Below are 60,948 nucleotides of genomic sequence, written 5' to 3'. Positions count from 1 at the left end.
CGCTACTTGTATCATTTTATCAGTACCATTTCAAATGTCTTTATCAAAACAGTTTTGTTTCAAAGTACAGTATAGACATTTGTAATACAGTATAGAAAACATCAATTGAACATGGGAAATCCTAAACATTAAGTAATAACATGAACAATGGGAATCAAGCATTCTCTTAAGACTCAACATTCAAGAAAGTTGTGAATAACTAAAGAAAAAAATGGCAGAATTGTGCTCCCTCGACTGTTCTATGCAAGAAGCAGACATCCCGACAAAGTCTATAGTCTACCTAGTGTTCCTTGTTCCATAGAAAAGGCACCTGTGTTCTGCCCCCCGCCCCCCCCCCCCTAGCCCCGCCCCTTCTCATCAGGAACTAACTGATGCATAAGGCGTTCATCTCTGGAATCTGCAGTGCTGGAAAGTTCCGGACTGTTGGCAAAGGAGCAGCATTTTGTGACAGGCGACAGTCACTGCTGCGCTCAGGCCTGTGTTATGGCCAGACGTCAGGCCTAGAGTCAGACTTCACCGGAAGGTTCCCGTCTCTGGTGTCCTGTCAGATGACGAGGCAGACCCCCGGCAGGGAGACGGGTCCTCGAGCCGGGGCCACGAGGTGTTCCGTCGGTGCCGGTACCAGGTCAGCTCCAGAGGCAGATGTTGCTGACAGCCTGGCAGGTGGAGCTGCTCTCGGCAGGGGAGAGGTAGAGCTTGCCGCTGGGACAGACGCACACCTCATACACCTGCTGTGTCCGGGGGGAGGAGGAGGGGCCTGAGGAGGCAGCGTAGGTGCCGAGGGGCAGGGTCTCCAGTCGGATAGCGTCCGCATCTAGAAAGATCTGATCGGGGGAAAATGAAATCAGTGGTGTTTGTGGCTCTCTGAAGGTGGAGGTGCGTTGCTTGAAGCCGTGACACTCCTTCCAACAAATAAATTGGAAAGCTAATTCAATCTGTGTGAGTGGGGCACTGGGCCTGCATTGGGAATACACTAACACAATTACAAAAAATGAGACCGTGACAAGTCAGGCCAAGGCTAGAGGGTGAAACACTTGAGCAATAATAGACCTAATTATGATAATGCATTTTATGTTAATGGCGGGTCCCCCGGACGGGGAGGTTCCGCATGCTCCTCACCTCTCCCTCGGTGGACTGGAGGTGCACGTCTTTCCGACACAAGGCCTTCAGCCCCCCCGTCCGGGCGCTGACCTCCACTCCCCTGGGGGCCTCCATGGTCAGGGTGCGCGTCGGGGACTCCAGCCTGACAACGTCAGCAACACACGCATCGAGCAGTGACCTATCGAGCATGAGGCGCGCGTCTACAGTTGTCCAACTTTGTGGGTTTTTTTCTTCCCCCTAACTAGTGGAAGTGATCACAATGATGCGGACAACGAAAGTTGATTCAGAGTCCTGTACTTAAGACTTGGAACTTTGGTTTGATTTAACACTTTACATTTCAAAACTCCCCAAAGACTTTGGAACGTTTTTTTCTTTGTCTCCATGTAATCTACTAAAAGGCTTATCTACCTCATCTATATTAATTTGTGTCACAGCTAATGAGAATTCATCGCCATGCAGGCTTTGACGGAATATCAAATCAGCTTAGCGTGAGGCATTGCGCAATATGTTAATATTTGTATTATTCGCTTAGTTCCTGTGTTGACTTCCAACACGTCGATAAGAGTCGACTAGAACAGCGTTAGGGTTCACGGTTGCGTACGTCCTCTTCATTATTCTAGCCTGGCGCTGCTCGTGAGCACACGTGATGTTGTGGCATCTGATTCTGACCTTCAGCAATACAGAGGCTAATGCAATTATACATTTTCCTGCCGTGGAATATTTGTTTACACGCAGAGATAAGAGCGAGAGCCAATCAATGAGAAATGTGTTTTCATAACTCTTAACCGTTTCAAATTGGTTCTATTCCACCCAAATATGTTTTCAATGAATTTTAAATGGAGCGACTATAAACGCGTGGTTTGGAAATCTTTAAATCTCCAGAACCTTTGAATGTGACACATTTGGATTATGAAAAAAGGCAAATGAATATAATCTGCATTCCAAAAGCCTGTTCAGCTTTAAAAATCGGCTTCTACGCTTTCACAGAACTTACTGAGTTATGTACAGTCAAGTATTCTGTTTACCCTGTGCCACTTTGACGGCAGGCTACAAATTAGGCCAAGATGCTAACACACAGAAATATCCAGCCCAACACACTTTTCTATGACAGACCAAGACCACAGAGGAATGGAAAGGGACACACGTTTTCTCAGCTGAAATAACAATACAGCAGAGCTATTCTCTTCGCAATTTTTGGTCTGCAACGTATCCTTCCTTATTGGGGAAAAGTCCAAGTACAGGTCCTTAAAAAAGGCCCTATGGAGAGCAGGGTTAATGAAACCGACAAGGTGACATAAGGTGTAGAAGGAACGAGTCAAAGTGTATGGTACACTGGGTGACGTTATGAAGTAAATCCCGGCAGATGTCCCTTGGAAAGGCTAAACAGCAGGTGTGTTGTTTTTCACTGTGACAAGGACAGGTAGAGCTTCCCCCCCCCCTCTCTCCCTCTCTCTCTCTCCCTCCCTCAGTCTCACATCTGAGATTTTTGGCACAAGAATCACCCACTGCTGTCCAAATCTTACCTGCCTGCCCTTGTGTGCAAACCTGCGGGGTGCAAAAATGCTTCCAAAAGTAGAAAAACATTTGCAGCAGATTATTATTTTTTTCTTTCTTTTCAATATAGAATAGAAAATGATATCGTTGAATAGAAGTGCTACCTTGGATTTGTCGATCAGCTAATTATGGTTCCTGATCAATGCAACATTTCGAACATCAACTTCTGTTGAGTCGATGTGAAACGTCATTATGTCAGCAATTCAGAATGCCCCTCTTTTACATTCACTCTTCCTGATATTGACTGCACTGCAGATGGTCACCCCTAAAGCTTGTGGGAGCTGTGTAAGTGTGTGTGTGTGTGTGTACGCAAATGTGTTCGCTCTGGGGCAACTTCATTAGCATTCAACTCACCACAGAGTGATTAGCTGCCAGAATGGTGTTTGTCTGCCAACTGTGATTCGAGCCCTCCACACAAGACCACAGAGGTGGAACCGCAACCACACTCGTTATGGCTGGTTGATGGATGCCCCACAACCACTGCCTGGGGTCATGTGTGCAGCTGGAGAGCAGGAACTGGAGTATGCATACCCTACAGGGTCCTCTCCAGCACTAATTTACCCACAAAGCCAAACCGAAGGCGCTTCCTCATTGCCATGTGGAACAGCTGATATGGTAAATGAGTTTACGCTTGCGCAAGTCATTATTACTGAGTGTTAAGTGAGGAAAAAGGCAGAGTAAATTGAACTTGAGAGGGGTTTTATGAAAGGGGGGAGATACTTGGGTGGATTTGTGAGTGGGCATGTTGCAGAGAATGACGGCGATAATAGCGTTTTGTACGGTTCAATTTCCAAAGCTGGGTCCAAATGTTACTGAGCATAGCTTACTTCAGGTCTTGTGAGGCGACCGCCTGGATGAGCGGCGTTTCTACTGAGTGACCAAACACAGCTCCCTCTGCACCTAGCCACAAAAAACAACATCACATTACAACAACAACACACCTACATCCTTCCTGACCGTTAAGCATTTTTGGCTGAGATTTCGTTCCATATTAATTATCAGCGAAATAGAGAACAAAACAAAAAGTGTCTATATTTACCGGTAACAGTGAGTTTGTCCGTTCCTATGCTGACCTGCTCCTCAGTTGCTGAGAACAGAAGTCTCTCTGGATTTGAGCTCCGTACCTCCAGCCTCTGGCACTGGACCTCCACAGCCTCAGAATCTTGAAGGGGGTCAGGCAGTTCAATTGGGAGTGGAGTCACAAGAGAAAATGGTATCAAGGCTGTGAAGTTGCAGGATTGGAACTGAAATTGATTCTATTCCATTTGGGAAATGGGCAACTTTCAAGCACAATCCAATCAAATACAAAATGTTGACAGTTATTAACAGCAGATGAATACAGCAGGTGTTAGGACCTACCCACTACTATATACTGGTTTCTCTTTAGTTTCAGATGTGTAATAATCTCCTAATCAGTCAATAGTCTGTGCATTTGCATCTGTGAGTTGGGAGAAGCTGGCACACTGGATGTCAATTATTCTCGCCAAGTTTCACCTCATTTAATCGATGATTTTCCAAATGCTGTTTCTACCTAATGAGACACCAATTTCCCGGAGAAGGTCGAGCGCAACTGGTGATGTCATATCAAAAGCCTTGTTGAATTACCATCAATCTTAAACTTATACTGGGTAGAATCAATAGCTGTTCGAGATAATAAGTAGGTCATTTGCTTTCCAATGGTCATTAATCATGTAAATTGCTTAGGTAATTTGGTCTGACTGATGGTTAAACTTGACGATAATAAGAAGAATCCATTGCCCTTTCCATAAGTGACTCAAAGGTTAATGTCTGCAAAACTTCCCAGTGTTTCCTCAAGCGGAAGGAGACAATTGGCAATGAGAAAAAAGATAAATTGTTGCTCTAAACTTGATTAGAGTCATTAAAGAGAGAAGATCGATCAAGCAATTTACAGTTTCAGCCACTTTGTCTTAAAACAACAAATGGTCAGAATTGGTAGTAAATAGTAAAGTATCAAGATACATATAAAATATTTTAGTTGAATTAAGCCAATCAAATTAGTAGGGTGCTCATTCATCATTTAATTAGTATGAGGCCAAAAACAAAACAGTCTAGCCAATAGATGGTATCTCACCCACTGTTAGCTGCCCGGTGAGTTGGCCTCGGCTGTTCCGGGCGTTAAGTGTTACATTGCTCTCGGCCCGCAAGACCAATGGGCTGTCCTGGGGAAAACATGAGAGGAACGAGGATGCCAGAGGAGAAGAACAGACCGGAAGAAGAGAACAAGAGTCAACGCTTCATTTTTTCATAATGAATCAAGACTTTCAGCTGTAACGGCTTGCCATTATTACTCTCTAATTAACTCGGAACAATGTTTAAGAACAAATTAAAGTTTGCTTCAGTAATTGCCTGTTCAATAACCCATTCAGTGTATTGCATTTTAATCGCGTTTCTTCAACCTCAGACCAATCTTCTCCAGTAAAATGAAAAGGAACCCTTAAGAGTGGAAGACTGCAATTGAGTGGGTAAACTTCTGAGATGGTTTTCATCGAGAGCCCGCCAGATATGACATGCTCATCGTGAGCGCAGGTTCTGAAGGACCTACAGACGGGGGGGAAGGGTGCTCATCATGGTGGGATTTCCCAAATCCTAACTGAAGTATCACTTAAAAGAAAAGGGTGTACAGGCATTAACAGGTATCCTCTGGGGGTGGACCTCAATGCGGCTCTCTTGAACGCTCCTTTGGAAGGGGATGAAAGCGATATTAGTCATCGCGGGGAAGGTCGGCCCCGAGAGGAGAGAGCAAACGCGCATAAATGGAGCCTGTTGATGTTGTAGCTACAGTGAGGCTGTCCGACTGACAAATTACCATGGCGGAGCCAAAACAGCGGGCGCCGCCCTGCATACTATGAGCAGCATCAGGGCCAGAGGCAAGAGGCACAGAGGACTACTTCTGAAAAAGGCAGTCCAAGCGTGGCGAAGTTGTGTGACGTTTCAGGGTCTTGGGACTCGGCTGGTGCGTGATGAGATGGAGGTGGAAGCCTCACTTCGTGCTAGCCCCCCTGAGCTTCAAGTCGATAAACGATGAGATCGACCTGAGGGGATTCAGGTTTCCTTCACACTCTGCTCACCCCAGCCTCTTTCTGTTTGGTCCATTTCTAAGTGTTTCAGCGATATTCCCTCACCATGATCTACCCCTGTTTTTGCGTGTGTTCATTTACTATGGCACTAATTGCTGTAATACAGTTGGAACTGTACAGTTCTGGTCCTTGATTATCTGCCACATTTGCTATATGCAGATTTGTGACCATTTGGAACACATATCTACTTAATGAACGCATGTAGCTGTAAAAATGTAACGGTAATTAATGGTGTGAAATTCATTCTAATTTAATTCCTAATTGTCTCTGTTCATGCCTGTTAGTATCCACCTCAGAGAGGGATAGGCTTCACTCCAATGAATCACACCTGCTCTGACCTATTTATAGAATGACGGGATCCCGTGGAGACAACAGCCAGCAGTTTTGAATGGCAGAGATTTGATTAACTTCCCCCCGCAGCTTAATATCAGTGTCATTAATATTACACTATTCAATTCACACCCAAGATCGTGTTTAGGGCTTTCATCATGAGCCCACACAGTCGCCATGTGCATTTCCACAAAGACGTTTGAGATCCGCAGATTAGACAGATTGAATATCTTTGGATCATTCAATATACAGTACAATAGTTCTTCTAACAGCTTATTTCCAGGGCTAACTCATTTCCTATCACATCAGTGCTCTACTACAACATGAGCGAAGTTAAACAAGACATCTACATACAGTTCTCCACACCAAAGGCTGTGCCTCCACCATAGCTCTCTGTAATAGCTTATTGATCAGTGGTGCAAGTCAGACTGAAAAAGCGCTACATCCACAGTAGTATGACTAAACTCCCTGCAACTCAGAGGATAACCATAATCCTTCTCTCCCCCCCTGCTCAGTGCTTGACACATTTCCTCAGGTGAGAAATATTGAACAACCCTTTCAGAGATTCCCTCCCGCGAAAATCTCTGGCGAGAGGAGATAAGGGTGTCCTTGCATTGCTCGTCCGTAAACAACACTGTAAAAATGTCTCGGGGCGGTGCAGCGCCGGTGTGGGGCCCCCTCCCCAGTCAAAAAGCGAGCCAAACTCTTCAGCATCTCCAGTGCAACGTGCTTGTGTTCAATGAGATTCCGGAACGTTCAATATGCACTGACAAGTAAATCAATGGCAACACTGAACAGGCAGTACGAAGGCGGCCATCAAAGAGCCTACTGCACATCAAAGTCAATCGTCTACCTATTTTATCCAGTTTCTCAATCAATCCAGTGTACCAAATCAATCCCGAAGTCTTGTCCTCACCCGTATCGACGGCACTCCAAAAGCATATCTCCCAGGTCCTGAAATTACTTTCCTCGACCATAACAAATCCCCGCAAAGGGAACCATCAACAGAACGCCTATGAAGTTAGGCGGGAGAAAAAAAGAAAAAAAGAGAGCATTTGTGCTGGAGCTTCTCTTTAAGTTAATCTACAGAACATCAAAGGGTTGCGGGGTTGAAGGCAGGCGGGAGGGAGGGGGGGGGGGGGGGATGGGGCAGAGGGGGGGGCTTTATCGCGTGGGCTTGATTGGAAATCCAGCGGGTTTTCTCTGTAATCGCCCGTGATCTCCAGTAGGGCTGGATGTGGCCCGGGAGAGGCAGAGGAGGATGTTATTACCTATTACCCATCTCCTGCTGATGGGGGAGCCCGATACAGGCACAGGAGGACAGGAAATGAGGGGGGAGAGAAGACCGTCACGGCTGGAGACAGACAACGGGACGCTCCTCGTCTGTGTTCCCGCGTCTGATGGGTGTTGAAACATCCACGGACGGGCTCTCCGCCTTCAGATCAGGCCACATATCATGGACTCTTTTCCCTAAAGTATTCGGAGTCCGTCAGAATACTTCGATCTGTGGGTCTTAGGCTGGTTTTGACTGGGGGGGGGGGGGGAAGGAATTGGCCAATCCAGTTGTGCCTCGCTGTCCTCCAGGACAGTTGCTCTATCTTACCTTTCTCGACTGGATCTCGTTGACGTAGAGGGGCAGGAGGAACTCTGATATTCCCTCCAGACGGATGCCATCCCTGCTCACCTGGAGGTCTCCCATTCCGTTCTATGACACAGACAAAACCGAGGAAAGTGCCGGTCAAAAAAGCCTCAGGTAAACCAGGTGCTTGACTGGGTACATAATGTTGAGCCTAATATGAACCCAAAACCTAACCATAAAAATACACACCAAGGCGGTGTACTGATTCAATCCCATTTCAGTTGCCAAAAGACATCCCTGTGGTTTTATTCATTGTCGCTTGGAGCCTGCTAATGGTCGGCCATGGCCTGGGTTAGCCCCCCTACCTTGAGTCTGTGCATGCCAGGCACCAAGGACACTGAGTGACAGGACAGAGGTAGGCTGTCACACGGCGGTGACAGAGACACACGCTGTGAACACAGGCAGGGTGATGGCGTGTTGCTAAGCCTTTCAAGCCGCACTAACGTGGCAACCCTCCGTATTTATGACCGAGCGGCAATGAAGGTTACACAGACATCTTTCTTTGATTCTGTCCATCCTGTTCAAGGATATGTAGGGGTTTGATGTTTGTTGCAGTGTGTGATATATATATATATATATATATAAATAAATAAATACAAATCTTTGTGTTTAAAGTTTTTTAATTTTAAGTCCATCTAACAAGTACTTATAAATTTATTTTCTGTCGATAATACATTAAGTTGCTGTGTTCCAAATCAATAAAACATCTGTTCAGTCAACAATGGACCAATTTATCATTTAAAAGATGAGAACCGTTGTAGTCCGAACAGACACGACCTGCATTCCAAATCTAGGTTTTTTTTCCTCCCTATCAACTGAGGTGAACAAATGTTGGAAACAAACAGGAGGGAAAAAGCCTAGGTTGGCATAGAGTTTTCTATTGAGCCAGCGAAGTCTTGAGAGATGGGAAGCGGAGGAGTACATTTTCTGGAGCGACACCAACACCGCTGATAAGGTCTTTACCGGCGACAGAGATTGATGGGAGGCTGGGGAGGGGGGAGGCGATAAAGATAGCCTGGGGATGCATCCCTCTCCCTGGATGCAGTCGTCAGGAGTTTGTTGACAAAATGGTTGATGGGGTGCATTGTCCCTGAGAATGTCACGCGAACCAAATCTCCTCGTTGGGTTTACGTTCACGATCAACACCCCGCAACTTTAAGCCCCACGTCTTTTTTGGGTCGTTTTATTTTATTCATGAAATGGAAAAGTGTGCCACAATGGTTGAGCTAATCTCATGTTAAACTCTCAACGGTTTTGTCTAAGACTCGAGCGTTTCATACAGTATTTCAAAATCTACAGCTGACCTACATTGCACACTCCTTCAAAAATAGCATTTGTGGATGATCAATTTCTCATTCGCATAAAAGTCATGAAAATTAGTCACTTTTTGCATCCCTCCAACCTACTTCAGTCTTAAATGGTTTGGCAAATGTTCGTTACGTTAGACATTTTATGCATTTAACAGACGCTTTTATCCAAATTCCCAAATAAATACTGCATACAGAAAGTAAGAAGTGGATAGAAGTAGATTGTTCAACAGTATTTCAGAGGTTGAAGGACATCCCCAAACCCATCTAACCATCATTACAAGGTAGATTCATCGATTAATTCAACACGATCCTTCAATAATAGACCAGTGTAGCTCAATAATTCCCCTAGCCAGACCTCAATGCATGCTACCTAATCGATAGAGGCTTATTGGTTACATCATGCTAGTCTGTTGTTGGTGGAGAATAGGCTATCCCCCCAAAAATTATACTCCACTTTAATCAGACTTAGTTGTAGGTCATGGTTGGATAAGATGAGTGAAAGGTGAAAAAGAGATTATCTTGCTGCCCACAGACCTTTAATATATGTGTGTGTGTGTGTGTGTGTATATATATATATATATTTTTTTTTTTTTTGACCATGTTTAGTGGAGCCGTCTATCCAGACCCTCATGTGGAAACCTGCCAGAAATAGAAGAGTCTTTGGGACCTGGACTATTCCTGAGGTAACGCCACGCATCCTGGTCCGGTACGAAAGGCACCCTGTACTCACCACTGTGAAATTCATGACCTTTATGATCCACACGGTGAGAGCCAGGTTGACTATCATGATGACCAGCAGCAGCAGCAGGAAGAAGTAGAGGCATCTCTTCCTCCAGCCGTAGAGGCCCACGGGGTAGACGGCGACGCAGCCCGGCCGCTGGAGGTGGAGGGACTGGGACGCCAGGATGTACTGCTCCTGGGTCATCTGGAACGGAACCGCACACGGACGCGCTGCTTACACACGCCGCCAAATGTATGAGGTGACGGTTTATCACTGGCATGGCATTATATCAAAACCCTGAAACACCGCATGCAGGTCACAAAAAGAATCCTATTTTAACATACTGCCAGCCATGTGTTTTGGTAACCCTACTTTTTCGATCAATATGCAGTCATTTACTTCAAAGAAGGCCGGTATCATTCTGAACTCGTCCTTCCATCTTCTGTCCAGTCAGGTGAAAATCTTCCCGTTATTGCACTTCTTATTATAGGTTCATTGTTTATCTTATAAATTATGAATGTGTTGCCGTGTTTGAAAGATATATTTTGTAAACAGTACTGGGACAGCATTAGACTAAAGGCAATAAAGACCTCAGACGTTCACAGCCCACATGAAAGCAACAAACTTGCTTTTTAAAAAGTTTTCTGCCACTCTGTCACTTAAAAACAAAACAAAATATAAAAGAGCCTGACACCATCCCCAGACTGAAGGCACGGTGTTATCCTAGCCTGAAAAGACCATGCATAGTAATTGACAGGAGGTAGCAGGGGTGACAACGCCACACTTCTGAGTCGGCTACAGTAGCCGTATTCGGCTCTCAAATTGAACTGCCGCTACAGTAATCCATCAAGCTCCAGGCCTCGCCGACAAGGTTATCTGGGTGACTTGATTTTATTAACAGCGAGCAGCACATCTGAGCCTCTATCTCGAAAGGTGTCTTACCCTGCCAATGCATTGAAATGATGATCATCTACCGCAATTCACCGTTGACATGTTAGTGATCTGTCATGGTAAAGATGGATGGTCTACAAGGGTACGAGACCCTGGAATGGCACTATAGACGCAGAGGCTAAACACTTGAATCTTATACAACATGCTTCAATACGCTTTCTTCATCAGTGAATGAAAATCAAATAGGGTAATCATCTTTCAACAAAGACACAGTAACCTGCGGCACAGAACAAGCCTGTCCGTGTACCTGCTCTTGACATTTCTGAATGTCATACTCATGAACAAACAACCTTTTACATGTCTAAAGGTCGTTTGGATGGGATTTAATAACCAGGTGTCCCAGCTTTGTTGTATTCTAATCAAATGTTGACATTTTCAAACCGGATTCTTGTGTCCACAAAGAATGTGAATGACAACTTCCTGTGTGCTACTGGCTCTTTTTTTTTTGTCTCCACCCACCCACCCACCTCACCCCCCCAACACACACACACACTAAAAGTCATTAGTATTCTACTGTGTGAGATTGTCAATCTTTAAAACAGGAAATCTCAATTGAAATCAAACATTTGACACCATTTTGGGTTCAATTCTATAGTTCTTCAACAGGGCGAAATAAATAAAAGGTGTAGACTATCATTTCATTAGCTGTCCAAAAACAATAATTTGCCTATATGAACTCATTTTAAGGCATCAAATAACATGCATTAGTCAGATATCCATTGCTTACAATAACTGCCTGAAGTCTTTGATCCAGTCATTAGCACTCGGCATCTTCCATGGCAATGCTCTTCCTGGCCTCTGCATAGCCCCTATACCAGCTTGTTTCTGGGGCTTTCTACCTTCCGTTCCCTCCACAGTATGTTCAAGTCACACTCAATTAGATTCCGAGTTATCGGGTGACTGACTTTAGGCCAATTAGAATTGACCAATTTCTGACTGTGAGGAACTCGTTGGCTTCTCTGGCAATATGTTTGGGCTCATTGTCTTGCTGCTGTGAAATGGGTTTAGAGGCGTTCTGTTCTACGTGAGGAGATACAATATTTCCGCACGCTTCACAATTCATCCTGCTGCTGCCAGCAGTCAAATCATCAATGAAGATAAGTGTGTCTGTATCTGCAGCCATGCATGTCTGGCCCATAACATTTCCTCCATGTCTGACTGAGCTTAGTACATCCTGCAGCTTCTTTCATCTTCCATTACTCGCTTTTTCTTCATTACAATTGATCATCCACTAGTGGCTTTCTCTGTCCTCCATTCCTATATTTTGACCAATGAACTTGGACCTGTCCAGTGCTTTTAAAATATCCCTGATTAAATTCAGTTCATCTTTAAGCCACCTCAATTAGTACTGATGTGAGACATACAGAGACTGTATTACACCACAACCGCAGCATCCATAGGAAAATGCCAGAACACAGCTAGAATCACGGCCAGACCTCTCTAATGAATGCAACAGCACAAGCCCAATAGACCTGCCTAATAAACATAGCTGTGGAGCCAATTTAACAAATACTTGTAGTACAATTAAATGGGGGCAGGTGGCATACAAAATGTTCTGTAATTTCTAAATGGTTAACCTGAAAATGCCCTTACATGAAAGCAAACTGTCTTTATGAAACCTCTTTTGACCAAAATGTGTCAAGGTCCAAGTGCTTTCAGTGCTCACTGGAGTTCTATGTAAGCTCCTTCACAAGGGAAGACATTAATTCTGCGAAGCATGTTGCCAAAGTCAGGATTTCATCAGACTGTCCTCCAATCTTCACTGAAGGACTTTCACAAGCATGTTCTTGACACATGAAATTCAAGGAACTAACTAACCAATCAAAAATACCTGTTTTCTGCAATGTCGTCAATCCTGATGGCAATCCCATTGAAAACACCTGCTTTCTGGCAAAGCCTAGGAGAGGTGCATTTCTGTGCCCATATGGCTTTGGAGGGGGGGGGGGGGGGGCGCATTACCCATTGTATTTGGAACGTCTGAGCATTTATCAAAAGATCAGAAGGGGCAGGTGACCATCAAGTTTGGTTGTTGGGGGCGTGCGTCGGCAGCCGCTGATCTGAGGTGGCTTCCTGACGGGGTGCGACCACTGGCTCCAAGGCCAAGAGCACAACACATCACCGAGGAGGAACTGAACACTGGGTCGTCGTTCCCTCCACCACCCCCTTCCCCTCCCAGTTCAGGTATGGCTGATAAATGAGCCTCGAGTCAGGTGGAATTCCTCCTACAATGAGTGAATAGAATGATTTATAACGTGCAGTGCGCAGTGGGACTCTGCTTGGGATCTCCCGTCGCACTACGTGTTCCACTGTGGCTGACGACGGGCTCAGCGAACAGGGCAGCCAGTTGCGTCTCTCCCGCTTTCCTCAATTCATTTTTGGAGGAACCATGTGGGGCTCGCGCATGGAGAGCGAGTGTAGGCTGCAGCCTTCTCGGCAGAGACCGCCTGTGCCAGATGTGGCGACCCAGTCGACGGGCCCCGCAACACTTCTTTGGCCACTGTGGCATTCCAGGATCCCTGGGCTCCAAGAGCACCATCTCGAAATGGGCCCCGACGAGCCAGCCGTGGGGGGACACCTTCAGACTCAACTTAGCATTTCCAACTCTTGCATAATTTGGGTCTCAAAAAGCTTGGTAGCGTTACAGTATCAACATCCCAACTTTCTTACAAACAATTATCTGCGGGTCGGTGCTGTGTGGGTGCAAAAAAACTACTTTGATATCTTGCCAGTACTGAGATTTCTATACATATCAAATTCAATCTCAGCCCAATTGTCACAAGCATTTTCAAATCGAGACTTATGGAACTAATTGTTGACACAGTTGTCTTAATGGATTTAAGACAATGGACTCATTCCGACTGATTTGCACTGCTTTAATTGGGTAATTTGTAACCATGACATTACTCCAGTGTCCCTAAACTGACACAGAATAACTAAAGTAGCAAGACATACAATGTGCAACGATAGCCTGTAATTGAGTTAAATGAATCCATTATACACTCTCACATTGTGTGAGAGAGTTCAATGTGTGTTCTTAGAGCGCTAATCTACCCAGTCAGACCAAGAACTAGAGCCCAAAATAGACAAGAGTAGTTCTCTAAGAATTCCCTGAGATCTGCCCTGAAAGGTGCTGAATAAAACTCCTTGTGTAGCACTTTTATGATCACTTCTGAGACCTGCAGAACTCTAGCATAAACCTGGCTTTGAAATCCCATTCTGCAGTCTTGCAGTAGAAATACTGGGAAACCAAGAGGCTGTGATGTGAGATCAATGCATGTTTCTCTGCACATGACAAACACACGTTACACTTACAAGGTCAACAAGCATAGTGCACTTAGAGGTTGTGTCTGATAGGCAATCACAGGCCCATTGCACAATTCCTCCTATGCTCACTACAGTTTCATCCACTTGACAATTCTTGATTCCTGCTCAGAATGACAGTTTGGTCACATCTCACAGTAATGACAGATGTCTCACAAATGGGATATGTGACTTTGCAGTGAATACAAATGACCCCTTATCGCTGACCCAGAAATGTCACAGCGTCCAATTAGACCACTGATACAGTTCATGGAGAGGAGCGATATGAGAGATGGGTGCAAAGAAGCTCTCACGGTCATTTCAATCTCATCCAAGAGATTCAACCATCAGATTTTTTTTGCCACTGAGAGCACCAGTGCTACAAGGTCCTTACATGTACTGTAGATGATAGTCCACAAAACACAAAAACTTAGAGGCTATAGATGCCGCGTTGAAACTCAGGATGGGCAACGTAGAAAAGGGTGGATCTACTTGGATCAAAGCACAGCTCCCAATAAAGAGTCTGGCTCTGAATACTAACTGATATGTTCACTAAGCTAAGTCACGGCTCCAAGCAGGATAAAACACTTCGCGAAAACGGAATTACTAATGAGACACTCAAGGGTATGCAAACACTCTGTATACAGACAGTACCCCCTTCTCATTCTTCTCTAGAAAGTTCTCTCTTTAGCCTACAGTCGTGCCAGAGCAGGCCAACTCAAGTCTATTTTCAACCCTCTGTTGCCAGGGGAAACTATAGCACTTCAGCCCTTCTAATTTCTATGGCAACCTACTGTTCCCACACCACTGGTGGATCCTGTGATTTCTTTGCAGAGTTTTTAATGCATACATTACCCTCGCTGAGTCACGTCTCCTAAAGCTCGGCCGTTTGCACGGCAAATGAAACAGGAGCGCAGCGGCGTGCCGTGGCGGTGCTTTGTCAATCTGTCATTACCGCGAGCAGGAGCCGGTGCGCGCACTTTCAAAACCAGACCCAAGTATTAAAGAAGACGGCTAAATAAGTCAACAGTTGTGTGCCGCATCTCGAATGGCCGTTGTGAAGTCAGTGCTATTTCGGTAGCACGGCTTGAGTCACAAGCTCACTTTCAAGCAGACAATGTTTGACGTGTAACCCTATGCCGAGAGTGGATCATTGTGCGGGCGTTGCTCTCCAATGTTAGCAGAGAGCCCAGATCGAAGGGGTTTATGTGAATCATCTTTCCAGTTCTATCAAGCAGAAGAACTGTGATCAGAGTGCTCAGAGTGCATTTGCATGCAGAACAATTATCCTTAGAGTCTGAAAGCCTCTCACATTCCAGATGGGGCTTTTTGAGGTTGAAATACGAGGTTTGCTTATGCAGGCAAAAATGATTCTGATCCAAATAGCACAACTCGTCTAGGCATAATTGATTCAATTGTAAAAAAAAAACTAAAAAAAACAGCCCAATTCACCCAACAGAGCCTTCAATACCCTCAGTTGGGCTATGAAGATTTACCACCTGCCAGTCAAGTCTTGATTACTTTAAAACGCGAGACCTCTTCAACCAAGCGTAGTCCAGGCCTACTTCTGCTCTGCCAACATTTGTGTGTTGTGTGATAGCATACGTGTGGATAGGACGGGACCAAAAATGTCTCATTCGTCTATTGATAAAGTCAATGTTTGCAGAGATGAGACCATGCAAGTCTGATACCAGGGGGTTGTCCCCCGAGCATGGAGCCCCGTGTACGTTCCAGGCGGAGGCGATAGCAATTACCCAGCGGCCCTTCCCTCCGCCAGTGCAGCTCGTCTTCGCCAATTAGCGCCGAGTGATGGTCTACATGCTGTTTTGATCAAACGACAAGGCTCTGCAGAGGCAGCAAAACGCCGCCGAGAAGCCGTCTAACGAAGGAAAATGAGGCGTTATTAATGCCTGATGATGTTAATCAGCAGCATCGTGTTGCGTTCCCTCACTCCGCTGTGCCACGGGTGTCCCACAAGGCTCGCCTCAGCCGGAGGTAAGAAAACATTTGAGAAGCACTAATGACTACACGCTCTCAGCTCCAATTCGGTCTTCCCTCTCTGAGTGCGCTTGCTTCACGGATCCCGTTCACTGCAGTAGCCATGGGGTGGGGAACCGAACTGAAGACACAAAAAAGACTGCTCTTGACTTTTCGGGGACAGGGACTGAGTGCACATCCTTATCTTCCAATTACCTTTATAAACAGGCAAAGCTGTCATCGCTAAGGACACCGTGCGCTCCGAACATTCATGTCAAGAAAGTGATGGGTGGGTTCTGGCAAATTTCACGGAATTCACGGCACTTTGTAAACGCTCACCTAAACAGGAAGAGGAGTAGACCCTCATTTTGATGGAAGTCTGCACAATTTGTGACGGGCATGTGCAATAAGCGCAAGGTTCTTAAATAATGCAGTGGACTACAAAGATACAGTCGTTTATGCTATTCCCAGATACTGACGAGTCACTCAAAAAGCTGACTTACATTTTGCCCTTAATGCAACGACCAAGTAGTATCTAATCTGAAGACAATTTAGGGCTTTCTGGAGAGACAAAAAAGGTGTCTATTGGTGCTTTGTATTTCAGTTCTTTTGCTCTCTGTGCCCTTTCCTCAGAACTTCTGCTTGTCTTTTACAGGACAGAGAATAGATAACCTGAATGGGCCTGGGGGCGATAAAGGCTCTGATAAGGTTGCAGCTAGATAAGGTCACCGTCTGAGCATGCAAGCCCCAAAAAATAAAAGAATATGTGAAAAAGTTTTGGAGATCCCCTAAAAGAATGACTTAAGTTAGCTCTCTCTTGGAAGTGGCTTTGGATAAAAGCGCCTGCTAAATGCATAAATGTAAAGTTAGTCAACGTTTTCTTTACCAGTCTCATTAAAAGGACCCAACAGTACACATGCAACTAAGTCAGCTGCACTCCATTAGGATAAGCTTAAATCAGTACAATTAGTTACTTTGGTTAATGAACCTCACAGCAGGCTATTCGTCAACACATTTGGTTGCTTGCTGTTGATTATGAGGTTGGATCTCCATTTGTTTACCCCTCACGCTTTTACATTTGACTCGACAAATTGCTCATTGACGTAAACAGGCACTCTCCGAGAGAGAGTCCTGTATAATGCAGGAGTGCACTGGCTTTCCTCGCTAATCCCCTACTAATTCTTCCTGAGCTCACAAATCCATTTTGGACAACACTCCTGGGGTAAATTTGCATTCATCACATGGATACACAGGGGAAGTGTCAAAGTGACCATTCAGAGATGTTACTGTCAACATGCAGGATGAGACTCATGATCCTTACTGTAGCCTACACGCAAAATAATACCACCATTCTAAAACAAACTACTGTATGGCCTTACAGTCCATCTAAACATTTACTGGAACAAACTAACAAACATAAAACACAATATTTGGGGGAAAAAACGATTTGGAGGGACTCAATGCCAAACATGTCGGGTTGCATCGCTAAAGACACTAGGATGGTTGAGGGTTACAGTGCACAAATAGTGGGCCTGTTCAAGTGTATCCTCACCAGTTCTATCTGTTTTCACTGCTCCACATAGCTACCATTGAAAGAAGATGCTGACAGTAGCTTAAGGTCTTTGCCTCCCTCTTTCAAGACCAGAATATTAATGAGCATGCAGACAGAATATGCACATAGTGGATACATGCTTTAGTCTTAAAACGAAAACTCATTAGAGATCCTTATTATTGTGATAATGTAAGTGGTATTGGTAGCATTTAATAACACAAAAATAAACACCTTTGATTCCTGAGTTGTTCTCTGAACCATATTGTTAGTGAAAGTAAAATACATTTTAAAATAATAATATTGTCAATGAAACGGACAGTCATAATTTCCTGTCTTCTCAAGTTAAGTTGAACCACCTTTAGTGTGGAATAGGTTACCTGTTGGCCATTTATTTCTTCCATTGGTGTGGTCCCTGATGGGGGTTAACTCAGTCATACTGTACACGTATAGGAATGAACGGACAACGGATGCATAGCCCCCCTTTACCGTCCCTAGATAAATGAAACAAGTTCCACTCAAGGATCATTATTCATTGATAAAACCTTAACATGCTTTGAAATGCAGCGAAGAGTAAAATGGGTTACTAATAGCTCATCTCTCTTCAACACTTAACTATGTAGCTTACATGATTGGTCACAGATGTTCATACAATTGAATGGTCATACGAGCTCATACAATTGAATGGTCACATGCACCGTTCAGACCCTTCACCCTGTATGAAATACATTTTCTCAAGTCCTAAGCCGTCCAACGAAAACTAGATTAGGCTATACAACACTTTCTGTAGGCTACAATTTAGCTAATTGATATTAAAAAAAAACTAAATCGCTCTCACCTTAAGCGCCTCGATGTCCAATGTTGTTGATTGATCCATGATGGGTTTCCTTGTTTTTTACAATATTATGACAATTTCAGAGTTCTGAAAAACTTGGACAAGACTGCATAGGCGGACCGCCGCACCAAAATCGAGACAGTTACATACCCATCTCATTATTGCGGGAAGAATTATACGCTTTCAACTTCCTGTTATATTCATTTCCACTGTTTTATCAATAAAATACTCCGACGACGGCACATCACAGCGACTGGTCTTGTGCAAGATTCTGGGGTCATTGAGCAAAATGTTGCACAGGTGTATCCAGCGTGTCCAATGATTACGCTCCTTTTTGAGGAATAGAATCATGAAAGTCCCACAAAATACATGAAAAAAAGATCGATTTTGAAAAACACAACTTTGCATTGCACTGCAGCGTAGAATTGTGAGAAAGCAATCCTCGTGTGTCTAGAGCTCTGTCATCGTTTGGAGATTGTACTTGAGTGTAAGATTGTAGGAGACGGAGCCTAGTGACGGCACACACAAAAAATCCATCCCTGTCGCTCACACTAAGCATTGACGTGTGATATAGTTTCTCATAAAGTTTATGATTAAATTTTCAAAGGGTTCATCGAACAGACAACCTCGACTTATCAAACTCCTGAAGTCGTCGACTAGTGACGCTACTATGGGTAGCCTCTATAGCTATTGGTGGTAAACGCATCGGCGTGCGCAGCGAAATGTCTTTCAAACCAGAAAGACGCCAGCAAATTGCAGACCTGAAATTGCCAGGTTTAGAATTTTGTAAAAATTCGTAGGTTCGTAGCTTTGTAAAACAACTTAAAACATATTTTACAGTAGGCCTATTTGTTATTCTAAAATATTGTGATGGCCTAATAATAAACACAGCAAGAACGCAAAAACTTTTTTATAAGCTTGGGCTACGTTACTGCTGCTTTCTGTGAGAAGTCCACAACATGGACCTATACCTTTGTTTATGTATTTTTGAGGATAACCTAGAGACCATTGGTCTTTTTTATATCAGATCATTGGTTGCAGGAAGTGACTTAAACATTTAACGTTCACTTCAAAGGTTATGATATTAAGAAGCTTATTTTTGAAAAAAATATCGACACTAGGCAGTAGGCCTACTTTAATTTATTTGACTAATTTGTTAGATGCTTTTGCACACTTGATGGCCGACGGTGCCGTCTATCGGAAGAAATAGGACACTGCATTTGGACGAACATGGGACATGCTACTCTAAAAGGTGTAGTCTACGATATAGGCCAGCCAGCAGCTGCCTGCCTGGACACACGTCATGAATGCAGTTTTAGGCTGTCTCGGCTATTCCAGATTATGCCAAGAGACCATAACCACCCTGAAGAGGCAGGCAGGTACGGAACCACAGACAATTTATTGAATCCAGATCCGTGCATCACCAAAAAGCAACGACAGAGGGCAGAGAAGTTTCACGATTCAATTTCCAGACATGAGCAATCAACTTTAGATGCATAAACCTTGGCTATCTTGACTTAAAATCAACTGCCGAGTGTGTGTGATCATTGCCAGAAGGATGGCCGACGTCAACACAAAACAGACAGCACAGAAAAGGTAGGCTAACGTTACTAATTTACTCGATAGTTCACTACCAAGATTGTGTTGTTGTTTGTTAGGATACATTGTACAAACAACGATTTCCTGCATATTGATGTCTGTTCTAACAAAATACAACCCATAGCCCATAACAGCTAGCCAACAATCATCCGACTACACCCATAATTTCCCCAAAAGTCGGTAACATCATATGACAACAGATCTGTTTGTTAAGGATTTTATATCCGCTTTAGCTATAGTAATAACTTGTCCGTCATTTCTTGCAGTGCCAAGATTGCAGCTGGAGCTGTTGTGTGTGTGGAAAGTGAAATAAGAGGGGATGTGACTATCGGTAAGATTTGGACTAGCCTACAACGTTTGATACAATAGCTTTATGGCAGTTAGGCCTTCTTTAAAAAACGATTTTCTTTTCCCTATGACAGGTGCAAGGACAGTAGTCCATCCCAAAGCCCGCATCATTGCAGAGGCTGGTCCCATAGTCATAGGAGAGGGCAATCTGATCGAGGAACAAGCTCTTATCATCAACAGGTATATCGGTTATCACCAACATAGACTGCTGTGTGGTCTTAATGAATGTCAACTTACAATATGCCGTTGTGTCCTCTAGTCATCCAGAGAACATCATGCCAGACACAGAGGGAGTTGAACCCAAGACCATGACCATTGGGACCAATAATGTGTTCGAAGTTGGCTGTGGTATCCTTCAGTACCATGCATTGACAACCATGGGCTTTTGACATTTCAAGCAAAGGTCATAGTCTATTCCAGATCTAAGGGTTGTTAGATGTGGTTAGTAATAATATCTGCTACAAGTAGTTGTAGTACATCAGTATCTGATGTCTACTTTAGACTAATCCCTGAGAATGTTCTATCCTTGACCACCTCCAAGTTTCACAAGCTTTGAAAATTGGAGACAACAATGTCATCGAATCCAAAGGTATAACAATGCATTTTTTCCACAGAATCCTTGCCCATGCCATAGTGAATATATTTTTATATTTTTGATGACTTCAAAATGATTTGTGAAATGGCGCTAAATTCTCACCCTGTTCTCAGCGGACCTTGGAAGGAACGTCATCCTGACAAGCGGCTGTATCGTTGGTGCATGTTGCCAGGTCAACACGTGTGAGGTCATCCCAGAGAACACAGTCATCTACGGCTCCAACTGCATGAGACGCATACAGACTGAAAGGCCACAGGTGTGTTTCTACATTCAACCAATTTCATCTGGTTTATAGAATCATGCAATACTGTGTACACGAGCTAGGTAAGAAAGAGAGTTATGCAACAAGTTTCGATTTATTAAAACATATTTTAACCCACAAACCCCAAAAAAGGCATGGAACTGTGGACTGTAAAAAACATTTCTGAAGATTTGTTGACGCTGAGAACATTCCTCTTTTCAGCCCCAGACCCTTCAGTTAGATTTCCTCATGAAGATCTTGCCCAACTACCACCACATGAAGAAGACAGTCAAAGGAAGCTCCACCCCTGTCAGAAACTGATGATCAATTACCCACCACTATTCCAGGACCAACTCACTGAGAACAGCTAGTTTTGGATTGGCATCTTGGTACATATTTAGCCTATGCTGCAAAAAATAAAGCACTGTTATCCCCTCACCACCTCTCATGGCTTGCATGCACCGTAAACATAGAAGCCCTAGCTCACCTAAGCAGTTCTCCTAAGTACTTGCCTTTCTAAGAACACTAGAAGGATGGAGAAACAAAGCCAACATCCCCTCTGGACAGATATTTCTTTTTTGTTTAGTCTTTTTTTGTTTATATCTTCTGTTATATTTGTATTATTTTGTGTCTTGCACTTCATTTTTTATTTAAACATTCTTTGCAGATTTTTGAAGCTGATGTGCAAAAAAAACTATTTAATGTGCTATAATAAAAACAGTTCAACAGGCTTTGTCTCGTTTTTGTCACCAGAGATGTGTTTTTTGCTGATTCCTCAGGAAGGCGCTATAGAACTATAGACTATATTTTTTGACACACATACAATACTTTGACATGGTCAGTGAATTGATGAATTATGAACTGTTGCTCCTTGTCAGACTAATTTTATATTCAAGTATTTTACCTGCATGTGCAGAGTGATTTTTCATTATCACTGGAAATACATTTAAACATTTTCTTTTGCTAATTAAAATGTTAACATTTTTAAATGGTGATTTGAATTCAATAACGTTTTGGTTTTTACCTTTGCTGATCAGCCCATTATATCTACAATCATTAAAATCTGATTGTAGCTACAGCATTCTACTCTTACAAGACACATTATCCTGGAAGGCAGGGGGTTTCCAGGTTAGCTTGGTTCATCTCATTAGGGGTTGCCAGGTTTGGTCCATTTACATCATACAGGCACGGGGAAGTTGTGGGCAAGGGTGTGGCCATTGTCTCTTACAGACAGCGCTGAACAATGCATGCCCCCAGGGAGGTCCCTCTGAGACCCCAGTGTGGTGCCCCATCTGCACCACAGACACCCACATTCTCTTTTTGTGAGTGTGTGTGTGTCTCTCAAGAGAGCTTCTAAAGTGTTTTGATCCATATTTAGGAAGACAAAAGATGAGGTCAGTCCCCAAATTTTACCTTAGCTCACTTCCCCTCGATTGCTACCCACAAATACACTTGTAGCCTTTGTCAAATATCTTGAGAAGGCAAACTCTATCATTAGCACTACTATCATTAGCACTACAGACCTATACGTGCCATCAGGTTTACAGTATACTAATATGACATCTGCATTAACTTTAAGAAAACAATAAAATATTGAATTATTTACCTGTAATTACTTTCAACCTTTACTGAGACAGCCATCCTACTAACACCCCCCTTTTGGCATTTTTGTGTTTCCAATCAAGGGCGTGGTTGTGGACTGAAATGGCACAATACAAACGTATAATTTGTATTCACGTCCTTTGTTGCTGTGTTTGTTTACAGTTCTGTAAGTACCTTTGCTCACCTCCAGTATTGGGAGAACGCACAGTTTGAATATGCAGAACAACATTAATGCATATTCATAACTTCGAAGGAAATGAAATTGTAGCCTAATAAAGAAGAGTAGACATTTTCCGAATATTGTAAAAAGACACCCATCTGATTGTGTGTCAAATCCACAAGCATACAAAAAATCAGGTGTGTCAGAACTGCAATTCACTGACTTTGTAAAAGCCACTAGCAGCCAATGTAGCCTATTTGTGGCAAGTCTCAACTGAGGAAAAGTAACAAAGAGATTGTCAACCACATCACATCCTAAGCCCCCGCTTCATGATTATATAATAGCCAACAATTCGGTGTTCATATGTGTAACTTTTCGGCCAACCCTACCATAGCAAACAGTAATGAGATAAAGGATGATGCATTGCGTGGACGGGGCCCGTACAGTAGTAGAATAGGCTACAATGGTTCACGGTTGGAGGCACAGCTGTCGTTTCAAACTGCCAATACTCATTTGAATGTGTCAGGGTGGAATCCCACGAGGAGCCCAGATCAACAGGGGCTAATTATTTCACCGGTGGAATACATCTGGGGCTCGGACTTTCCATTCGCAATTTACTGTAGGCTACTCCCCCTGCCGCTATCCTCGGTCGTTTTTTAAATTTAGGGGCACCAAAGCGACAGTTCTCTCCACGTCAATAATGGACAGGACAGATGCCCGACGCAGTTGCGCGGATCTGTGGAGTGACGGACCTCGTGGAAGCGTCTGTGGCTTTTTAATCTGAGTAGGGGAGTTTTGAGAAACAAGGGGCCCTATGTCGATAGGGGAGTTGTTGTAGGAATTTCACAGGAAGTTCAAATGCAGTTCTATATTTGGAACTAGTTATTTATATTCTTTCCCCCTGCACACAATGTTTTAGTGGAGAATTATCCTGCTGTCACGTTTGGAAGATAAGTTGTTTTGTTTTGGACTATACACAGCTGAATTTTTTTTTTTTAAGAACTTGAAATGCTTTATAGACATGTTCCATCCAGAACATGTCCCATAATAAATGCATACAGAATTCAATATTTGCTTTATGGATATTACAATGTTATAGAAACATTGTTGTTTAAACATAACATTCATATTTCCCCACTCAAAACCAACAACACCAAGGCCTGCAAAGTATGTATGACTTTCTTGTGTTTATAAAGTATCTGAACACATGACTGTACAAATGTACAGTGGCCACACTTGACTCCGCCGTGTAAATACAAATGTTGCAATCTCTGTTAGGAAGCCATTCTTCAGGCGGTCTTTCCCACAGCCTACTGTGTGTCAGGCAGAATAAGGAGGTCATTTTCAGGCTGACCGTCTATGGTCAGTTGTCATGGTCAGTACATTAATACCCATTCCAGTTATAATGGTAACATCTTTGTGCTGGGACCAGTCCAACATTGATGCTAGCATGGAAAACAGATACCGATACTGGATTTTGAGTGTTGTGGTTTCAAAAGGCCATGAGTTTGTCCAGGGGAGATAGAAGCTTTGTGACAGCTGACCTTTGCATCCAGGTCTGTCTCCCTTTTGAAATGTGAAATGTGACCTATAGGGCACAGTGGCATCCATAGCAATTCAACAGGAATAATTAACTTCATCGCAGCAGGGACTAAGAAACACTAGTTTTCCAGTTCATGTGTCGCTGTCTCTGTTTCAACAAACAAGGGCCACACTAAAATCTATGTCTACATGGGAAGTAGGGCTTTGTATCGTAGCAATTCTACTTGACATTCATTTCCATAATAGATGGCTGTAGTGGGAGTACTTAACATCACATTACTTAAGTATGCTTGCCTGCTATATCATCCCAAAATGGGAGTGCAACTGTTATTATATTTAAAATATAAACTTAACAAGAGGTAACTTTCGTCTGATACAAAAATATTTGTAATTGTTTTTGCAACCCATCTCCATAAATGTCCATTTGTGTTTTACACACGCAAGAAGAATGATTGAGAGGACAGGGTCTTGCCTTGTAAGGATATGAAGGCAAGAACTTCACAACATCATGTTTACATTGTGTTACAAAAACAGAGCAAATGCTGTCCTTTGGTTGTTATATTCATATTCTGCTTGAGTTTTGGCAAAATGTGTTCCCATTAAACGGGCCAAAGGTTGGTCCTCAGTTCAGCTCAAAAGTTTATTGGGATTTTATGTCCGATGTCATAGGACCTACTGTGACATCACTTCTGGAAATTATACAGGCACATTTGAACTGCTTTAGAACAGTAAGATACGAACATGTAAAAAGGGATGTTGAGTGAAAAGGGAAACAATTGAGAACAATAAAGTGACATCTTGTCGTTAGACCAACGACTGCTGAGTGCCTGATGTAATTCAGGGTTGTGTGGAAGAACAGGGAGGTAATGATTAGGGAAGAGTTCATGTTTAACCCTACTCCACAAGCAAACAAAGGAGAAAGGATAACTTTACCGGGAAATGTTTTCCTCCCCAGTGTTTAATAGCCCTTTGTCCTCTGTCTTTGAATTATGTGCCCTCTTACCTGGTTAAAAACTTTTAGGACCTCTCAAAAGCATTCCAGTGAGGCATTCTAATCCATTATACAGGCACGTGTCAACAGTATGGAACTGCCAGCTAAAAGACGCACTTAAGTCGGTCTCCGTTTTCCACCTAACCCTTCATCTAGCCCACTGATCCATGAGAGCTTACATAAGTCCATCTCAAACACAGACAATAGGGCCCATGGCTCTGTTTAGACTGGAAGGGATGGCTTCTTCACATTTACAGGTACACCTTGATGGGGTTGAGGAGGGGTGAGGGGGGTGAAGGTCCAATCACGTTATTTTTTTGCCAGGCCCACCACGTTTCATTCTCATATCTCATTCTCGTAGCTTGTCAGATTTAACACACGCCGGGGCTCAGTGACCCTTAGCCTGACCTTGAGGATAAACTAACGTTCTACCTCACTACTCAGAAATGCAACCTACTTCAGCACAAGAGCTCAGTGGCTGGGCCGGCACCCTGTCAGATAGGAGAAACGTGTTGGTTGACAGGGTGAGAGAGAAGCGCGGCAGGAGAGATGTTGTTCACGCTTCAACCTCTAATTCTGCGGTTTCCTTTTTTTTATCGCTCAGTTATTTGTCAGTGTCAATAACGTCAGTGTCCGATGAAGGATTTGACCACAAAGATCCAGACCTATAATGAAGCTCACTGCTGTCGTTGTTCCACATTATAAGGAAATATACATTACAAATGCACAAGGAGACAAAGACTAAAACTATCCCAAGAGAGCGTGACCCATACCAGGGCCTCATAAGGCCAATTAGAACGGGTCAGCCCGTCCACAAATTTCTCATTAGTAAAGTCAGAGGCAGATCAAAGGGTGCAAGACTCAGCCAACCTGAAGGGGAGGCAACCAGGAATGCCAAGTGTCACTCAGTCAAAGGAACGGAATGATCCGGCTCTCAGCCCATGGAGACCGACTAGCTTAACCCTCCATCATCGTGTGTGCTGCCAAGCCAACTGTGGCCATTAGCTTTAAAGTGTTGTTTATGGGATATTCAGAATTTACTGTCACACGACACTGCAATAATATCTGACGGAAAGAGAATATCTGACAAATATCCAACCTAAAACTATCTTTATCATACTGCAACAATAATAATTTGCACTTTTGAGGAGTTGGCAACATAGAAATACTTAATTACTGTTTGTGTTATTCTATATACTTTTTATTTGGTCAACATTGTTAGCTAAGATCACAGACGTTTAAGATGTTAAACCAGATAAAATAGATAGACGGATAGTTAAAATCCAGAGCAAGAAAGAGGGTTGTTATTTGGTGTGAGTAGATTCCTAATTCCTCGTCATGGCTGCTCTCATGGGAAAGTGCTCTTGATCAATAAATTGACAATATGTCATGACAGATTCATGTTACATGGCTTATTGTAGTGTTGGTTTAGCCATGACTTAGTGGTCAAGACAGAAGCTCAATCAAATTAGTTTAAATCCTCCTTTTTCTGTGTGGAATGAATTTGTTTATTTTTCACCCACAAATGACCCCTTTTCTCTTTTCACTCAAACTCCAAAAATCAAATGTGTTTATGATGTAGGCCTAGTTACCATACACATTTGCCTATTTCATAATCAGCCCTTTTCCAAAATAAACAGCATATCTATTTCTGAGTGCAGCCCAGCGTTATCAAGCTGGCTGACGTGTTCCCCTGGATACCCTGGCCAGAACGTTTTTTCGGCTGTCAGAATGGCAGACCACACAGCTCTGAGACCTGTCAGCAACAGCTGGGACATCTCCCTCCTCCCCTCCCTCTATCCTTCCCCACCACCACCCCAACTCCTTCCTCCCCCCAACCCCCCCCACCATTCCCCCTGTTTACCAGCTTCCCCCAGAGCCCCCCTGCATGTGAGAGAGCTCTGATAAAAGTTTTGGGAACACGTCGAAAAGCAGAGGAACATTTCCATTTTTATCTGCTAGCAGAGGACCCTCCCTGAGCTAATGTTTCTCATCAACATAAAAGACGGTTACTTCTTTGTTGGTTGGGTCTTTGTTTCCTTGCTTTTACCATAGACAGCTGAGCTTCAATTAGAAATAATATGATTGGGTTAACTATCAAATCTCCAATTCCATGTTCCATCACTTCCATCCCTTCTCAAGTTCCTCGGAGTTAAGTTGTGCCTGTAGAGTTTCAGTTGTGGATCCAGTGGTATATCTACAACCTCCAGAACACCAGGATAATTAATACCCTCAACCTGTCTGATCTCTGGTCTCTCTGGTATGATTCATAGTCTTCCCTTGTCTACGGTTTTATATTGGTAAGCGCCACAAGAACATCATGATGTCTTGCAACAATAATCTGATTCACCTTCTTGTACATCTATTGCCTCCAAAGTAGGGTACTCAATAAAAGCCCCAATAAATTCCCAACACTATGGCTTGATTTGTGGACATAAATTGTGTTTGTTCCAAAACAGGACACCCAAGGTGACAGGTTGTCTAAACGAAAGATACAAAAACGTCTCTATTACTTATTGAAAGAGCAAAAATGACAACAGGTCTCGGCTTAAAAGGGGGGTTACAAAACAGACAGCAGACAGATCCATTTACCAAGACCTACGAAGGGATCTAACCTTTGGAAAGGATAGTCATATTCATAAACATTCAGTTTGAAGCCATTCACATTTGCCATTCTGTCATTGTGTATGACACATTACATACAGTATACCGTAACATTTACATTTATACATTTACATCACGTAGAAGGATTAAGTCGAGAAGTTGTTGGAAATTCGGTGCGCAAATGTAAAAGAATAGAACTGGAGTGCTCATGAGCATTTAGCCTACTCCTCAGAGTGCATAAATTTGCAAGCTTCACAGCTTGTTAAATAGTTATAGGAATCGCGAGTTCTCACATTTATAATTTACAGAAATAATTTGCGTTGGTTAATGGTTAATCCGATACCAATAAACTTACAATAGATGATACAAGTAGTCCAAAAGTTGAAATGTCATAATTACGTTCAAACATTGGTTATTTACCAAAACATAGTTTGTCACAGGCGTGCACAATTTAGGTAGTACCGTCCACAAAATGAAATGCACCATAGTCTATAATATAATAGCCTGTCCAAGTCATTACATCGTTGTCTTAGCTTATATGGTTTTCCAGTTATTCTTTACCCAAAAATATAAGAGTTTTCTGTTGTTGAATACAAAATATTTTCCACGCGTGACGCGCATAAGACGCCTTTGCGCGGGGATTAAAAACAATTTTGCTTTGTTATGGTCATGCTATGACGACACCTTATAAAACATTCATAAACCCAGGAGAGAGGGACGGTGCATCACACCCTATCCCACGCCCCGTCCCTCCCTCCAACCCCCCCTTCTACAGGAGATGGGAGAACTTTCCTCGTCAAGATCTACCCTGCCGTAGTGCAGTCAAATGAAAGACGATTTCATTTCACTACTCGGGACGCAAAGTGGCGCAGGCAAGATTCTCTGGGAATATCAAATTCCAATGAGGAATATCTTACTATATTCACGGTTTTTTTTAGGGATACATCAGTTTACGTGTCAGTTGACTTTTACATTTAGTTAATACATTTATGTCGCCAAACTAGGAAAAAGATTGCGGTAGGATACAGGACAGCGGACGGACGACTTGTTCCATTGGTTTCTACGGAAAGGGATAGAACTAAACTAAACACGGTCCTAGTTAAAGTGATAATAACGGTTTCAGAATGAATAACAGCAAAAATGAAAAGGAGAACGAACAAAATGAATACACCAATCACGAAGAGGAGGTAAGACGTGGTTCCTGATATCTGCATCATTGTTTCACTTGCGTATATAAGTGCATTTTAAGGCAGTGAATCAGGTAGGCTATTGCCCCACTTGGAGAGAGATGCAATAAGAAACCCCATAAATTGGAAACTCTACACGGACGAACTAATAGAGGCTAGAGTTTGCAGTCTTAAGTTTGTTGTTATTCGTAAAGCACAAGTGTCACTATCACATGCCACTTTACTTGTCGGCAACTTGTCCTTCAGAATAATAGGTGTGACACATTTTAGAACAAAGCTGGCTATACCTGACACGACGAACACATTGCTGGAGGCTATATGCAGGAGAATACAAGTGAGGAGTGGGAGGATGCTTCCAAGACACATGGTTTGGATGCAAAGTTAGAATCTTAAGTGTCAAGCATATTCTGTTGCAACACAAAATAAGTCTAATGTAAGAGGACTCTCATCCTAGATATAGTTCAGTTACAGTTGTTAATATATTGTACAGTGTTATTGTTTTCCCAGAATATAATCAAATTAGCCAAGGCTGGAAATGAATTTTCTTATTACACGCTGGACAATATCCCAGTTCTTTCCACCCCTCTAAAAATATGAGCTTGGTTACGCAATCCTGTATCCAGTTTCCCAATATCTTGCACTAGGTAAATAAGTTGTAGTGGTGTCATTTGCAAAGGAATCATTTACTTTGGCACCCAAACATCTACATTTGAGATGACAGCCGTGTTATTTCAGGACTCTCAGTTCAGCCAACTCAAGTGATGTAAGAAAGGTATATCAGATTATATCAGTTATTTCTCTTGGAGTGACAAAGTTAAAGTATTAGTCATGAACAAAAGCACAGCCAAACATTCCAACTTGATGCAATTCCATATTTGGGCCACTATTTAGAAAACTATGGAAGAAATTCAGTTTCCATCGCACAGTGCATTTCCACCATTAAATGTAGAGGTAGGAACATCTCTAAATTGCAGGCGTGCATGTTTTATGTCTCCTTATCTCTCTGCCAGTTTTTATGATTTATATCTTTATTGTGCAGAAGTTGTGTACCTTTCTGAAACATTCTGTTCAAAAACTGCAATATATCACCTGACACTTCTCCTGAACAAAAGTTACCATTACAATCCGAGTCAATCAAAACACCATAGCTTTATATTATCTGCCCTTTCAGGATATTATGACATTTGTTATAATCAAATGTACCAATTACACTTTGACTAACCACTATGTCTAAATGACATTTGTGTGTCGTAAACTAGATTCATCCCGAGACTTAACTTGTCTAATCTTGCGGACAATCAAAGCTGAGAGATACCAGTGTTGATACAGTAAAGTGAGAGAGAGAGGGAGAGGAAGGGAGAAGGGGGAGGGAAGGAGAGAGACAAAGGAATAGAGGATTGCTTTACTGGATGCCATGTCTCCTACAGTATCATTTAAAGCTTTCAGCAATGAATCACAGTCTGCATTAGTGAAGACAGAGGCATCTAATGAACGTACAGATGTTTGGAAACTTCCCAAACCAACTAGAACCTAACATTGACCTCAGCTAGGTTTCATTGACATTCATTTGCACAGTGACACTTACAAAATGATGTGTATGCCCTATCGTTGACATACAGTACGTGGCCTTCAGATGCAGGGATACACACACACACACACACACACACAAACACACACACACACAATTACTTCTCAGAAGCTTTAAAGATCCTGAAAGAGGTATTCCCTTAGGTGCACAAGACTTGCATTTTTTGTTAGTTGCTCACTAACAATTCCAAGTGGAAAATTCTCAGCGGTAATGACTCATTTCAGTCATGACTGAAACGTGAATCTAATTGTATTAACCCTTGATGTTATTAGTGGTTGGTTCAACCATGTGTTGCTCTGCACATATTGATCCAGTCTCTGTGCATGGAAGGGAACAATAGAATGCAAACCAGGCGATTTAAAGTGATAAATTGTTTTATGTCTAACTGCAAACTGTGGTATTAGTAAACCTTTAACACTAAAAGAGGCACAGTTTAACGACCACTCTGGCATGACCCTTGTGACAAACAACAGCTATACTCCAGTAAAATCCAGTGTAGTATGGAACTGAATAGATCAGTTATTTAAGTCAAAAACTACTGGCGAGCTTAACTCTTTTTTTCATCACACTAGTGATGAAAAAATTCATGGCAAACCAATGGACCATGACCAAGACATTGATTCAATTGACCAAGGTTGATTGACTACAGACCATGCGTCACCAACTCTGGTCTCTGGGTTGCAACAAGGTGTGTTGGCTCGTTCTCCATCCCAGGAGTGGAACATCCTTAGCAGATTTATTTTCCAGGAGTCTCTGAAAGGAGGCATAAACATAATCCTCACGGCAACAATAGGCCCACCTGCAAGACTAAAATAAGCAGCCACTTGAACTCAATTTTTCACGAGTCTGTCACTTGAACACAAATCTTCCCCAATGCAATGAAAATGAATTCAATATTAAAAAGCAAAAACCCTTTCAAAGGTATTCAAAATAATGTTTCACTGTGTAAATAAATAACAAATGTAAGTCCGCGTAAACAGTCACATTATTTATTTTTCCATTTTACAGGCCCAGTGTAAAATATATAGTCTATCTTTGAAATGTCAACAAGAATTGACCAAAATCCAAAGCGAATGACTGTAAAGGTTTACATGAATGAGGTCGGGTTAAACCCTGACCCACAGCAGTAGCATACTTATCAAGCCTTCTGTCTTTCCCTTTCTGACCTTCATGCCAGTCAACAAGACCTCCACCCGCTCTACTATTTAAATATCTACATTTACATCCTCACATCTGAGAGCTCATTATGAAGCTCTGCATCGACCTTGAGGTCCAACGATGGTCTCGTTTTCGAACAGCAATGTCTTCATGTCATGTCCAGGCTTTATTTACTTCTCTCCATTGCTATAGAACCGTTCCATGTTCTAGAATAAGGATTCCTAGGCCGTAGGTTTAGCAGTACCGCGCTGCCACTCAGACAGAACACATGGTTCACGCCAGTTAACAGTTTCAGGGTTACAACTCATTTGGCCACGCACGCGCACAACACAAAACACACACATCTGTCAATTTCAATCTAACGGCTGCTTCAAACGAGGAGGGCTTTATGAATGCATAACAGAGGAAGAGAATCAAGGTTCAACAGAGGCTCTGTGCATCTCTGGCGTCTAATTGAATTGTGCTGGCCTGTTCCAGGTAGCCCCTTTGTACACTCTCGTCAAATGGCAGGTCATGTGGCCAGGGTAACCTTTTCACTGGAGGCATCCTAGCAGGGAGTTATGCAGCAGGGAAATGAGGATGAAGTCGAGTAGTGTGTGTGTGCGTGCGTGCGTGCGAGTTTGTTTTCTCTCTATGAAAAGGGCACAGAGATACGTTAACTGTCCATGACATGGAACATATCAGAGGGGGGGCACAACAATGTAGCCTGGACCATAATCTAGTTATGATAGGGCATCACACGGTCACACACACGCACACACAAACACTCTCACACACTCACACACACCACAGTCAATGAGTTGGAGTTTATTTATAAAAGCGCTCGGGGAATTGTCATCTTATCTTGGCCATTCGTCAGCTGTGCGACAAGAGGTATTTGAAAAGACAACAAGGCTTAGCGTCAAGAACGGCTGGTGGGACCCGTAATGTGAGGCTGGGAAAAGGAAAAACTGTAGAGAATTGGATCTCAATTCCTTCAAAAACCATTTGCGAGACCAACCACGGCTGTTGAACAGCCAAGAGAAGAAGCTGTTGTTTGGAAAAAATCTGTTTTCAAAGAGCTTTGTTGTTGACTTGCGATTCACGTCTTGTGATACCGTGTGTGATCAATGACAGCTCGTTGCGGGGAAGAAGTGCGAGACTTGTTTAAAAGAAGTTGGGCATTTTGGTTTGCTTTGTCACGCTGTGTGTATGTACTTATTCTGTCACCTCAATTTATTTTCTCTCACTTAGGCTATAATTAACCACCCATTACTGTAAGATCCCTCTTAACATACCACCTCTCTGTCTGTCTGTCTCTCTCAGTCAGGAACAAAAATGGATCCCTATATAGCTTGAACCCTGCTCACTCTCTACTCTTATCTCCTTTCCTATCTGTCTTCAACCCCCCTTCTTCTCTCTCTCTCTTGCTATGTTCCTCTCCTCACTTCCTCCCCCTCTCTCCCTCCTTGCTTCAAAGCAGCAGAATCTCCTTATCGGCCCATGACTAGGGAGAGTGTGACCCTAGCGTTGAACAGAAGGCCCGTTTATGGTCATGACGAGAGACGAACGTCAAAGACAGGAGTGAGCCAGGCAGAACACGAGAGGCCCGACTGCCCGCAGGACAGTCTCCTGGCCCCAGACGGTCAAGCAGGCCGAGCCCAGCACTGGCTCTCCCACTCCCCCCTCCTAGCAAGGAGTGGCCGAGCTCACTGATAATTCCGTCATCTGAGGGGTTTAAAGAGGTTTGTTTCGAGAGTAGCTCCACCCAAAGTGGCCAGACTTCTAAGAGTGGTCACAACAGAGGCTTTTGGCGTAGGTACTGTTTGGTCAAGAACCTGATGTGTGCTCATGCTTTGTTCTCGACCGCTGTTAACCCCTGACCATCCAACCCCGAAACCAAACAGAGTAGGATGCCCGCTTGTGCAAGCACAAACAAAGAGAATTCTCAGAAGAGGGGACAGGGGCTAGCTCAATTAGCCAGTGTTAATGACTACCTTGGAATGTTACGTTTGCTCTTAAATCTGTCAGCGTAGAGAAGTTTAACAGGAGCAGAGGACTCAATGGAACACTAACATTAGAAAAATTCAACGCCCCCATCCGAAGCCAGATAAACTGGACAATAGCTGACCATCTACTCGGCAATATGTGAATGAGTCCCACCACTACACGCCTTAGCGCACTAACACGGTCACAGTCCTGTCGTCTGGCTTCAAGACGGATGGCTGTTGAGTGTCGGAAAATGAAGGCGACATGTCAGTGTGAAGACTAACATCTGGCCTGGAGACCCTTTCAGTTTTAGGATAGATTAGGAGAAGACAATGATGGAGGGAAAAGAAAGAAAGACAGGAAGGGGAGGGAGGGAAAGATGAGAAGAGGATGTGGAACATAGAGGAAGCAGCTTCTTCCTTGCTCTGTTTTCGGTCCCTGCTCCTTGTCCGGTTCCTTGGCTCCTTTAGGCTTTTGTAACATCTGCAAAAGCTAGCCTGACAACACAAATACGTTTCACTTTTCAAATGTCCGAGGTATGCGCATCCTCGCAGCTTAACTGTCGACCCAAAGACTAGCCTGACTGTGACACCTGACCCTGAAAGTGGAACGTGACCTTTTGACCCTGTGATTCAGGAAGAATGAACTGCCACTTAGAAAATGCCATCCATTTAAGGTTGTTTGACACCCTAGCAAGCCTGCAGTCGCTCTCTCTTCACATTCTTCACGATGATAAAAAAAGATGGGGTGAGGATGACAGCAAGTGACACTAACACAGAACAGTGACAACTGAGATAGCAGGAGATAGGAGCTCTAGACAGGAGTTGGCTTTGTTTTGCTGTGAGTAGGAGACCATGGCACTTTTATTTAATATGGGTGTCATGGAGAGGGCTGTGTCGTTATGGAGAGAATTGGTGTGGGTGTGAGGATTTGATGTTTTTTTTTTTTTTTTTTTTGCTGCTCGTGTTTCGGTGGAGGTAAATAAGACAGAGAGACACACACATAAGGGCTAACGCATCCACACACAAACACACAGATGCGTACACAAAGTCATGCGTGTGATGTGTTCATCCTTCACACTCGTGCACATATGCATGCGCACAAACCGCACACACACCGCACACACACACTCCAAGGTCATGGTTGTGTGCCATCCCACTTGGTTTAGAGGACCTCTCCTGTACTTGGCTCAGAAAACCAGACAATATTTATCTCTGAATATACTGAACCACCAAGGTCACCTCCCTCATTTGAGCCACAATAAAAGCTATATAAGCACTCATGTTAAAGTAAAAAGCCAATTGGAAACTCTTTAGGAGCATCTTGGAGATTCACTTGGACTCCATGCACTTAGGTGATTACATGACACAAGTGATTTATTACAATACCTGCTGGCTCAGTGAATAGTTTCACAGCAATGAGATAAGCTTTAAATTCAAGACATATAATTGAATGGTGTTCCAAAGTCAGGAAAACTTCTGGCCTCGTGGTGAAAGTGTAATGTGGGCGTGGGCTCAAGCAATCGTTACAATCGTGTATATATACATTTTTTGATATGCATATCAGCAGCTAGTCGCAGCATCGAAGTTAGCGAACCATACCGTCTGGTCATTGATGATTTCATCCACAGGCTATGGAGTCGCGTCGTGCTGATTAGTGGTGCGTTGAGTTCGGACCCCAGGGGCCGAGCTGTGACGGTGGCCCTAATAAGATCTGATGTTTTTGGCCCGGGGTGTTGAGCTCTACAAAGCTTTGCAACACCGTTGCCAGGTAACCGAGCTGCACGCCGTTTGTAAAGCTCTCAGCTGGCTGGCGGTACGTAAGGAGGGAGGAAGGGAGGGAGGGAAGAGTGGAGGGAGGTCTGCCTGTTTTTGATCACACGGTGGGTTTGCGTATGAACTTGTGTGAACACACCATAAATGGTCAATGACTCAAAGCCCAGGCTAAGTCCACACTCAGCACTTTGGGAAGGCAGGTATGCGGAAAGTTCACGAAGACTCACAAAATAACTACTAAACCATGCTACTAAAAGCCAATAAAACAGAGATATTTAAAGTGAGGTTTTACTGTCTGTGACAACCTCTTCAACCTGTTACAGAATCCTTTAATCTCACTGAGATATGCCTGTTTTTCTTTTAGGTGGATTATTTACCTAAATGTGTTTTTATTGCATTGCTCTGATTTGGACCCCCTGGATACCACGACTATTTTAAAGGGGAACTTCTCGAGCATTCCTGATGAAACTATTCCAGTTTGATATCTCACTTCACTCAAAGCAAAAGACCAACTGTTTACAGCTGTCTGTAATCACAGCCGTCTAAAAACAGCCCTAATTGACCACAGATGTGTGTACAGCGTCACCTGACATCCCACACACACAAACAATTTCTTTTACGCAAGATCATTTTTTTTTACATTTCATTTTCTCATGAGATAACCTTTTAAAGACCTTTGTAATTTTGGGGGATTCAATACTACTTCCATGACCAAGTCAAGCTAGCAAACGGGGTGAACTGGAAACGGGACACTTGTGTGTCTGATGTTTCGAGAGGGCTACAGCTCAGGAAGTTTATTTTTTCTTCAAAAGTGGGGGAGGACGGATCGGGGTCCCTGTGATACTTGGGGGGGGGGGGGATGTATCACTCCCGTCCCCCTGCTATCTGTGCCCCTGGTCCCAATACCTTGATGACAGCTCAGGAATGGGGCAGTGGCCTCCTACAGAGTTTGGTTATTCCTATGGTTCTGTGAGGATAATTGACTTGTTGTGTGCCTTCGTCTTGACTTGTCCCAAATCTGACTTCCTGGCTGGTCCCCAACCAAGTCTTGAATTTCTAAAAACGTATTTACACTCAGTATTAGCAGTTAACCTACAACACCTCACCAGAATATTCTGAGCAGACAGTCTGAGCTGACGCATTATTAACACCCTATTTAAGCTATTGTCTTTCATCATTGCCTGTTTCTCTCTCTCACACACACAGTATCTATCTCTTGGTTTTTAAAGCTCAGGCTCAGTGGGTGTCAGCATTCACTCGTCCTCTGAGAACCTTTGTCGGTCGTAGCTGTATAGAGCATATTTGAAGGAGACACACTGGGATTTATTTAAACCTGCCTGCCAGTGACAGACACCAGTGACGGTTCTCCAGAGTTTGGCTTGACTCAGATAAGATAAGGTCTTAAGGTGAGAGAGTCACCGGGGTGAATCTGGCCAGATGGTTCTTTGCTGTGCCAGCTAGAGTTGCTAGGCTTCTCTGTTTGTGTCAGCCGGTTTCTGACTCCAGCAAGGGGGGGGTTTGTGTCAGCGAACATTTGAATGATAGCGAGGACTTCCATTGCTGTGATGCCGTGTGGTGACATGTGAAGTTCACATCCTTTCCCTGGTCTTTTCTTAGTATAACAACCTTTACATTACTGTTTTACAAAGCTGTCTTCCAACCAACACCCTGTGTTTTCACAGTAGAGTATTTAAGAAAGTATTCACATTTTATTATTAGCAAAGATCTCTGTGAATCCCACTTAACCTTTAGGTTTTTTCATATAAAAAAACTTCACCTTCACCCAATCAACCAATCACACTCCTGGTAACGTACCTAAATCCAGTCACTCGACCAATAAGATCACTTAATTCTTCATGTACAAATGACGCCCCCAAAGAGAGTACTGTATTGTTCCTATGATACTGCCCAAGTACTGGAACTCAGAATTCCATTCTCGTGTCCAACACAGGTGAACTTAATTCACCTTCTCACTGAGCTCTTCAGATCCCACCCAAGTTGAAAAGTTGAAACATCAAGAGTCAAGCTAGAGCTGTGAGGGTGGGAGCCCTATACGTCTCCCTGGGCTGGAGATTACATTGAAAACATATAATACACTTATGAAGGAGTTGTGTGCGTGTGGAACTAAGTGATGTTCATCATTGTATGGTATTGCATTTCAAAGGCTTGCCTATGGCCTTACATCAGTCTACTCCATTCCAAAGGCCAGTTAGTCACTGAGCATTATCTGGCCATTTCAATGGCCAAGGCCTCTTTCTTGTCTTCTTGCTCCTCCATTAACCTCAGGTAGCAGAGCTATTTATAATTAATGGAGGTTAATGATGAGTATGTGAACACTGCTCTTTTTTTCCTCTCCTCAAGGTCCGAACACTATTCGTCAGTGGACTACCTCTGGATATTAAACCGAGAGAACTCTATCTCCTGTTCAGGCCATTTAAGGTATGTTTGTGTGTATTAAACGGCGGGTTTCCCGCTATTTTTAGCGCCTTTCTCTCCCACTGCCCCCCACCCCCACCCCACGGTCGATGGCTCTCTCCATTAATGGTGATGAAATCAACAGCAATGGAAAATCTCAAGGCTTCAAGCGCCCTGTGTTCCTCAGGCCCAGGTTCAATCCCAGCTGATCCATGGCATGGGAAGGCCTTGTTATGGAAAATGAGCCCACGGTTTTGGCAGCGTATTTGGTTTTGCTAACTAAACATGGTCATTGTTGTCTTCGAGCAGAATCATGCATTAGGAGAAGTGCAATTTTCCATTAAGTCACTTTCACTTGTTAGTACAAGTTTCTGTTAAACTACTGCTCAGCTAATATGCATGGTATACATTTAAAGAGAGGCTAATTATGATATGAGTATTAAAAGCAGCAATTCACCAGGTGAGGCTCCTGTGTCCCCACTGCATGTGGTTATCAAAAGTCACATCTGACCCATCAAAAAAGCTGATACTCGCATGCTGCTCTTTGATGTATCAATTGATTCCACATGTAGGACAATGAAATGTCACTTTGAGATTTACAGTAGATTTCTGTTATTCGTGGTGGTCCGTAAAACTTGAGCATTCTTTCTGTTTTCATTGAACATTTTTTACAACTTGTGTTCTCTCTGTTTCAGGGCTATGAAGGCTCCTTGATAAAACTAACCTCAAAACAGGTATGTGTAAAAAAAAATGTCATGCTAACATTCAAAGAAACAAATGGATGAACAAATCTGACAAGTTTATGCAACAGGACGGCTTTCCGTCAACACAAGTTTTTCCCTCAGGATACAATATCATATCTTTTGACAATGTCTCCCTAATACTCCCCAACCTTTTGTTCCAACAAAAACTGGAAAAAAAAAACAAATGCTGCTTTTTCAAGTGGGCGGGTGGTTGTGTGTGTGTGTGTGTGTGTGTGTGTGTGGGGGGGGGGGTGTGGCATGGGCTTGCCGCTGGCTCTCTGATGCAGCATGCTTGCACTTCGCAGATGGACACTCCTATGGGATGTAGACTCCCCGGGAAGGGAGACGGAAAGAAATGTGAAGTGTCAAAGTGAATGTTTTGACAAGAAACGTTCTCTGACGGCAGTGTTTCAGCCCCGGGGGAGTGATGACTGAAAATGAGCCAGTCTGGCACTCTCTAATAGGAGAGTTAGGTCATTTAGCACCGTGTCAAGGTACTTAATACCACATTACGTTGTGCCTCGTAAAAAGAGGATACCCATCATGGGTTAAGGTGGGCGTAGTGTGTGGAGTACTGGTATCATATGGTAGTATCATATTAAGTTGTTGATATTTTGTCAATACATTTGCTAAGTCAACCTAATGTCAATACATTTAGGTATTCTTATCACAATAACTGCCTATAACTGTTAATAGTTCTGAGAAAACACAGTCAGGGATGGACGGCTGACCCATGTGGGAGGGTGTTGACAGTCTGTCTTGTAATGAAACAAAGTAACAGAATTCAGACTGCCTCAGACTTCCTCTCGGAGATATACAGATCTAGAAATAACACGCTAACTGACTTGTCTTCTTGTTTTGCCTTTGACACATGTGGTACTTAGTTCCTATATAGTCATCATTCAGCATAACTCACCTTGTTCTGTTCCAATACTAACGTTCTGCTCTGCTCCTAGCTTTTTTCCTGTTCTCATAATCTGTATCCCTTTCACATTGGGACATCTTGACTAATGCTAACGACATTGCTAACGTTTATCAATCAATTCCAGTTTGTGTTACAGCTGCTGGAAGCAGCCATGTCCTTATATAGCAAGAGACAGATCACAGGACTTTTTCTATTTATATTCTTGCTACGCTTCCTGACGTCTTAACTCTGTCTTTCTTTCCTTTTTTTTGTTTGCCTTGTACAAAAATTCCCATAACCCTAGAAAGCTTTCCAGATCGCACACTGTAGCTTACCCCCTTGAGAACAAAATGTTTGGAGAACTCTCTTTCTCTCTGACTTTCCCTCTGTCTCCCTCTTCTCCCTGCCCCTCCTACCCCCCCACCCCCCTCCATCTATCTCTCTCACCCTCTTCAGTGTCTATGAAAACATGTCTTTCGTCCTGGGCCAAAAAGCAGTTTTCTGTTGTTAGATAGAGGAAAGCACTTCCAAACCTGCATATCATGCGGGGGATTTCTCACATTCACCTAAGCACCGGGCCCTGGACCAAGGTGATGTCACTGAACATGTAACACAAGTGTGAATGTGATTAAAGAAACGTTGAACCAGCACTCGCCATGCTGCACTACTGTGATAGTAGGGCTGTTCAGAAAGGTCTTGCACAATTGAACTCCCTCCATTGCCTCACTTTCTCTCACGCGCTCTGTCCTGACTCAAATGTTTTTCCCTTTCTCTCTCTCAGTCTCCCCCTTTATCCATTCTCTGTGTATTTTTCTTTCTTTCTCCCTCCCTCTCTTTCTTTCTTTATTTCTCCCTCACTCACTCTTTTTCTTTCTCCCTCCCTCTCTTTCTTTCTCCCACTGCCCTGTTGCCCGTATTTGGGCATATGCAAGCTATGCACCATCTCCTGGATTCTGAACTGTCGATGGACTCCACAATACAGGCCTGGAGTGTTTTTGCTCTCTCTCTCTCTTGCTTCCTTCCATCTATCTCAGTCACCACGGTTTTAGCATGGGGAAAGGCAAAAATAAAAGCAAGTCTCTGTCACTCAAGACAGAAGTGTCGAGTCAGTAAACTGCCTAAAACCATGTTTCTCTCCTTCTTGTTCTGTCTCCCTGTCTCCCCAGCCGGTGGGGTTTGTCAGCTTTGACAGTCGATCAGAGGCAGAGGCTGCGAAGAATGCCTTGAACGTAAGTGTCATGCACTCCACACGCTGCGTTCAAGAACAGGCTGGTTCAGACACCGTTTCCGATGGTGTCTCGCCTGTCTCTGTTCCTACACACACCCGAAGTCTAACACTGTATTTATACCTGGAGCATTTATATTCACATGTATAATCCCCACACATTGACTGGATGTTGATGTAGTTTAATATGAGGACGCAGTGTTCTACTATTTGAGTTCCCCAATTGAGTGTATTCCACCTGTTATAACTAAAAGTGAAAAGCAAACAGATATATACTCTCCTAAAATCTCCCAATGTCAAGATCTGTGTGAGACTTTCCCGTCAGGTTTTCAAATGAGCCAAAAAAACTCGACACAAAGCACAAGCTTTAGCGTCCCTACAGATCATACAAGGTCAATCACTTAGAATTAGCACTCCTTCCTACACATTGATTGAGGATTTGGGGTTTAATCTCACTTATTTTAAACAAAGGCTTCCGACCTCGCTGCAACAAGCCCTTGATGAGCCAGACAGGCTCTTGCAGAACGTTCAGGAAACTCATTTCTGTGAATGTTTTTTTTTTTTTTTGGCAGACTTGCAAAATGTATGTGTGAATTAGAAAACATACCAAAAAAATCACTGTCAGTCAAATCTCAGTTTTTTCTCCAGTCTCTGTTTTACTGTAGGATATGAAGCTGTGTTCCAGCTTTCTGGAAATTGTTTGCCTCTTTGTAATGGAAATAGATCAATATAATAACAAGGCTATGGACAAAACCTGTCAACTTCAAATGCTGAGCTATTTTCACATATTTTTCGCAAATCTATATTTCTGTTGAACAAAGGAATACGGAAAGCGAATAGAGATTGCAATCATCATCGCATGAGATTCAATGTCAGTATGTGTTCCAAATTAAAACCGTGAGAACTGAATAGGGCTCCTGCTAGCTGCACTATGTCCCTGGGGTTGGTATGGAAAGGAACCAGATCTGATGAATCTATCTGCATGTTATAAATGAGGGAGTACTTGCATGAGTGTGTTTGAGTCTGTGCATGTGTGTGAAACATGGGAGGGTGAGAAGGAATTGGTGTGTGTGTGTGTGTGTTCGAGGCATGTTCATTTACCTACCAGTTGTGATATTCTCTTGTGAGATTTTGACAAAGGAAGATTCTGGATTACCATAAACTTGGCTAAATACTTCCTGACAGCAGTGGCTCGTATAAAGAAATAAAGAAAAGAAAATAAAGAAAAAAATGGTGAAGAGAAAAAACGTGAAAAAAAACAAACAATTTGACTGACAGTTCGAATATTCAACACTACATTTTGGCTCCACTGGTGACTTCTACCATACACTGCTGCCACATGTCAGGCATATCAAAACACCTTAGGGATGAAAATAACCATTTCAAGCATGGAGAGTCAGTCTATCAACTTTCTTCTAGAAACCTCTCCCACCTGAGTTCAAATTAAAGCAGTTCTCTAGCCTCATTATAACCTTGTACCTTATTATACCTCACTAGCTCCTACCGGCGCAGGCTCCAAGGGCTGTGAGCTGAGGCAATCCCAGTTAATTCTTCCCCTTCATGAGAACCGCAATCTCACCCTCTTTTTTCTGCTTCTCCTGCTGGGAGAAACCTCAAGCTAACCCAAAAGGTTGCTCGCCATGGAGGAAAGTGTGCTGCATTTTCAGCTGCTTTTCGACCAAGAACAAAAAGGTTCCCTCTTCCAGTGGGGGGGTTGATGTGAGGGTGAATACAGCCATTGGCGACAATTTGCAATAGTGCTGACTCATAACATAAACAAACTCTGCTTTGTTTGGTTATGTTGTGAAGGAGAGCATAGTTTTGCTGCATTCCGTATTACGAGTCAATGTTAGTGCAAAGATTGAAGGAGAATGTTTTGGTTTGAGTGGAAATCTGAAATATATATTAATTATAACTGATTCTATTGCATTAATGAACTTGCTAGCGCCAGTATTGTGTTAGTTGCCTAGGTGTATGTGCGGTGGTAGCCAAAGAATTCCCAGGGTTTGTTATGTTGACGTGCCTTGGAGTTCAAGGTCACAATATTAGGTTGCATTCAGAGATCACTGACGAGTTGGCGATGACAAGTATTTCCATGTCGCCAAATGTGTGTCCCAACCTCACGAGCCGCGATCACCAGTTAGTGTCACCACTCTCACCACATGCCACAAACCCTGCATGACAAGATCATCCAGTCTGGAAACCCTCAAGGCTTGGTTTCGTCCTGGTCCTGGCTACATAACTATTTTATAGACCGATGTTTACATCTGGACTGCCCCTAAATTATTTCTTAAAACAGACCAAGAAAAACGATCAGTCATTTCTAGACAAAAGACAAAAAGACACAAACGCTGGCCTGTGTTTTATCTTCCACAACAGACGAACATGACATCCTTTTTTTCCCTTGCTGACTCCTCCCACCTCTCCCTTTGACCTCAGGGGGTCCGCTTCGACCCTGAGATTCCCCAGACCCTGCGCCTGGAGTTCGCCAAGGCCAACACCAAGATGGCCAAGAACAAGCTGGTTGGCACTCCCAACCCCCCTCCCTCCCAGCAGAGCCCTGGGCCACAGTTCATCAGCAGAGACCCATGTGAGTGCTGCTCTCTCTCTCTCTCTCTCTCTCTCTCTCTCTCTCTCTCTCTCTCTCTCTCTCTCTCTCTCTCTCTCTCTGTCTGTCTGTCTGTCTGTCTGTCTGTCTGTCTGTCTGTCTGTCTGTCTGTCTGTCTGTCTGTCTGTCTGTCTCTGTCTGTCTCTCTCTCTCTCTCTCTCTCTCTCTCTCTCTCTCTCTCTCTCCCTGTCTCCCTCTCTCTCCTGCCTCTCTCTCTTTCTCACTCTCTCTTTCCATCTGTCTGCTCGTGTGTCTATCTGGAGCAACTCAAGCACAGGTGTGAAAATCCCTTTCTGCAGGGAAACCAGCACTGTGACTTATGGTGAAACATTTGGATGGGGTCGCTGCATACTGGAGAGAGTGTCACTGTGTTGTTTAAGCAATTTCAGGCTTGCTTCCTGCTACAGACTGACTTGGTCTATCAGGTTTGGTTTCCTGTACCATTCACAGATATGGAAACATTTGGAGACCCGAGGACGAATGACAAATTTAGAACACATCACTTAGCCTCTTTTGGTCAAACCCTAAACTCAACACATATTCCCATATTATGTAAAATCACCCATTACAAAACAACAAAAATGCAGTGATCCAATGGTCAACCATCTTTCTTTAAAGTAAATAATGTCTAAGTTACACCCATCGCTCCTGAGAATTCAAACATGTCAGTAAGTCCTGGTCAGAATCACGCCTCTGCTTGGAATGCGTTGCTGTTGCTCTTCACTTTGTTTAACATTTAGCAAAATATTCGGTCAAACTTTTCACATGCAAGACAGGGCAGGCATCAATAGCTGAACGTCGGCCACAAGCTACATTTTTATTGAATGACCAAACACCCTCTTATCAGAGATCTGTTAACGAGTGGGGTGGGGGGGTGGGGGGGTAGTCTGGCCCTTGTGGAAAATGGAAGGAAACGATTAATGAGTGCCATGACGTAATGAGTGCAAGAAAAATGGCTGTAATTTTGTGATAAGAGGTTGTTTAAATCAGCCATTTTATCTGATCTTTGAGAGGGAAAACAAACGGTTTCCTTAGCAGTGCTGTTCCCTGTACACATATATCATGTACATACACCGTCAAGCACGTGTTTCCCCCCCCCCGATGGTTTACATTTCAACGTGACTTTTGCCCCTCCGATGTGGTTATGTAGCTTTTAAACTGAGAATGTGCGCGCGTGTGTTCATTCCCTCAATTTGAATAAAGCATGTGTTGTCTTGGTACCTTTTTACTCCAAAACCGGATCCCTTTTTTCCTCCGTCACTTGCGTTCTCAGCTTGTCTGTGATTTTTCACTGTCTCCCCTAAACAACTTTGCTTCTGTTTCTCCTCTACCCTCTCGCCGTTCACACTCTCGCCTCCACTCTGTTTCTCACTTCCTGGAGCCTCACAGTGCCACCCAGAAGCTTCTTTCCCCTTAACGTCTCCAAATGAAGGTGTTGTGGAGATTGGCTTAAAAACCTGGCCTTAAGATTTTTTCCACGTCTACAGTCCTGGCACGGCCCGCCGAACGTGATTTCGATGTAACGACAGCGAGGAGGAATGCCACAACGACACGAGATGAGACACGTCCCACAATGCACCTGTACCTCTCCTTCCTCCCTGTCTCTCTGTGCAGCCCTCCTCCCCACCCCCGCTCCACCCTCCTCACCAGGCCTTCCTCCTCTTCTTGTCTCTACAGATGAGCTCACAGTGCCCGCTCTGTACCCCAGCAGCCCAGACGTGTGGGCGTCATACCCGCTCTACCCGGCTGAGCTGTCGCCAGCCCTCCCGCCCGCTTTCACCTACCCCTCCTCGCTCCACGCTCAGGTAACGCCCCCCCCACCCCCCATCACCCCCCCGCCCCTCACCCCGCCCCCCCCCCCCCCCCCCAACCACCCACCACTGCCTGAACTGTAGAACTCGACACTTCCACCACTTCCTTTCAGACCTCTGCTTCATACTTTGCCCCCACCCCCACCCCCTCCCCCCCCGAGTTGACTCGTGGGACGTTACGAGGTGTTTACGACAGGTGTGCTGTGACATAGGTCGCAGACAGCTGGTCACATGTCTCAGGGACTTGGACCGGTTATTCCCTGGTTCAAAGACATACTCCAAATGTTCTTTTGTTTCTTCTTTTTTTTAATGGTTGGTAATGCAGACGGTATCACAACAGAATAGTCTGGCATTATCGAGCCTGTATATTTCCCTAAATAAAAACCCCATCGGAAAATGTTTGCATCATTCATTGGAGTATCACCTGTTTAATCTCCATGCAACCATGACCCAATTATATAGTTCCCCTCTAATCTATCTAGCGCTTCAGTAGAGTTCACATTGGGGTTCATTATCGATTAGCTGAAATTCTTCTCATGAATCTTGATTTTGAGGCGCTCTCATGAGATCTGTTTGGTAGCTTTTGTGTTTTCTGACATGCTAATTGATGATTGTTTAGTTCGACTTCCCAGTTATTATAGGTGGATTCCCACACGAAGCCTTTTCTTACAATAACCCCCCATTTAAACATATCTTTAAGTCTCGAATACTTGTAGCCAGAAGGATAAACAAATGCCATACACATTTCCATGGACTGTGTTTTCTAAGGAACTGTAATATAGAATTTAAGGCCCTGAGGTTCTACAGATACATTTACTAGGATGAATGAATATTAACGAGGAGGTTGGGGTTGGGGCTGAAAGTGCTTATTAGGCTATTCGTTTTTTGGTGCGCAGACACACACACAGACACACACACACATTCTCACACACACTCTCACACACATGCATCAAAAGAATGTAACTCTTTTCAATAAGGGTGAAAAGTGCAGGGATTCCTGTGATTCCCCAGTGAGTGAGACTGTGAATCAGGTGTGGAAGTGAATGCCGAATGGAATAGCAGAACTAGAATAATCCGACTTCTGAACTGATGTGAAATAAACAATGTGAGATAAAAATCTGTAGGGCATGATGTATGTGTGTGGTGTGTAATTGTGTGTGTGTGTGTGTGTGTGTGTTCAGATTCGCTGGCTCCCTCCTGCAGACGGAACTCCTCAGGGATGGAAGTCCAGGCAGTTCTGCTGAAGTATGTGTGAGTAATGACAAGCATACACACACACACATACACACACAGTCTGGTACACTAGTGTTTGTTATACAGTGCCAGACCTTGAAAGTGCATGAGTAAATGTTAGGACATTTGACATAAACAAATCGAGAACGTTCCCGACACTTGTTAGGAGGAACGCACCGTGCTAACCCCCTCACACGCAAGTTCGGTAGCACGGCAGCAAAAAAATCCCCACTGGAGCAAAAGCTGAAGATTAGCATGCACTTTTCCCGCGTCATGAAAGCCCACTCAGGTATTCAACGCGGGGTTGCTCTACGTGACACGCAGGCAAACGCAGAACTGGACACACATGAGGCCTTCCCACGTGCCCCAGCGAGGCGGGAGGGTGGGTGGAGGGTTGTCACGGGGACGAGGAAGGGGGGGGGCCTTGCTGAATTGACAGTAGGCAACGACCTCATACTCACACCAAGTACACCAGTATTTAACATCCGCAGCAGCCCACGCCATAAACGTCCTGCATCACAAGAAATCACCGATCAGTCATCCCCGTCTAGACACAGCGCCTGTGACTGCGGCCGAGAGGCAAAACAGAGGAACGCAAACACAAATTGATCCAGGGAACTGGGACCCCTGTACAAAAAAAAACGAAGGCCCCCATCTCGCCAGTCAATGGGCGAGATGAAAGTGGCTTTTAAAGGGATCGCCGGTATTTTCTCGCCTCCCAGGTCACGTGGTGCGGCGAGCGCCTCTCTCTCATTTGATGTCACGCGGGGTGCGTTTTCTCTTTCCGAGAGCGGGTGCATCAAAGGCGGGGGATTCAAACGGAATACACAACTAGCTCTGGGGGCTACGATTTAATACAGGGACGCTGCAGAGAGAGAGAGAGGCAACTGAAACTGTGCTACAGAGATCTGTGTGTGTGTGTGTGTGTGTGTGTGGTACCTGTCACACTTGTCTCAGATGACATCCTGACCCACTAGATATTACATATTTACTCTGGAGCGGAATAACCTAAGTTTGGAAGCAACAAACTTAAGGGAAAGTAGCTTTTTGATGTTAGCGAAGCTTGGAGTTACTGTATGTGCAGTAACTGAAGATTGTTCCTTACTCATTAGGACTTAGGGTTTTGAAGTTGGTCACTTTTTGGTGTCACAGCTTTTCTGTTGGAGGTGACTGTAGACAAAGGACAGTCAATTAGAACTGTTGCAGGCTTATAAGATGTGCTGTTCTCTCTCCGTCACAACAAGAGTTTCAGAGCAAAGAGCCACAAAACCACTAAGCTTGGAAAATCACCCCCCGCAACAAATGTGATGTGTCTCAGTGAGTTATCTGTGTGTGTGAGAGCTTATGTGTCAGTGTATTCATCTGCACGTGTGTCGTGGGCGCGTGTACTGTGTGTGTGGGTCTGAGCCCACTCGGCGCCAGTCACACAGTCCCCGAACCCCTCCTTTGCTCCAGAGTCTCAGAACAGGAAGAGACATGTTCCCCAGACCCCCAGGGAGGGATGGGAGGGACGCTGACCAAAGAGAGGGGGGGACTCCGTTCACATAGCTGTTGATTGGTGCTAGGCCGACTGGGCTGCCCCCTCCCTCTCCCATACACAGCGTCCTTCCCAGCCCTGCTCACAGGCACAGGGCTATTTCCAGTCTGACAAAGAGACTGAGAAATGACTATAAATACAATGTTTTGGAGCATTTGATCTCTTCTTCTTCTGAGTTTTTTTTTCTGTTTGTTCCCCCCTCGGGGAAGTGTGGAGGAAAGGGAGTGGACAAGGGGAGGGGTAGTGATTATCCAGCCCCACCCTGAGAGGAAGTGGTTAATATGGTCGCGCCCTCCCCAGCCTACCCCCCCCCCCTCCCTCGGGTGGATATTAACCCCCCCCCCCCCTCCCTCGGGTGGATATTAACCCCCCCCCCCCCCCCCCCCCCCCCCGATGAAACAACATCCTGCTGATCTTGCAGATGAGCGGGGTCAAAGCGATGCTGTGGGATAGGAGCCCTGGGCGTGTGCCCCCCCCCCCCCATCGATACACCCTCTCCACCCCCAAACAGTCTCCCCTACACCCACCCACAAGGGTAACACATGTCCTCAGGCATCCTAAGACAGGAGCTTAGTGTCCGTTAGTGTCCCATTGTAAAAACGTGATGCCATCCATTTCCTATGTCGCCGGGGACAGATGGGTAACTTTGTTAGAGGCGGAGGCTTTGTTTGGCCGTGCCATTTTCAGCTGTGCCAGGGTAACACTAGGCAGACTGTCACTGACCCCTCCATGGCCCTGCCCTTTACCGGCCAATTACGGTACATAGACACAGACGCAGATCTTTCCTCTCCGAGGGAAAGCACGTTTGCGGTGTATTTTTGTTGACAAACTTTCCAGCCAGCCGGGGCTTTATCTGAGGACGCGCAGGGTGCGGAACTTGTAGTGGAACTTGTGGAGAAGGTCTAGGGGAACTTGTAGTGGAACTTGTGGAGAAGGTCTAGGGGAACTTGTAGTGGAACTTGTGGAGAAGGTCTAGGGGAACTTGTAGTGGAACTTGTGGAGAAGGTCTAGGGGAACTTGTAGTGGAACTTGTGGAGAAGGTCTAGGGGAACTTGTAGTGGAACTTGTGGAGAAGGTCTAGGGGAACTTGTAGTGGAACTTGTGGAGAAGGTCTAGGGGAACTTGTAGTGGAACTTGTGGAGAAGGTCTAGGGGAACTTGTAGTGGAACTTGTGGAGAGGGTCTACTGAGAGCATTGTGACATTGTGGTATTTGGAGCTGCGTGAAAGAGTCCCGGTCGATGAGGAATCTGTTGACCCTCCGCCACGTTGTTTGATGTTGGTGGAGTACGACACGAGAGGTTTACGGTTCACTTGTAGTCGTCTCGGGCGTTCGACGCGGTGTTAAGGCCGTGCCGCGCGGCTTGAAGCGTAACCGTGGGAGACCGTGTCGGCAGGCTGCGGTGGATGAAACACTGGGCTGGACACAGTCATGCTGAGTCTATGCTGAATGCAGTTGAGGCAATCAGTTATGGCTGCTGATAAGTGTTATTAACCGGCACCCTGCCCCAAGCCCTCAGATGGTAAACGTCCACGCACGGTCGACGCCACATCGCAGTTCAACCAGGTTATGAAACTGAGTTGCTGGTGGCATGTTGTTGCTCTTTGAAGACTATCAGGGCTTTCTTGCTCAGGATATTTCAGCACAAGCTCTTTTGTCTGTACTCCGCGGGCTGAATGTTCGCAGGCAGTCGTTTCCCCCTTTCATTTCACAAGCTCAATCTTCATGATTTCTTCCCTATTTGCTAACACTCTCAACAACACACGGTCAATGCGACAGTTGACCAGATACTTGACAATGATGTCTGGGAACTGTAAAGACCAGGATGTTTTCTCATTAGACAAGACATCATTGGGTAGTGGTGTGTGTGTGTGTGCGCGTGCGTGCATGTGTGCGAGTATGAGTGAATAAGGACGTGTGCGCGTGTAGGTGTGTGTGTCTATGTGCACCCTGGCTGCCTGCCCGATGGGGCTTATTGGCCAATAGCCTGACAAACCCTGCAGTTCCTGTTGAACTTCTGAGCAGCTCCCAGCAGGCAGTGGGGGACTGACCCCTGCCGAGGCCCCTTTAATAAGGAAGTGGGCCTTCATCCAACCCCCCCCCCCCCCAACAGCACCCCACCCTAACCCCAAACAATGAACATCCACACACAAACACACACACCATTCTTCTCCAACCTTTTCTTGTTCCCTCACACACTCACGACGTGCGTCTTACACGCAGACAAGCGCACGCGTTCACTTCCACGGCACACAGCGACACTTGCACGTGAATGCGCGCAACCATAAGCACACACACACACACACACACTTTCTCTGTCGCTGTGCTCTGGTTTCAGGAGCTTGATGCACGTCAGCAGCTGCATTCATCACCGCCTGTCCTGGTAGCTGGGCTGGTATGTGAGAAACAAGGTCCGGGCCTAAAGGCTTTTCGGCAGCTTAGAAGGCTTTGGCCTCCTTTTTCATGGCCCTGGAACACAGGTAGACATCTAACAGGGGCAGAAAGTCCTGTTTGAGGAACTGCATTTGGGCCCGTACAGATGAATGTAGGGATTCCTTTTGGTTAAGACTTCAAGCTCCACACGATGGGTGACCGTGGTGCTTGAGATGAGATGTGCGCTGGTAGCCAGTAGCCTCTTGTATCTAGGGTCTAACCTGAGATCATCCCGAATGATCCATTTACGAGACTAATGATAAATGGCTGTGCCATAGAAACTGGATAAGAGCTGGACAAAGGGAATGTTCATGAGAAATCCAGACATTTGCCGTTGTCAAACAGAAAACATGTTTGACAACCTTGCTTTCTGCACCTGTGTCAAGTTAGAGGAAGTAACACATTAAACAGTGGGCCAGTAACCCGCATGGACGTGTTCAATGATAAACCCACTCTTTGAACCTGGGCTCTTCAGCCTGAACAAATACAGGTCTATAAGAATGTGTGTGTGTTGGGGGGGGGGGGGGTGGGGGCAGCTTTTGCCATTGCGCTACGCTTCGATTCTCTCACCCCTGATTGAGCACATAACAGGCATTAGCCAGGCCATCCATGTTGAAAGCGTGTTACCTTGCCCCTTTCTCTCAGTCAGCAGGACATGTTGGTTTTTGTGATTGTTTATTGCCACAGAGGGACTCCCGTCACGATTGTTGCCGACCGACCGTCTATTTCTGGCTAAACATCTGCGGGTCTGAGGAGTTGACCTTTCTCATTGGGGGGGGGGGGGGGTTCTATAAGTCGGCGGGATGTGGGGGGTGGGTCAGGGGTTTGTGTGTTTTTGGATGAGAACAGGAAGTTCTCCATTAATTCTACTCCAGCGTGGTCCCATGGGACGTGTTGAACTTATGAAGGGTTGGGAAACGAATCTTAGATTTGAAGAGCTCTGGGAGTTTAGGTTCCCGTTGAAGATGCAGGGGGGTTCTAACAGCCTGAACAGGCCGCGTTAACGGGACACTATCAAGTCACGTGATGCAAATTTCCAATTTCAATCAGTCAGTTAAAGAATAACGTGAATGTTTACTGAATGCACCTCTCGCTGTTGTCCTTCTAGTACTTCATACTCTAATCAACGTCCTAAACCGCCATGGCAGGAACTCATCAACCAGGACCACCAAACGACATAGCCTTCTCAACTGGAATGCTTCTGCTCCGCTTGTGTTAACAGGTTCCTGATGTGTGATGGTGGCCATGGTCGTCCATGACGCCGCTGCCCCGCGGTTCTCTTGTCCAACCAGGACTCCTCCTGACCCCATGTGCCACGCGGTGGACCGCCGGTGAGTTTCACGGTCCAACGCTCAGCGGTTTTCGCACTCCCTGATCGCGACAGGCGGAGGCCTGGATCTGCAAATCACACCTAGGTCCTGGTAGCTGTTGTCCAATCTGCCCGGAGAGTTTGATTTGAAAGTGTAGAGTTGTGGAAAAAGCTGTTGAGAGCGAAGGAAGGTTTTCAGAAACAATAACGCAGTGCCAAAAAATATCTTGCGAAATAAACTTGAAAGCCCAGAAACCTGAAACTGTGTCCATTTTCCAGTGTGTGTTTTCCTTTTTGAAGGGCGTATTTCTTGTTTTTTTTTGTCCCAGAATGAGATATTAGTCGGACGAAAGTAAGTGGAAGCCAGTGTGTGCATGCGTGCGTGTGGTCGAACTGTTATGCCTTGGAGAGTGAGCCACAGAGATAAGAAACTCTGTATGTGTGTGGTCCTATGGTTATTAGTCTCTTGTGTTTTCATTAGTCTGGTTGTGGCTTGGGTGCTGTAGTCAAGGTAACATTTCCCTCTCACTTTATCTCTCTATACAACTCTCCCTCCCTCTCTCTCCCTCACTCAACCCCTCTCTCTCTCTCTCTCTCTTTGTCTCTCTCTCTTTCAGAAGCAGCAGCTACCTCATGGGCCTCAGAACAACCAAGAACCCCAGCCTCCATCACACATCGAACCCCCCCTCCCCTCCCCGCCATTTTATACTGTTACATACTCAAGAATAACTGGTGACACTTTGGTTGCAAATTGTATACACGCTACCTTATGGTATACCTTTGAAATAGGTTGAAATAGCCTGACACGAAGCTCCACTGACGTTGACGAAAACTTTGATGTAATTAGCACAAGCCTTGGGGGAATAGGCTGAGCATTGCTTTGCATTCTGAAGGGCGAAGCTTGCAGTTGGAGTGAAGGTCTTTGAAGGTTTGCCAGGGTTCTTAGCTTGTGTATCTGAATGGGAGCAAAGTGCCGCCATGTTATATTATAATAATGATTATAATTATTACTATTCTGTATACTATTAATATTAATGTTATTATGATTACATACACGATTAAGCATGACTTGCCAAAAAAATTACAATAAATAAAAAAATGTCAATGCTGTACATTTTTAGATATTTTAAAGATAAACAAAAAAGTATTTTTGTAATCAAGACAATGTTTGCAATAGTTCAGTTTGATTGGTTACTTTAGTGTGAGAGAAACCGGTTTGAAAACAACAAAATCTTTTCTTACCTTTTCTCTTTAGAATAATGGGTACTGTAACTGTTGTACCAAGAACAGTTCTTTCACTTTGCAAATCTTTCTCTGTTTTGTTTGGATTTGGTTTGGCCTTGTGCATTTGAGTTGACCTACAATATATTTATCAGCATAAGCATTGTCTCATGATGCCAAACATTAGTGTTCTTTGTCTTGTTCTACCAGTTTAAAAAAAAACTGACGTTCTTTGCATTTTATTGGTGCTGGGTGAATTGTTATTGAATCGGTATTGATATGGTACTTGGAACACCAAACAGCAGCCATTTAGCCCAGTTCAGATGGCTGTTGAGATGCAGGCTGTTGATCCAGCGCACCTCTGACATACCGTACCCAACTTCTTCTAGGTTTCAACATGACCCATGATAAGATTAATCCAGAGTGGCTTTATTTGATTCGTTTTAGTCTGTAACAAAAGATGGCATGAGTCCCTCCTGGTACAGGTGAACTGTAGACCTCATGCAGATAAATCAAGGTTGTATGACATATGATCAGTCCCTGCTAAAGGAAATCAAGTCATTTTTTCAAGTACACTGTATACCTGGCAGAAGGCACAGTATACTGTAATAACAGACCAAAGGCATACTTTTTTAACACTGGATAGCTAACTAGGCTAGTTTGACTGCTTTGTACTTCTGATATCCTTCAGATATCTCTTCGTGAAGCGTGCCATTATTTTGCTGCCTGCCTCTCCTGGTGTCACTCCAAAGAGTATCACAACTCCTGAAAAGAACAGCTTTTCATGTGCTGTCTCGTCTATTTTTAGGGAAAAGGTGACTCAACCCCTGGTTTTTGTACATTTTTGTATTTCTATCTGTGAGTGGAGTGAGAAGTGATGTTTCATATGTCATCTCTTCCTTTTTGGATGCTTGGTGTAGGCCTGCAATAATTCATGGATGTGATATATCCGATTTTTGAAACATTTGGTTGGTCTAAAAGTCGCATTGTTTGTGGAAATGCAAAATATTGCGTCCTGTGTTTCCACTTCCTTCCCAATGACTGAGTCAGGAATATCAAGTTGTGTCAACCACATGAAAACCTGCTAAGACATGATGCTTGAATGTGTCAGACTGGCATGTTGTTGTGTCCCTTTTTCACCATGAATATGATCCAGCATCATTTCATATTTCATGTAGAAATGCTATTTTCAGCACACACAACTCAACATTCGCTTTGTCAGTGTTTGAACCAATAGTGACATTGATGAGTCGACAGCAACAATCATTTCTGGATTATTCTAGGATGCCAGTCGTGTAATTAATACATCATGCTAGCAACTCTCTTCTAGAATTGTGTGAGAGCTATTGGTTCTGTGCTTGTTTTCATGATTGAAACGTTATAAGAGTATATATGAATATTGAATACTGTTTTCTACGTAAGTTCACTGTGAAACCCCCATGATAGCATAAAAAAAAAATTCAAATCACATGAAAGGATTACCACCCTAGTGTCAACTGATGAGGCATAAAATGTGAGTTGAAATGATCCTTTTGTGGAACAATGGTATTCTCTTATGATTGTTGTCTTTAATCTACTGTTGGTGTTATTGTGTGTTTTGTGCATGTTCCCATGGCATGTCCATTTTTCTTCATCCCTTTTCAATGCATAATGTTGATATTTATATATTACACCGCTGTGAGGAGAAAAATATATTATTTCCGTGAGTTGCAGGGGTGGGTTTGAGATGTTTTGTTAGAACCCCCAAAAAAAGATCAAAAAGAGAGACGTTTTTATGAAAATAAAAAATGTAAATGAAGACATTTCTGGGCATCTGCCATTAAAGATTGACGTTATCATCCCGTTGTCTTGTGTCATGATTTAAGGGACATACACGTTCACATCAAAATAACTCCTCCCAATCACTTTCATCTGGTTCTGGTCCTCATGTTCACATCTGTTCACTCTAGCTTAGTCTTATGTGAGCTACCAATTCACTTGGAAGTGGATCTGAAAAAGATGACCGGATAACATGCTATATTTCGAGCCTAATTTGACATTTGAATACTCATTTGGGGAATAGTGGTGGTGGAAAACGTGATACCTCTCCAAGGCCTGTTGTCCCCTCCTGCAGCTCAGCCTGAGGTACAGCCAGGAGCAGGGCGCGGTTGCCCATGGTGATGTGGGGCACCTGGGGAGCTGTTGGCCTCTCTCTGCCCTCTTCAAGAATAGAAGCACCTGTCCCTGGAGCTGGTCACACTGGGGAGAGGGGGCCGGAGCCCATTTAGACTCTCTTTTCTCTCCTTATTCTCTCTCTCTCTCTCTCTCTCTCTCTCTCTCTCTCTCTCTCTCTCTCTGTCACACACACACGCACACACACACACTGGACAGGTCATCATTGCCAGCATTATGCATGTTGCTTGTGGCACGAAATCATGTGATGCACACACACGCGCACACACACACACACACACACACACCCCTCTAGGGCCTTCACACACTGCTATGCTGCACAGTGGGGGCTGGGTGTAACATGGCGGGTGTAAACCACATGAGTGCGTGTGCCTGCCTCACATACCCAGCCTCGAGCTAGCTCCACATCATAATGGCGTTGCTCCCTTTTGACAAGTGCATTTAAGACATGTCGTTGTCACCTTGCTCCCCTCAGCCCGGCTTCCCACTCACTCCAGCTGCAGCGTGCCTCCGACTTCAAAACCAGCCTTTGTTTGGGAGACGGGAGGTCTGAAATGACTAGACGACTGGAGAATGCTGGTGTTGTTGCACAGCTAAAATTGGATTCTCAATTTAGCGTCTCCTCTGTGTGGTTACTTCATGAGTTCACTATCAGCCCTGGTGATTGGGGCACTCCTGTAGTGTTATTTGGCTCTGTCTTATTGTTTTCTTACTGTAGTACTGTGTGATACTGTACTTACTGTCACTTTTGACAACCAGGACATGTACAATGAAACATATCACACAACTTTGACTGACTTTTGATTGACGAGGGGGATTATTTTAGCTTTACGGTTAATACCCCATGACCATGTTAACATGTAGGTACACTATACACAAGCGGACGCCATTTCAAAGCTAGCCAGCGGTCTCCTGCTACTGAATGACAGGAAAACACCATGACTCAACACAGCCTGTGGACTTGGCATTCCCTCATCACCAGTCCACGTCCAACAACACTTCATAACCGACTCGTCGCTCGGCTGCGTGTGTTGCCGCTTGCTGTACTGCTCAGTCATTGTCTAAACAGCGGCAGAGGATTTTGTTCCTGGAAAGGATTAGCGAGCGCCTGACACCCCCTGATGGGTCTTAGTGTCCGCTAGGATCACTCCTAAATCAGATGAGGGGGCTGAAATGAGTCAGGGGATTTTTTTGGGGGTGGGTGTTTTCGTTCCTCAACTCCTCCTCGGTCGCTCTTGGTCTGCCGTTCTCCACCTTAGCACTCCTCCTCCCCACCCTTCTCCTCCTCCTCCTCCTCCCCCCCCCCTTTACCCCTCCTCTCGTCCACCCCTCCTTTCCACCACCCTTCTCCTCCACCCTTTTTTCCTCCCCTCCCCTCCCCTCCTCCGCCCCTCCTGCTCTCCGGTGTTTCCTCCCCCCTCTCTATCTATTTCTCGCCCTCCCTTTCTTCTCCTTTTCCTCCCCTCCCCTTCTTTTTTTTTTACTCCTCTACGCCCCCCCTCCTTTCCATCTCTATTCCCCTCTCCCACCATGGGCTTGATCTCCCAAGGGACGGCCCCTACGCCCTCGGTCTCATAGCAACCAAAACACTGAGGAATCTCACCACCTCTCTCCTCATTCTCGCTGATTTATTGGTATTATGGTCTGTTTTGTGTCCCAGGGCTTTAGAATGGAGATAAACCAGTCAGGACATGGGAAGTGTGTGTATATATGTGTGTGTGTATATAGGCAGGGTGAGGAACATTCCTTCACAGACGCACACAATGTCCAAAATCTAGCTACAAGCTAGTAATTAAGACTTTGGTACAAGTTGCAATCTCCAAAGGTGTGTTGCAATGCAGTGGAGCACGGCAGAGACGTCTCTTCTCCCTCTGCTCACTTTGAAGTGTAATCATCTGATGTTACGTGGGAGAGGAGGCCATTCTAATATAGTTGGAAGTTTCAGCGCTGCAGTGCTTCAAGCTCACTTGCAAATCATTTTGAGCTTGCTAGCGCCACCTACTTGCTTACGTAAAAACGGCACTACTGTCTCGTACAGTATGCGTGATGTGGTGTGTTGACATGCAGGCCTAGTAACATAAGCTGTTACGGGTAGTAGTAAACCTATATAACTTAAAATATATAAAAACGTATTTGAAATTTATTTCAAATACATATGTGGATAAAAATGCAAACGTTTTTGTTGACTGCAGTAATAGTCTGCAGGCCTAAATGTCATTGTTTTTTCCAAATATTTGTATCATCAAGCCATAGACAGCAATCATAACACACACGTTTGTACTCTACGGCTCTTTTCATCGTTATAAAAAGATATAACCACTCAGAGATCCTGTCTCCCCGGACCAGGTCTTTCCATCAGAGTGGGTTAGGGCCGACACGGCTTTCAAAGAGGACCAACCCATCCCAGCTTAGCCGGGGATACGGCGGGGTAATACCGCCCCTGCGCTACAAGCAGCTAGCTGGGCTCGACAGGGGGTCTTTACCGGGCTCTTACTGCAGTCTGCACTTGTAGAGAAGAATGGCCTTCAAACAAGTTCTCTCTGTCTCTCGGCTTTGTGCGTCGTTGCCCTTTTTATGGTTAAAAAAATCCATATATATGTTTTTATACATTTCGGCTATTTGTTTTCTTTGGAGTTCGCAAGGCAAATCACGATCTAATATTGACTCACATTGTGCTTGACAGGCTGTAATTGTTGAGGTCCAAGCACTTATAAACATAAACTGGAGGAAACAACACAGTTTAAGCACATCTCTCCATAGTTGAGGTAGACGCATCATCTTCAATTTGGAAATACGGTATGGATAGTGGATCGCGTCATGCGAGACCTGTAAACCTATGTTGCCATCTAGTGGACAACAAGGGTTGGTGCACTAGACAGGACACTTTCTTGCTGGTAGCACAACAATAAAAAAAAAAATCGGCATGAAAATGTGGCCAAAGCTACCAGCAAAAGACAAATGAACAAAAGCAACAAATAACGACAGCATTACCATGTGACTTGTAGACCGTAGCAAAGAGTTCAGTGACCCAACCAGCACATGACTTTGTCAGTGCAGTCATTGTCCTCACCGTCCTCATGTGATCACTTTACGAGAGAGTAACTGCAAACCCCTTTTACCACAATAGTAGTTAAATGGGCACTCTAACATGTGTTGAATTCTGTAGTATGCATAATTTCTCAAATTTACTTTTTTTCCCCCAAACTTTCCAGTTTGATTTGATGTTGTGGTTTTATTATGATGTTTCAGACCAGTGGCATGATTGGCATCTATGCTGGTTCTAGTAAATTATTGAGTTGATTTATTTTTATAGCAGCTGTTAAACAAACTATGATAGCAATAAAAAGAATCAGCATAACTGATAAGATTTGTAGACAACGTTTTCAACAATGTACACTTCCCATTGTATATTACGTTATTTGATGGGAAGAGGTTTGAAAGTACATTCAAAAAGCTATGTATGGAGAAGTTAGCAGTTGTTTACTCACTGGACATCAATCACAACAAAAGTTGGGTACAAGAAATATTTGTTTTAGTCAATGTGTGGGAAAATATGTAGGAAGACGCTAGACATGCAACAATGTAAAATACTGCAACTTGAAAAACACCTTTATTCTGCAAGACCAAATATACAAACTAAAAATTTTAGTACAAAATGAAGGCTAAAATGTGTTAAAAACATGTTGCGTAAAATTTACATCAAGTGCTATGGTTGACGTACAGTACTGGGAACAACGGAGCGCTGTCCGGATTGTTCTAAGGCTTACTTGTACAACCATCCAGATACGGTTCCCTGCTTTCTAAACTCACTCTGATATGTAATTAAATGCAATTGGCCACTGCAACAAAACAGCTCTGATTCATCATGTATATTGGGAGTGAACTCTCAGAGGTATTTGAAGAGTCACACACCATTTGAACTTTAAACTTGATTTGGCTCTTAACCTGTCATAAAGTCATCTAGTGAAAGGGTTAGAAAAAAATGAAACGACATCAAGATTTATGATGTACATTTTTCCCTGGAGTTGCCGTTATGCCTTCTTGAAAATCCTCTTGGCGTCCACGCCATCATAGTTGAAGCTCTGAGAAAAAGATTAGTGTTCAATAAATATAAATAAATATGATTGTATTTAAAAGCTTGATCTTGGTTCCTCCGCTACTGAGGTTCACTGTAGTTTCTTCACAGGCCCGGACCAGTTGGTCTGTTAGAGGGGTCAGTATTAAACGTCATTGTTGTTATTATTTAGACTCTACTCTTAGCGGGGTCACAAGGGGTCCAAGCTTCTAGTCACACTGCCCCTGCCCTCCTTCTCTCCTGCCCCCCCCCCCCCACCCTCCCCACCCCCAATATACCCCTGGCTTGGAGGTACGAGAGCTTAACAAACTTGGGTGTTCTCAGACTTGAGGAAGTCAACCAAGTATGCAGGAAATGTTCGGCCAAGCATGAAACATGTCTACTTTATTGGAGGAGTACTGGATTTCAATACTTCTGTAAATCAGATGTATTTGATGAGAGAAGCATTTTTTATTCAAATGACTTATTCAAATGGCAACGTTTTCTTAAATGACGTTTAAACTTTGTCAATTGGGTGTAGAAGAGTAGGAAAAAAACGTTTCAAGAAAGGGATTTTGAAATGAGTCTGCAAAGTTGACAAATGTTAGGGGGTGAATCCTTTTGCAAGGCAGCTCTATACGAGCGACCAAACCCACACTGACAGTGGTCTACCCTGTCCACCAGATACTTCTGTCCCCAGAATGTGGAGGTCATGCTGATGACACCCTGATAATGACACCCTGATAATGACACCCTGATAATGACACCCTGATGATGACACACTGATGATGACACACTGATGATGACACACTGATGATGACACCCTGATGACGACACTGACCTGCACCAGTTCTTCCCCCACCAGCGTCCTCGTGGTGGTCAACACCTTGTTGTTGTCTTTCCTGGTGAACTGGCCTTTCAGCATCTCGCCCTCCATCCCCCAAGCACCCTGAGGGGGAGGGCAAACAGTGAGCACAGGGACAAGTTTGATAAAGATATCCATTGTGTACGTTTTTGATATTGTAGCGTTAACGCTACATGTTAACTGATGCTTAGGAGGTTATTGGTGGGATGTCTGTGCTCCTCTGCGCCGTGTGTTGCCTTTTTGAAAACACGTTCACACAAAGTTGAACTTTTTTTATGGCTCCGTGCCAACTTGTCCTTTGTACAACATGTCCAGCACAGTAGATAAGACAGGTGTATTTCAAGAGAATCAGGTAAAGCACTTTATCTCTGTCCACTTTTTCAGTAACTTATATCAGTGATGATGTTGTGAAGGAATTGGATCCCTGTATGGGTGCAATGCACGCAATATATGTCATATATTTGCGTATTACTGTGCTCTCCCAGAATGCCACTTACTGTCACTTCAGTGCCGTCGGCCAGTGCGTAGTCAAACTGGACGCCCAGGGTGAAGTCGATTTCTTTGGTGCGGAAGGTGCTGGACTCTTTGACGTGGAACTTGTCCCCGGTCTGCTCGATGGTGATCTTCAAGTTGTCGTGCTCTGCTAGTTTCCTCTTCATGATGTTGATGCCTGGTAGGAAACCACATCAGGACAAC

General features: G+C 44.2%; 4 protein-coding genes across 10 annotated transcripts in view; 2 read left to right on the top strand and 2 right to left on the bottom strand.

Annotated features, from left to right (window-relative positions):
• Positions 1-362: 362 nt before the first annotated feature.
• LOC146222211 (zeta-sarcoglycan-like) lies at positions 363-19,202 on the bottom strand. The gene is made up of 8 exons (XM_084691447.1): positions 18,369-19,202; positions 9,763-9,957; positions 7,687-7,788; positions 4,748-4,835; positions 3,695-3,817; positions 3,483-3,555; positions 1,120-1,243; positions 363-824 (listed from the first exon to the last, which is right to left on the bottom strand). The coding sequence occupies exons 1-8, from the start codon at positions 18,405-18,407 to the stop codon at positions 627-629; spliced, it is 942 nt and encodes a 313-aa protein (XP_084547573.1). The 5' UTR covers positions 18,408-19,202; the 3' UTR covers positions 363-626.
• Positions 19,203-19,847: 645 nt separating this feature from the next.
• Positions 19,848-21,879, top strand: dctn6 (dynactin subunit 6). The gene is made up of 7 exons (XM_084691500.1): positions 19,848-19,961; positions 20,231-20,295; positions 20,387-20,492; positions 20,572-20,660; positions 20,854-20,901; positions 21,021-21,163; positions 21,371-21,879. The coding sequence occupies exons 1-7, from the start codon at positions 19,924-19,926 to the stop codon at positions 21,467-21,469; spliced, it is 588 nt and encodes a 195-aa protein (XP_084547626.1). The 5' UTR covers positions 19,848-19,923; the 3' UTR covers positions 21,470-21,879.
• Positions 21,880-28,804: 6,925 nt separating this feature from the next.
• Positions 28,805-54,999, top strand: LOC146222209 (RNA-binding protein with multiple splicing-like). Of its 7 annotated transcripts, none has more exons than XR_014746766.1 (9): positions 28,810-29,234; positions 38,085-38,162; positions 38,834-38,872; positions 40,952-41,014; positions 43,450-43,600; positions 45,296-45,423; positions 46,611-46,674; positions 51,854-51,962; positions 52,558-54,999. XR_014746766.1 is itself a non-coding variant. In XM_084691807.1 (8 exons), exons 1-7 carry the CDS (start codon positions 29,172-29,174, stop codon positions 46,671-46,673), a joined length of 585 nt encoding a protein of 194 aa, XP_084547933.1. In that variant the 5' UTR covers positions 28,810-29,171; the 3' UTR covers position 46,674; positions 51,854-52,202. The 7 variants fall into 7 exon arrangements, 3 of the variants coding, with proteins under 3 accessions (XP_084547934.1, XP_084547933.1, XP_084547932.1); XR_014746765.1 differs by having other exon boundaries at positions 28,811-29,234; positions 46,611-46,680; XR_014746768.1 differs by lacking the exon at positions 45,296-45,423 and having other exon boundaries at positions 28,805-29,234.
• Positions 55,000-58,916: 3,917 nt separating this feature from the next.
• Positions 58,917-60,948, bottom strand: part of LOC146222208 (fatty acid-binding protein, intestinal-like) — a 2,796-nt gene continuing 764 nt past the window's right edge. Inside the window, exons 2-4 of the mRNA XM_084691859.1 lie at positions 60,750-60,922; positions 60,229-60,336; positions 58,917-59,415 (exon numbers count right to left, since the gene is read on the bottom strand). Coding sequence (XP_084547985.1) covers positions 59,365-59,415; positions 60,229-60,336; positions 60,750-60,922 — 332 coding nt within the window. The 3' untranslated portion in view covers positions 58,917-59,364. The remainder of the gene's footprint in view (positions 59,416-60,228; positions 60,337-60,749; positions 60,923-60,948) is intronic.

The sequence above is a fragment of the Hypomesus nipponensis genome, chromosome 25 (genome assembly GCF_054491055.1).
Source record: "Hypomesus nipponensis isolate SF chromosome 25, ASM5449105v1, whole genome shotgun sequence".
In the NCBI taxonomy this organism is placed as follows: domain Eukaryota; kingdom Metazoa; phylum Chordata; class Actinopteri; order Osmeriformes; family Osmeridae; genus Hypomesus; species Hypomesus nipponensis.
This window is presented reverse-complemented; position numbering and strand designations above follow the sequence as displayed.

Excerpts from the sequence above, each read along its gene's own strand:
- LOC146222211 (XM_084691447.1), bottom strand. The coding sequence starts at position 18,407 with ATGGATCAATCAACAACATTGGACATCGAGGCGCTTAAG. Across the intron at positions 9,958-18,368 it reads TGGACATCGAGGCGCTTAAG|ATGACCCAGGAGCAGTACAT; the intron begins GTGAGAGCGATT and ends GTTCCGTTCCAG. Across the intron at positions 825-1,119 it reads TCCAGTCCACCGAGGGAGAG|ATCTTTCTAGATGCGGACGC; the intron begins GTGAGGAGCATG and ends TCCCCCGATCAG.
- dctn6 (XM_084691500.1), top strand. The coding sequence starts at position 19,924 with ATGGCCGACGTCAACACAAAACAGACAGCACAGAAAAG. Across the intron at positions 20,902-21,020 it reads CAATGTCATCGAATCCAAAG|CGGACCTTGGAAGGAACGTC; the intron begins GTATAACAATGC and ends CCCTGTTCTCAG. Across the intron at positions 21,164-21,370 it reads TACAGACTGAAAGGCCACAG|CCCCAGACCCTTCAGTTAGA; the intron begins GTGTGTTTCTAC and ends TCCTCTTTTCAG.
- LOC146222209 (XM_084691807.1), top strand. The coding sequence starts at position 29,172 with ATGAATAACAGCAAAAATGAAAAGGAGAACGAACAAAATGAATACACC. Across the intron at positions 29,235-38,084 it reads ACACCAATCACGAAGAGGAG|GTCCGAACACTATTCGTCAG; the intron begins GTAAGACGTGGT and ends CCTCTCCTCAAG. Across the intron at positions 45,424-46,610 it reads CCTCCTCGCTCCACGCTCAG|ATTCGCTGGCTCCCTCCTGC; the intron begins GTAACGCCCCCC and ends GTGTGTGTTCAG.